This window comes from Saccopteryx bilineata, chromosome 2 (assembly GCF_036850765.1).
Source record: "Saccopteryx bilineata isolate mSacBil1 chromosome 2, mSacBil1_pri_phased_curated, whole genome shotgun sequence".
Classification (NCBI taxonomy): domain Eukaryota; kingdom Metazoa; phylum Chordata; class Mammalia; order Chiroptera; family Emballonuridae; genus Saccopteryx; species Saccopteryx bilineata.
In genome coordinates, this window is record NC_089491.1 from 316,152,348 (window position 1) to 316,224,436 (window position 72,089).

The 72,089-nt window shown below is 42.7% G+C and overlaps 2 protein-coding genes across 2 annotated transcripts in view; one reads left to right on the forward strand and one right to left on the reverse strand.

The window, feature by feature from the left end:
• The first annotated feature begins 465 nt into the window (after positions 1-465).
• On the forward strand, positions 466-29,333 carry PGLYRP3 (peptidoglycan recognition protein 3). The gene is given in 11 exon segments (XM_066254517.1): positions 466-527; positions 2,543-2,649; positions 3,551-3,682; positions 3,685-3,751; positions 14,189-14,307; positions 15,811-15,935; positions 15,937-15,964; positions 25,031-25,226; positions 28,394-28,512; positions 29,156-29,224; positions 29,227-29,333. Coding segments are annotated over 11 exon segments (1,131 nt in total).
• A 41,080-nt stretch (positions 29,334-70,413) lies between these two features.
• LORICRIN (loricrin cornified envelope precursor protein) overlaps positions 70,414-72,089 on the reverse strand; it is a 2,936-nt gene continuing 1,260 nt past the window's right edge. The window contains exon 2 of the mRNA XM_066262093.1: positions 70,414-71,980. Within this exon, the coding sequence (XP_066118190.1) occupies positions 70,644-71,957 (1,314 nt within the window). The 5' untranslated portion in view covers positions 71,958-71,980 and the 3' untranslated portion in view covers positions 70,414-70,643. The remainder of the gene's footprint in view (positions 71,981-72,089) is intronic.

Consider the following 72,089-nt stretch of genomic DNA (forward strand, 5'->3'; position numbering starts at 1 on the left):
ACTTATAAAAGTGGGATTAAGACTATCTTACAGGATTTTTTTTTTCAGAGACAGAGAGAGAGTCAGAGAGAGGGATAGATAGAGATGGACAGAGGAACGAAGAGAGATGAGAAGCATCAATCATCAGTTTTTTGTTGCGACACTTTAGTTGTTCATTGATTGCTTTCTCATATGTGCCTTGACAGTGGGCCTTCAGCAGACCGAGTAACCCCTTGCTCAAGCCAGCGACCTTGAGTCCAAGCTGGTGAGTTTTTTGCTCAAGCCAGATGAGCCTACACTCAAGCTGGTGACCTTGGGGTCTCGAAACTGGGTCCTCCGCATCCCAGTCTGACACTCTATCCACTGCGCCACTGCCTTATCAGGCTCTTACAGGAATTTTTAAAGGATTAATATAAAATTATAGCACTAGATGTGAAAATATCTCCACAGGTTTTATTTATAACAGCTACTAAAGGATTTTAGAATATGTCATACCGGAAGGCCTCAGATGAGGCACTGTGCTCCTCTGAGGTGCCAGGAGCTACCAGGTAATAATAGGTGGTGTGCAAGGGCGGCGGCCAGACAGAGGTGCTGGTGTCCTCCTCTTTACTGAATGTCTGCGAGGGTCAGGCCCTGCGTTGGGGGCCATAAAAAACCTGGCCAGGTGCCGGCCTTGAGGAAGCCCACAGTTTGGCCGGGAGACAGACAGGGCACCATGTAGTGGCGTACCCCATTTGAGGAGTGAGCACAGTTGAATTAACCGTCACTGTCTCTCCCAGGGTTGTGGTCCACTCTCTTCTCATTGGTGTGCTGGGACCACGTGAGGATGTTGTGGTGGCTGCTTGTCTTCTTGGTGCTGGGTCTCAAGGTCTGGGGGAAGTTTTCTTTCATTGGGTCAGAAGTGCTTTTGGCATCAGCCCCAGCCTGGTTTCACATGTGAATTGTCCTCCACAGGTTAATCACTCCTCCGACCAGGCCTGTGTTGCCCTTCAGAGTGCAGCTCTGGTCCCTCCCCTGCTAAGACAGTCTCTAGTCCTCATAGTCCTCACTCTCTCCAGCCTGCCCAGCACACCTCATCCTCAGTGTCATACTCATGTATATGTTTCTGGTGATTTTACAAAAGGGTGGAATCTCAGCCTTGGTGGAGACCATTTCTGACCTTGTCTCATGGACAGAGAAACAGGCCACACTGTGGCAGTGACAAGGTCATCTGTTCTAGGTCAGCGGTCGGCAAACTCATTAGTCAACAGAGCCAAATATCAATAGTACAATGATTGAAATTTCTTTTGAGAACCAAATTTTTAAAACTTAAACTATATAGGTAGGTACATTCTTTAGCGAGGTAGCACCCGCATGTGGTATTTTGTGGAAGAGCCACACTCAAGGGGCCAAAAAGCCTCATGTGGCTCGCGTGCCGCAGTTTGCCGACCAGGGATCTAGGTCATCTGACAACTTTGGGGAGGCCGCAGGATATAGTGGCTATGAACATGGCTCTGGGGACAGGCATCTTGGGTTAGAGAATCCAAGTCTACAGCTTAAAACCTATGTCGTCTTAAGACAAGTAACTTAGCCTCTGTGAGCCTTAGTTTCTCATCTGTGTAGAGTAGATAATTTGCTTTGCTTATCTTATAAAGTTGTTTTAAGCCACATATCTGATAGTGCCCTTGAAAATACTTTGTAACCTTCAGAGCTGGCCTGTGGGAGGTGATGTTGATGACATTGCTGGTTGTACTGCTCCTATGACCTTAGGGACAGGACAGGCAGAGGGGATGAGGCATGTTTGTAGTGACTAATCCTCAATTAACCTTATCTAAAACATTTAGTTTGTGAAGGGGGTCACACGACAGAACATTTCTATATTTAAAGAATCTTGTCTGGATCAATACATGTATGTGTTAGCGCAAAATGATAAAGACCATTTTGGCATTTGACATTCTGGTTTGTTAATAAGTAAGCAGGTGAGCTGGGAGAGCTGCTTAGAGAAGAGAAGGGGACAGAGAGACTGAAGAGCCCCTGTATGAAGGGAAGCTTGGGGGAAGGTGGGAACATGAAGGCCTCATTGGGGCAGTTGTGAGAGGCAGAGGCAGAGTGAGGCCAGACACATCTCTGCCCTGTTTCCTAGAGAAAGCCAGGGGACTCGGTCAGGCTGAGTGGCTGTGGACTGGGGGCTGGGGATGTGGAGCCCGTGCCTTTGGATGGTCCAGGAGTCCTCTGAGGACCAGCACACAAGTGTAATGTTTTTGAGTTTGTTTTTTTTTTAGTTAAAAAAAGTAATAGACAAACCTCACCATCTCCTGAAATAGGAATACTCTTTCTTCCTTTTCCCATCCAACTTTATGGCCCTCAGCCCTCACAACCCCTGCCCGGGTAAGTGGGGCTGCCCTAGTGGAAAACTCAGTCAATACAGTGTAAAAGCAGATGCTGCATTCAGGCTGGGAGCAGAGATGCAGGTCTAGACCATGCAGGCTGGGGGAGACCAAGGTCAGAGCCACTGCCCCCATCGGACCCCACTCCCTGCTCAGCCCTCCTCCCTGGGACTCTGATGCACAACGTTCTTTTGTAGGGGTTCCTCTTGGTGGTCCTGGAATGAAACCCAAGCCAGAGGAGTGTCAGAGTGCCTCATGAAGCTGTTTGTTGGCATCCAACAGCCCATTCACAAGGGGCGCAATGGTGAGGTGGTAAGGGGTTGGCTGTGCTTCCTGGGTGGCCAGGCTGTTTCTCAGGACTTCACTATGCTGGGGGTGGGGTGGCGTGGGGTAGAATCCTAAGAGGGACAATTGCCAAAGGGTGTCATGTATTTATCTTGAGCCCTCAGACAAAGGTGAGGTCCCGGAAGGAGAGAAGGCCTGAGGAGAAAAGACAAGGCCACGGTTCCTAGCTCTCAGTAGGAGGGTGGAGGCACCCTGTCCCTCTAGTCCTCATAGTCCTCACTCTCTCCAGCCTGCCCAGCACACCTCATCCTCAGTGTCATGCTCATGTATATGTTCCTAGTGATTTTACAAAAGGGCGGAATCTCAGCCTTGGTGGAGATCATTTCTGACCTTGTCTCACAGACAGAGAAACAGGCCACACTGTGGCAGTGACAAGGTCATCTGTTCTAGGCCAGTGGTCGGCAAACTCATTAGTAAACTGAGCCAAATATCAACACTACAATGATTGAAATTTCTTTTGAGAGCCAAATTTTTAAAACTTAAATTGTCCTTGTGCAGCTCTCCCAGCCCTGCCCACAGTGACTTTTCATCTGAAAGAGAGAGAGGGAAGTACCTGAGGCTCATGGGACTTCCTATGGGCTCTGGACCCGGGAGGCCCTAGTTTGAGGAGACTGGCAGCACTTTCTCCGAGAGTCACCTTTGTGAGGGGAGGGCCAGACAAGATCCACTCAGAGACCTGGGGCAAATGCTAGTGAGCACAGTGCACCCTAAGATGCCCTTGTGAGGTTCTTTAGGAGAGGGAAGCTCAGTCTCAGGGCGAGAGAGGCCCTGCTGTGGGAGAGTGAAGGTGCTGTGGGCGGCCTGCCACGGTGGGAAGTGGGTAGGAGCTGCTGTGTGTCATCCTTTGGTCCCCCCTGCAGGTACCCCCACCATTGTCTCCCACATGGAGTGGGGGTCATGATCACTGACCTGCAGGGCCCAGCTGAGCCCGCCTGTGGCCTATGTCATCACGGAGCATCTCACGGGGACGGAGTGCCAGGAGCAGAGCATTTGCACCAGACACTGCAGGGCCTTCAGGCCTGTTCTGTCTACACCAGAGGCTGGTGCGATGTGGCCTAAAAGTACAAGCCCACATTCAAGTCTCTCCTCTAAGGGGGCCTCCCGCCAGCCTTTCTCTGTTTTCCCATTCACATTGCTTTTAGATAATAAGTACAAATTGCTAAAACAAACAAACAAAATCAAAATCCTCCCAGAGTCATTAGGAGGGAGGCCTGGAGCCATTTATTCAGATGTGGTCTTGGACTCTGGGAGCTTCTGGAAGGAAGCAAGGAAGATTGGATAGGAACCACAGCTGCCCCCTTGCAGCTTCCAGAAAGTTAGTCTACAAAGTCTTCACAAGTATCGCTCAAGGGGCCCAGCCAGCCACTCTCAGCAACAGGCAGGAGAGACATTGCCCCCGTTTCTTTTTTTTTTAATTTAATGCGGTGACATTGATAAATCAGGGTACATACGTTGAGAGAAAACATCTCCAGGTTATTTTGACATTTGATTATGCTGTATACCCCTCACCCAAAGTCAAATTGTCTTCTGTCACCTTCTATCTGGTTTTCTTTGTGCCTCTCCCCTCCCCCCACTCCCTCTCTCCTTCCTCGCCCCCTCCCCCCCTCCCCCACCCCTCCACCCCCGGTACCATCACATTCTTGTTCATGTCTCTGAGTCTCATTTTTATGTCCCATCTATGTATGGATTCATATAGTTCTTAGTTTTTTCTGATTTACTTATTTTACTCCGTATAATGTTATCAAGGTCCATCCATGTTATTGTAAATGATCTGATGTCATCATTTCTTATGGCTGAGTAGTATTCCATAGTATATATGTACCAAAGCTTTTTAATCCACTCGTCCTCTGATGGACACTTGGGCTGTTTCCAGATCTTTGCTATTGTGAACAATGCTGCCACAAACATGGGGGTGCATTTCTCCTTTTGGAGCCGTTCTATGGTGTCCTTGGGGTATATTCCTAAAAGTGGGATAGCTGGGTCAAAAGGCAGTTCGATTTTCAGTTTTTTGAGGAATCTCCATACTGTTTTCCACAGAGGCTGCACCAGTCTGCATTCCCACCAGTAGTGCAGGAGGGTTCCCTTTTCTCCACATCCTCCCCAGCACTTATTCTGTGTTGTTTTGTTGATGAGTGCCATTCTGGCTGGTGTGAGGTGATATCTCATTGTGGTTTTAATTTGCATTTCTCTAATGATTAGTGATGTTGAGCATTTTTCCATATGCCTATTGGCCATCTGTATGTCCTCTTTGGAGAAGTGTCTATTCATCTCTTTTTCCCATTTTTGGATTGGATTGTTTGTCTTCCTGGTGTTGAGATTTACAAGTTCTTTATAAATTTTGGTTATTAACCCCCTTATCAGACGTATTGTCAAATATGTTCTCCCATTGTGTGTGTAGTTTGTCTTTGTATTCTGTTCTTATTGTCTTTAGCTGTGCAAAAGCTTTTTAGTTTGATATAGTCCCATTTGTTTATCCTGTCTTTTATTTCACTTCCCCATGGAGATAAATCAGCAAATATATTGCTCCTAGAGATGTCAGAGAGCTTACTGCCTATGTTTTTTCTAAGATGATTATGGTCTCACGGCTTACATTTAAGTCTTTTTTCCATTTTCAGTTTATTTTTGTGAGTGGTGTAAGCTGGTGATCTAGTTTCATTTTTTTGCAGGTAGCTGTCCAATTTTCCCAACACCATTTGTTAAAGAGGCTGTCTTTACTCCATTGTATTTCCTTACCTCCTTTGTCAAATATCAGTTGTCCATAGAGCTGTGGGTTTATTTCTGGGTTCCCTGTTCTGTTCCATTGATCTATATGCCTGTTCTTATGCCAGTACCAGGCTGTTTTGAGTACAATGGCCTTGTAGTATAACTTGATATCAGGAAGTGTGATACCTCCCACTTTATTCTTCTTTTTTAAGATTTCTGAGGCTATTCGTGTTCTTTTTTGGTTCCATATAAATTTTTGGAATATGTGATCTATATCTTTGAAGTATGTCATTGGTATTTTAATTGGTATTGCATTGAATTTATAGATTGCTTTGGATAATATAGACATTTTAATGATGTTTATTCTTCTTACCCATGAGCATGGTATATGCTTCCACTTGTTTGTATTTTCCTTGATTTCTTTTATCAATGCTTTATAATTTACTGAGTACAAATCTTTAATATCCTTGGTTAACTTTACTCCTAGGTACTTTATTTTTTTGGTTGTAATAGTGAAGGGGATTGCTTCCTTAATTTCTCTTTCTGACTGTTCATTGTTGGTGTATAAAAATGCCTCTGATTTCTGAGTATTGATTTTATATCCTGCCACTTTGCTGAATTCATTTATCAGGTCCAGTAGTTTTTTGACTGAGACTTTAACGTTTTCCAAATACAATATTATATCATCTGCAAATAATGATAGTTTTACTTCTTCTTTTCCAACTTGAATGCCTTTTATTTCTTCTTCTTATCTGATTGCTGTGCCTAGGACTTCCAGGTCCATGTTGAATAAGAGTGGTAAAAGGGGGCACCCCTGCCTTGTTCCTGATCTTAAGGGGATTGCTTTTAATTTGTGCCCATTGAGTATGATGTTGGCTGTGGGTTTCTCATAGATGCTTTTATCATGTTGAGGTATGTTCCCTGTATTCCTACTTTACTGAGAGTTTTGATTATGAATGGGTGCTGGATTTTATCAAGTGCTTTTTCTGCATCTATTGAAATTATCATGTGGTTTTTCTCCTTCTTTTTGTTTATATGATGAATCACATTGATTGATTTACAAATATTTTACCAGCCTTGCTTCCCCAGAATAAATCCCACTTGATCATGGTGTATGATTTTTTCTATATATTGTTGGATCTGGTTTGCTAATATTTTGTTGAGATTTTAGCATCTATATTTATCAGAGATATTGGCCTATAATTTTCTTTCTTTGTATTGTCTTTGCCTGGTTTTGGAATCAGAATTATGCTCGCCTCATAAAAGGAGCTTGGACGTCTTCCTTCCTCTTGAATTTTTTGAAATAGTTTGAGAAGGATAAGAGTTAGTTCTTCTTTGAATATTTGGTAGAATTCAGGTATGAAGCCATCAGGCCCCGGACTTTTCTTTGTTGGGAGTTTTTTGATAACTGTTTTGATCTCATTTGGTGTAATCGGTCTGTTTTGGTTTTCTGATTCTTCTAGATTGATTTTTGGAAGATTGTATGTTTCAAGGAATTTGTCCATTTCATCTAGATTGTCTAGTTTTTTGGCATACAGTTCTTCATAGTATTTTCTTACAATATTTTGTATTTCTGTTGTGTCAGTTGTTATTTCTCCACTCTCATTTCTAATTTTATTTATTTGAGTCCTCTCTCTCTTTTTCTTGGTGAGTCTAGTTAAAGGTTCATTGATCTTGTTTACCTTTTCAAAGAACCAGCTCCTAGTTTCATTGATCGTCTGTATTGTTTCTTTAGTCTCTGTGTCATTTATTTCTGCTCTGATTTTTATTATTTCCTTCCTTTTACTACATTTGGGTTTTACTTGCTGTTCTTTTTCTAGTTCTTTTAGATGCAGGGTTAAGTTGTTTATTTGAACTTTTTCTAGCTTCTTAAAGTGTGCCTGTAGTGCTATGAACTTCCCTCTCAGTACTGCTTTTGCTGTGTCCCATAAATTTTTAGTTGGTGTATGCTCATTGTCATTCGTTTCTAGGAATATTTTTATTTCTCCTTTTATCTCATTCTTAATCCATTCGTTATTTAACAACCTGCTATTTAGTTTCCATGTGTTTGAGAATTTTTGAGCTTTTCTATTGTGGTTTATTTCTAGTTTCATGCTGTTGTGATTGGATAAAGTGCTTGATATAATTTCAATCTTCTTAAATTTGTTGAGGCCACTTTTGTGCCCTAACATGTGGTCTATCCTAGAGAATGTACCATGAGCGCTTGAAAAGAATGTATATTCTGCTGCTTTAGGGTGAAAGGTTCTGAAGATATCTATTAAATCGAGTTGATCTACTGTGTCCAATAAGTCTGCTGTTTCTTTGTTAATTTTATTTCTTGAGGATCTATCTAGTGATGTTAGTGAGGTATTGAAATCCCCTACTATTATAGTATTGCTGTTGATCTCGCCCTTTAAATCCATCAAATTCTACTTTATATATTTAGGTGCTCCTATATTAGGTGCATAGATATTTATAATAGTTATATCTTCCTGTTGGATTGCTCCCTTTATTATTATGTAGTGGCCTTCTTTATCTCTTACTATATCTTTTGTTTTAAAGTCCATTTTGTCTGGTATAAGTATTGCTACCCCAGCTTTTTTTTCATTTTCATTTTCATGAAATGGTTTCTTTCATCCTTTTACCTTCAATCTAAGTGCATCTTTTTTTCTAAGGTGTGTCTCTTGTAGACAGCATATGTACGGGTCCTGTTTTCTTATCCATGCAGCTACCCTATGTCTTTTGATTGGATCATTTAATCCATTTACATTTAAGGTTATTATTATTATTATTTTTTTTTAAAATTTTTAAAAAATTTTATTTATTCATTTTTAGAGAGGAGAGAGAGAGAGAAACAGAGAGAGGAGAGAGAGACAGAGAGAGAGAAGGGGGGAGGAGCTGGAAGCATCAACTCCCACATGTGCCTTGACCAGGCAAGCCCAGGGTTTTTTTTTGAACCGGCGACCTCAGCATTTCCTAGGTCGACGCTTTATTCACTGCACCACCACAGGCCAGGCAGTTTTAAGGTTATTATTGATATGTAGTTGTTTATTGCCATTTTATTCTTTAAAGCTGTATATATATATATATATATATATATATATATATATTTTTTTTTTTTTTTTTTTTTTTTTTTTTTGCTATATTCTTTTCCCACTTTGATCTGTTTACAACAGGCCCCTTAACATTTCCTGAAGCATTGGTTTGGTTGTAATGAATTCCTTGAGTTGTTCTTTGTCTGGAAAGCTTTTTATTTCTCCTTCGATTTTAAATGATAGCCTTGCTGGATAAAGTAGTCTTGGTTGTAGGCTCTTGTTCTGCATTACTTTGAATATTTCTTGCCATTCCCTTCTGGCCTCAAATGTTTCTGTTGAGAAGTCGAATGTCATCCTTATGGAGGCTCCTTTATAGGTGATAGCTTTTTATTCTTTTTCAGCTTTTTTTTTTTTAATTTTTAATTTTTTTGTATTTTTCTGAAGCTGGAAACGGGGAGAGACAGTCAGACAGACTCCCGCATGCGCCAGACCGGGATCTACCCGGCACGCCCACCAGGGGCGATGCTCTGCCAGCCAGGGGGCGATGCTCTGCCCCTCTGGGGTGTCGCTCTGCCATGACTCAGGCCACTCTAGCGCCTGGGGCAGAGGCCAAGGAGCCATCCCCAGTGCCCAGGCCATCTTTGCTCCAATGGAGCCTTGGCTGCGGGAGGGGAAGAGAGAGACAGAGAGGAAGGAGGGGGTGGAGGTGGAGAAGCAAATGGGTGCTTCTCTTATGTGCCCTGGCCGGGAATCGAACCCGGGTCCCCCGCACGCCAGGCCAACGCTCTTCCGCTGAGCCAACCGGCCAGGGCCTCTTTTTCAGCTTTTAATATTTTCTCTTTATCACTTAGCTTTGGTATTTTAATTATGATGTGTCTTGGTGTAGGTTTCTTTGGGTTTCTCTTTAATGGAGTTCTCTGTGTTTCTTGAACTTGTGAGAGTTTCTCCTGCATTAATTTAGGGAAGTTTTCAGCTATGATATGATTGAACAAAGTCTCTGTCCCTTGTTCTTTCTCTTCTTCTTCAGGAACCCCTATGATGCAGATGTTATTTCTCTTTATGTTGTCACAGAGCTCTCTAAGAGTTTCCTCAGACTTTTTGAGTCTCTTTTCTTTTTTCTTCTCTGCTTTCTTGCCTTCAATCAAGTTGTCCTCCAACTTGCTGATTCGATCCTCAGCTCCACCTTGTTTTTAATTCCTTCCATTGTGGTCTTTATTTCTGATATTGTATTTGTCATCTTCGACTGATTCTTTTTTAACATTTCAATATCCTTTTTTATACTTGCTATTTCTTTATTTAGGTGTTCATAATGACCATCCATTGTTGTTCTAAGATCCCTAAGCATCCTTACAATCATTATTTTGAACTCCACATCTGGAAGTTTGATTATTTCCATATCACTCAGTTCATCTCCTGAAGGTTTCTCTTGTGGATTCATTTGGATTGCACTTCTTTGTCTCCTCATTATCTGTTTTTGGGTGTTTTTTTTGTAGAGCTGGTTGAGTCTAGGCTTGGTGCTGTCTGCCTCCAGTTTTCAGTTGTGTTATTTCTAGGTCTTCTTGTGTTGGTATCAGCTATTATTTGTAATCCACTTTCAGATTTTGGCAGCTTTGAAGTCTTGATTTGTTTGTTTTCTTAACAGGTGATAGTCTTGTTTACTGATCTCAGCAGGGGGCTTCCTTGAAACTGTATCCAGGAATGCAATGGGTGGAACCTGAGACTCTGAGGGTCTCTTCCACCAACTAATCTCTGGGGGCAGGGTGTTTTCTCAGCTTCAGTAGGGGGAGTTGTATCTCAGATCTCCATGGAGACCTGAGTTACTATCCCTCCTCCCCACTTCTTGTTTTCAGCTGTGTCTTGCTGTGCTGATTGGAGCTGGAGAGATGTGTGGAGATCTCTGATCTGGAAGCAATTCAGTACTGTTTTGTGGAAGGATCAGTACCTCCCCCAGCTATGGCCACCTCCAGCACGGATGGGTCAGCTTTTTTAGGTCATCTCCTGCATTCCTTTGCTCCTCACAGTCTGTGCCTCCCTCTCTGCTTTCCACTTGGGAGATAAGCTGGTCTTTTTAACACACCTTGCTCCCTGGTCGCCAGATGTTGGGCAGATAAAATATATTATGCTCACTTTGTTAAAGATGGTGCTGCCCACACAGAAGCCATTGCCCAGGTGATATTAATGTGTGTTGGGGGCAGGCTGTGGGAAGGCAGGATCCTTGTAGCCTGGGGCTTGGTTTTAGGACTACGCCTTTCCCACCCTTCTTTTTAAATTTTTTTTAAAATTTTTATTTATTTATTTTTTACAGAGACAGAGAGTGAGTCAGAGAGAGGGATAGACAGGGACAGACAGACAGGAACAGAGAGAGATGAGAAGCATCAATCATTAGTTTTTCATTGCACATTGCAACACCTTAGTTCTTCATTGATTGATTTCTCATATGTGCCTTAACCGTGGGCCTTCAGCAGACCAAGTAGCCCCTTGTTGGATCCAGCGACCTTGGGTTCAAGCTGGTGGGCTTTTGCTCAAACCAGATGAGCCCGCGCTCAAGCTGGCAACCTCGGAGTCTTGAACCTGGGTCCTCTGTGTCCCAGTCTGATGCTCTATCCACTGCACCACCGCCTGGTCAGGCTCCCACCCTTTTTAATGTGGGGTGGTACAATCCCATCATGCCTCAGATAAGTGACTTTGTATTAGATACTTTCCTATTTTGTATATTGGATTAAAGGTCTGGATTTCTACATTATAAAATGGGGGCAGAACGGGAGCTTGCTCTCTTGGATCTTGAGATTATCATTAGAGGAGAGAGTAGAGAGGAGAGCAGAGAAAGGCCATGTGGAGGAGGCCAGGAGAAGCAGCCAAGATGGTGGAGTGCTGAGTGAGAGGCCAGTTTGTGCAGAGTTTGTGCAGGGAGAAGAAAGGAGATGGGGAACATAGGTGAATAAGTCTGGTGAGCTAGAAACCTTTGATTCTAGGAAACTTGGATAAGTCAGTAGCTTTGTGAGCACTGAATGTGAGTGGGTTTTGGAGCCCAGTGTGTATTTTTACTTGCCTGCTGGGTGCAAGCTAGAATTAAAGATGATGGCCCATCAGTTTTTGGCTCCATTGATTCTTTTTTTTTTTTTTTTTTTTTGCAGGTGCGTGTTAGCCTTATCATGTCATGGATTTGGGGGAATTCTTTGGGTTAGGACAAGTTTCTAGTGGCAGCTAAGGATACTGGGTTCATTTCCTAAAGAGTTGAAGCTGCACAGGCTAAGTGTGTTGTCAAGTCTTAAGCCAAGATAGGCAGGAGTGGGCTCTAACTACAGCTCCACTACCAATCAGAGAACTGAGACATTGTAATGCCAGTGGCCGAGGCCAGGCAGGTCCACAATGGATTTGGGCATACAGTAGAGAAACCGTGGAGCTGAAAAGCGTTGTGCCATTCCTGTTTAATAGATTCTTGCACTGGCAGATGAGCAGACAGGTAGGGGGAAACCTCTTCTCAGGAAAAGAAACAGCAAAAAATGGCCCCTCACAGTGGTGAGCAGGCAATCCACAATCTCTCTCCATTGTTTCTTTACCAAGTGTCTGAATCCAATGAGAACCTGCATGGGCCAGGTGGCTGTGATAGTGGCCCTGGATACTGGCTTACACCAGGCAAGTGGCTGTGAGCAGTATTTTCTGCTCTTTTCCCTGGAGTGAGATCCCCTCTAAGCTCTCAGCCTCACCCCCCCCATTCCTGTAAGCAGGGGAGATTCAAGCGCTCTCTACCAGGTTTGTTGTGGCTTCTTCTTTGCTTTTTGGTTTTTGAGAGCTGTTATTTTAGTCTGGAGTTGGTTTTTCACACTGATTTTTCCTAATTGATTTGTATTCCAATTTGGTGGTGAGAGCTGGGAGTCTGTGCGTCAGCCTACTCCGCTGCCATCTTCAGGTACCTCACCACCTGTTTCTTAGGTGAAAACGCTGTGGTCTGGGGAAGCTAGAGAATTTGCTCAAAGTCATATAATTGAGGAGTGAACCCAGAGCTGTTTCGAGACTGCCCGCTAGTCCAGCAGCTGCTGCATTTCCACACACAGGCTTTTACCCGGAGAAGCAGTCCAGTCCCCAGCTGGTACCCTGAGGGGCCATGTCACACTGAGATCAGGATTCCAGAAGAGGAGTGGTGTTGGGGATGGAGGGAGGAGATCCCCAAGTTAAACCAAGGCTGAGACATGGAGGTTGAGTATCCACACCAAGGATTATCAGTGGAGGACCAGACCCCTTGTTTTCCCTTCAAGAATGAGGATATATAAATATATACATATATATTTACATAAGGAGAGAGACAGTATAGAAATAGGGCTTTCCTCCCTGATTTCTAAAGACAAATGTAAATGATTTCTGAATTAGCCATTTTGGAAGGCATAATCTGTGTCTTCTTATTTACTTTTAGGTGTAAATAAGTAAGAGCAGCTGGAGGCCACTTCTGTAGCCCCGGAGTCCAGGTTGGGGTGGATTTTCTGCCCACCCTCTGTGGATGCTGGATTCACTGCAGCTCAGCTGTGGTCCCTGGTGTGTCGCTCCCTTCTGCCATAGTATTTCTAGGGGATTTCAGTCATTGCATCTTTAAGTTTTTTTTTTTTTTTTTTGTTTAAAGAGAGAGGAGAGAAGACAGAGAAACAGACTCCCGCATGAGCCCCAACTGGGATCTACCCAGCAACCCTTGTCTGGGGCCGATGTTAAAGTCAACCAAGCTATCCCCAGTGTTTGGGGAAAACGCTCAAACTAATCAAGCCACTGGCTACAGGAGGAAAAGAGGGAGAGAAGGAAGAGAAGGAGAGAGAGAGAGAGAATCAGATGGTAGCCTCTCATGTGCGCCCTGACCAGGGATCAAACCCGGGATGTCCGCATGCAGGACCAAAACTCTATCCACTGAGCAACCTGCCAGGGCTTAAGTTAGGTTTTTGCAGTGACAGTTTAACAACCTCCCATTTGCACAATGCAGCTGATGGTAGCCATGAGGGACTGTTCACATTGGACTGACCAAAGGTGCTGCTGAGACAGAGGAACCTCCTGAATGTGCAGGGAGCAAAGGCAGGGACATGCTGGCGTGCTGAGGATCCCGGACCACAGGCTGATGTCAGCGCAGGGTAGCAAGTCAGCCCAATATAATTTGGGTCTTCAGGGACCTCAGGAAGTGTTCCTTCCATGTTCAGTTTGCTGTGGAAGCTCATGGCCTCTTAAGAGCTGAATATGGCACGTGTGACAACATGAATTCTGAAGACTGGTTAGAAAGTAAAGGATGAGAAATTATAAAGAAGCAGGAGGAGGTAAAACAAAAAAATAGATAGATTTGTTTTAAAAAATAGATTGAAAAAAGAACAGTCTAAACAAGTTTTTGTGACAAAGAAGAGCTTACAGTAACTCCTAAGGAGGAACTGAAAAAAAGGTCAATATGAAGGAATTCCTGAATCCCAGTTATTTCAAATGCTCAAATGCTTGATCCCATAATTAAAAACTTGATGAATAAATTCTCATGCCCTTGAAAAGTGTTAAACTAATGTCCTAGGGTCCTTGAGAGTCATCCATTCAAATTCTACTTTGAACCAAATGAGTATTTTTAAAGTGAGTTTCTGGGAAACACATGGAAGCAAAATCACAACAGAATTGGAAGAAGCCTGGGAAGTCTGAAATGAGTTATCTCTCCCCCTTCCCGCTCACTGATAATTCACTGGAGCACAGTACCCTTTCCCTCCTGAGGATGGGTGAGAGGTTTCCTGTGGCAGGGATTTGCCATTCAATCCAAGTTTCCTCGCCTGGCAGCTTCCTGGCTGGGGATGATGGCAGGGTGTACGAAAGTGTCAGCTGGAACGTTCAAGGTCTGCACACCCAGAACTACAACAACATGTCCCTGGGCCTCGCCTTCTTTGGCACCAAAGAAGGTAATGGTCATCCCCTCTGACCTTCTGCCAGAGAGTTGTCTATACGCTTTTCCCTTTTTCCCTCGTCTCCACACTCCTCTCCTTTCTTTTTCTTTCTTTTTTTAAATTTGTATAGAATTTATTTGAGTCAAACTGACCACAAACGCTGGAGATCAAGATCTCAAATGCTCCCCACACTCCTCTCCTTCAAGCCTACTTCATACTCTAGTGAAGTTCTTTCCTCACTTAGATTCTATGACATGGCATCCTTCTTGTCCTCCTCCTCTTCTCTGGTCTGCACTCCCGTGAGACCGCTGAAGCCACCACTGACACTGGCTGAGCTCACAGTTCTGCTGGATCATTTCCTGAGTCTGAAGTTGTGTGACACTGAGCCTGCACCTGGCAGAGGCAGAAAAGCATGGCTTCTCTCTTCCTCCAGTGTCTCCAATTGGGAGGACCCCACCAGAAGCCAGCAGGCAAGGAAATCTGAGAAGTGTTCTTTGCAGGTTTTTAGCCCCTTGAAAAACCAGACAGAGCACGGGGCAGTGTGGAGTGCAGACCTACTAGATAAATAATAACTGGCACCTGCCAGGATCCCTGTCTGCTGACCGGGGTTAGTGACAGCATTTATCTCAGGTTTTCTGTGAGAATTTTATGAGTTAATGGATGAAAAGAGCACTTGCCTCATGCCTGATTGTGGGAGCCACTGAGTAAGTATTGTCACCCTTGTCTCCATGCTGGGGTGTACCTGACTTGGTCAGGTGAGCCTCCCTTTGCATGCAGCTTTTCCTTTCCTTCTTTCTTTCTTTCTTTCTTTCTTTCTTTCTTTCTTTCTTTCTTTCTTTCTTTCTTTCTTTCTTTCTTTCTTTCTTTCTTTCTTTCTTTCTTTCTTTCTTTCTTTCTTTTTTCTTTTTTTTTTACAGAGACAGAGAGAGTCAGAGAGAGGGATAGACAGGGACAGACAGACAGAAACGGAGAGATGAGAAGCATCAATTATTAGTTTTTCGTTGCACATTGCGGCACCTTAGTTGTTTATTGATTGCTTTCTCATATGTGCCTTGACCGTGGGCCTTCAGCAGACAAAGTAACTCCTTGCTCAAGCTAGCGACCTTGGGTCCAAGCTGGTGAGCTTTTGCTCAAAACAGATGAGCCTGCGCTCAAGCTGGCGACCTTGGAGTCTCAAAACCTGGGTCCTTCTGCATCCCAGTCTGACACTCTATCCACTGCGCCACCACCTAGTCAGGCTGCATGCAGCTTTGATTACCTCTCAGCTCTTCTCTCCTGGAGATGGAGGGAATAAAAAGTCTTAATTTGGTGCTGACCAAGGTCACCAACTTGGCCTCCAATAACTCTGTCTAACTCATTCCTTGTCTCCTCAGCTCCTTTCTTTGTTACTGGACCAGCTTCCTCTCTTCCCACTCAACAGTTATTCAGGTTCTGGTGGTCCCCTTATTCTCCCTCCAGGGCTAGAGCAGGTTGCACTTTCTTGCTGACAGTTTGGTGTTCCATGTCATTCTCTTTCAGGCAGCAGTCCCAGCCTGGCTGCCTTATCAGCTGCAGAGGACCTGATCTTCTATGTCATCCAGAAGTGTCACCTGTCCCCCAGGTATATTCAGCCACCTCTCTTGAAAGAGAGGCATGCCTGGCCATCAGCAGCAGCCAGTTGTGCCCAGGAGAGGTAAGGTCCTCGGTCACACCTCACCCTCCTCCCAGTGACTCCCAACCATTAGTTGTTGTTGTTGTTGTTTTTAATCCTATTGGTGTTCGTTGGCTTCTTAGACTAAGAACACCTCATGCTGAGACCAGATAATTCTGAGATGGTACCTTCCTGACCTCTCCTTCTCACTGGAATATAGCCATGGAGCTATTCTTGACATAAATATGTGTGTACATACATTTTCACTCCATCAACAGATATTTACTGAATACTAGGCACTCTTCCAAGTACTGAGGATATAGCTGCAAACAAAACAGAGAGAGCTTAGGAGAGACAAGATGGCCACAGAGTAGGGGGATATTCCAACTCCCACTTTCCAGAACCATGATGGATTACAACTTAAATATGAGAACACTCATTGTGAAAGACCAACTTTGGACTAAACTAAGAGGATTCTACAGCCAAGGACCACCAGAGAACCCACACTGAGGCTGGTTGAAAAGGCAGAGATGCAGAAAGGGCTGCCCCACTCCCGGGAGTGAGTGGTGGCCGGGAGGGACTCTCATGATGGGAAGGGTTGCCTAGCGAGTTGTGGGTCCTCAGTCCCAAAACCAGAACCACAGCCTAGAGGCCTGGAGCCTGGAAGGGGCTTGTGGACTATATTTGGCTGAGAAAAGAGCCTTGATACTGTTTGAGAGAAGGAGGCAGAACTCTTGGGCCCAGGCTCCATATTAAGGGGACTGCACGGATGGCCTAGCTCACAGCCACTTTCCCAGAGCTCCAGGAGCGGAGATAACTTGGAGGACTGGAGTTTCCAGGCGAGAGAGTGGTCTCAAAGGCACAGGGGAGACACTTTGAAGGATGAAAACCCTAAACCCTGGGATGAGTCACCCCCCAAATCTAAAGTGAACATTTTTCCTGGGAACAGCATCAGCATCACCAGCAAAGGGAAGAAATTACCCTGTCTACTGAAGGCTCACCTGCCCCAGTTAGAACAAAAGCACTTAGAGACAGGCAGCACATTAGGGACACAAATAGGGAGTGCAGAGGTCTAAGCTATACCACCACCAATGCTGCTGAGTGCTCGCAGAGGGCAGGTGGGCTGGAGGTGGCAGGGCATGACTGTGGAGGCCAGGGCAGTCCAAGCAAGTGCGCAGGCCAGCCCACAGAGGCAGGAACCATGGCTGCTGCAGCAGAGATCCGGGCTCACACACAGTCCTGCTTGCTGTGTAGGCCCACCCTTGGCAAATGAAGAGGCCTGAATGACAGTGGAGGGGTCCACGTGGGTGCATGCAAGCCTGCCAGTGAAGATGGAAATCACAGCAGCCACTGAGGAGGTCTGAGCTGGCTCACAAACCTTCCTGTGGCACAGGCACACCCTCAGCAGCAGCAGAAGCCTGGTGACCTCCGGGGTGGTCTGAGTGAATGTGCATGGGTCCTCCCATGGCAGCTGATGAGGAAGTCTGAGCCAATGTGCAGACCCCTGGCAATGTGGACCACCCTTTGGCAGAAGCAGAAGTCAAGGAAGCCCCAGAAGTGATCTTAGAGGGTGTGCGCTGATCCACCCATGGGGGTGAAAGCCGCAGCAGATGCTGCAGAGACCCAAGCCCCTCAGCAAACTTGCCCAAAGTGCAGGCCGGCCCTCAGCTGCAGTGGAGGCTGGGGCAGCCATGGAAGTGGTCCAAATGGGCACAAGGGTGTGCACGAGCCCACCCAGGGCAGCAGAGGCTGCAGCGGCTGCAGAGGCAGGCTGGCACCAGCAGCACCTGAGCCCAAATGCCCCAGAAAGAAACAGTGGTGGTGGCCAGTGGGAAGACCACACCATGGTAATACAAGGGCCACACACACTGGACCCTGTGACTACACCCTACTGAATACTGAAAACAAAACAAAACAAAATAAAATAAATAAAAAGTCTGGATAGAATGACACCTGAGGCTAAGGTGTGGGCCACATCCAATACTGTACCTAATCACTGAATTACAGTACTGAGCCTAACAAATAACCAGCAATAAGAGGCAAGATCTCAGGGAAACTTGAAATTTTAAAGGAACTTCCCCCAGGCCAAGAGTAGATAAGAGCAAGCCTAGGAATGCAACTGATATTTACAATGGTACCTGGACCCAGCAAAGATAGCCACAAGATCTGGATCGCCTGTAGCTCCAAAAAAGGTTAATAAGAGCCAGTCATAGGCAGTGACCCCACTGATCTGTGCCAGGCCTCAGACAGGGAGGTCCAGGGCAGGCACATTCAGTGGCCAGATATAGAAAGCACCAGTTCAGGACCTTACAACCCTTGTTAGAGTGGAAGCTTAATGATGGGCTCCTCACACCTGATCCAGCTAAGACATAGAAAACCCTGACACAAACAGCAAAAAGAACAGTGATAGCAGAAAAGTAGCCCACAGTGGATTACAAACAACAGCTGATGCCAACCCAAGAAGACCTAGAAATAACACAACTGAAAATTGGAGGAAGACAATACCAACCCTAGACTTAGCTAGCTTCACAAACAACACACCCAAATGAGGAGTGTATACACAGACAAAAAGAGAAGACAGAGAAGTGCAATCCAAATGAATCAACAAGAGAAACCCCCAGAAAAAGAACTGAGTGAGATGGAAATTACCAAACTACAGGATAAAGAGTTTAAAATAATGATTATTAGAATGCTCAAAGATCTTAAAGCAACAATGAATGGACACAATGAGCATCTAAATAAAGAGTTTAAAAGCATCAAAAGGGACATTGAAATATTAAAAAAGAACTAGTCTGAAATGATAAATACAATATTAGAAATGAAGACTACACTAGAAGCAATTAAAAGCAGAATGGATGAAGCAGAGGATAGAATCAGTGATTTAGAAGACAAGATAAACAAAAACACAGAAGCAGAGTCTGAGGAAACTCTAAGAGACCTCTGTGACAACCTAAAGAGAAACAACATCTGCATCATAGGGGTTCCTAAAGAAGAAGAGAAACAACAAGGGATAAAGAGCCTTTTTGAAGAAATCACAGCTGAAAACTTCCCTAAATTGATGCAGGAAAAAATCACACAAGTGCAAGAAGCACAGAGAATTCCATTAAAGAGAAACCCAAAGAAATCTACATGAAGACACATCATAATTAAAATACCAAAGCTAGCCTGACCTGTGGTGGCACAGTGGATAAATCATTGACCTGGAACATTCAGGTTGCCTGTTCAAAACCCTGCATTTGTCTGATCAAGGCACATATGGGAGTTGATGCTTCCTGCTCCTCCCCCTTTCTTTCTCTTTCTCTCTCTCTTCTCTATAAAATGAATAAATAAAAAAATTTAAAATACCAAAGCTAAGAGATAAAATACTAAGAGCTACAAGGAAAAAAGTCAATCACCTACAAAGGAACCCCCATAAAATGACATCTGACTTCTCAACAGTAACACTTGAGCCAGAAGGGAATGGCAAGAAATATTCAAAGTAATGCAGAACAAGAGCCTACAACCAAGACTTCTTTATCCAGCAAGGCTATCATTTAAAATTGAAGGAGAAATAAAAAGCTTCCCAGAAAAAAAGAAAAAACTCAAGGAATTCATTACAACCAAACCAATACTATAAGAAATGTTAAGGGGCCTGTTGTAAACAAAACAAAGAGGGAAAAGAATATAGTAAAAGAGAAATGTAGCTTCAAAGAATAAAATGGCAATAAAAAACTACATATCAATAATAACCTTAAATATAAATAGATTAAATGATCTAATCAAAAGACATAGGGTAGCTGTGTGGATAAGAAAAGAGGACCCATACATATGCTGTCTATAAGAGACCCACCTCAAAACAAAAGATACACATAGACTGAAAGTAAAAGGTTGGAAAAAAATATTTCATGCAAATGAAAATGAAAAAAAAAAGCTGGGGTAGCAATACTTATATCAGACAAAATAGACTTTAAAACAAAGGCTATAGTAAGAGATAAAGAAGGTCACCACATAATGATAAAGGGAGCAATCCAACAGGAAGATATAACCATTATAAATATCTACGCACCTAATATAGGAGCCTAAATATATAAAAAAGACTTTGATGGACATAAAGGGTGAGATCAATAGCAATACTACAATAGTAGGAGATTTCAATACTCCATTAACATCACTAGTTAGATTCTCAAGAAAGAAAATTAACAAAGAAACAGCAGACTTAAAGGACACACTAGATCAACTGGATTTAATAAATATCTTCAGAACCTTTCACTCTAAATCAGCAGAATATACATTCTTTTCAAGTGTTTATGGTACATTCTCTAGGATAGACCACATGTTAGGGCACAAAAGAGATCTCAACAAATTTAAGAAGATTGAAATCATATCAAGCATCTTCTCGGTTCACAATGGCATGAAACTAGAAATCAAACTCAACAGAAAAACTGAAAAATACTCAAACACTTGCAAACTAAATAGCATGTTATTAAATAACGAATGGGTTAACAATGAGGTCAAAGGAGAAATAAAAATATTCCTAGAAATGAATGATAATGAGCATACAACAACTCAAAATTTATGGGACACAGCAAAAGCAGTTCTGAGAGGGAAGTTCATAGCATTACAGGCATACCTTAAGAAGCTAGAAAAGCTCAAATAAATAACTTAACCCTTCATCTAAAAGAACTAGAAAAAGAACAGCAAGTAAAGCCCAGAGGTAGTAGAAGGAAAGAAATAATAGAGATCAGAGTGGAAATAAATGACATAGAACAGGGGTCTCAAACTCAACTCAGCATGTGGGCCGCAGAGCAAGATCACAGCCCTTCGGCGGGCCGCACTAGGTCTACAAAAGGCAACTGTTATGCAACACTTTTCTCACTGCAGTTGAAAACAAAAAAAAATCAGTACAACAAGCACAATTGTACATTCAGTTTACTCAGTGTCACAAAACGACCAGAAACTGTAGTTCGCATCACAACTGCTGTTAACTAAGCTAATATCTAGCTAGGATGCTAGAGAAATGAAAAATACAAGTAAGCCCCTAGGCTTACTTAATTTTATCCAAAATATTTTGAACTTCGTGGATTAGTCTGCGGGCTGCACAAAATTGTTCGGTGGGCTGCATGTGGCCCGCGGGCCGCGAGTTTGAGACCCCTGACATAGAAGCTAAGAATACAATACAGAGGATCAATGAAACCAAGAGCTGGTTCTTTGAAAAGGTAAATAAGATTGATGAGCCTTTAACCAGACTCACCAAGAAAAAAAGAGGACTCAAATAAATAAAATTAGAAATGAGAGTGGAGAAATAACAACTGACACAACAGAAATACAGGGGATTGTAAGATAATACTTTTGAAGAGGTGTATGCCCCAAAATTAGACAACCTAGATGAAATGGACAAATTCCTTGAAACATATAATCTTCCAAAAATCAATCTGGAAGAGTCAGAAAACCTAAACAGACCAATTACAACAAATGAGATTGAAACACTTATCAAAAAATTCCCAACAAACAAAAGCCCTGGGCCAGATGGCTTCACAGCCGAATTCTACCAAATCCTCAAAGAACTAACTCCTATTCTTCTCAAGTTATTTTAAAAAATTCAAGAGGATGGAAGACTGCCAAGCTCCTTTTATGAGGTGAGCATAATTCTGATTCCAAAACCAGGCAAAGACAACACAAAGAAAGAAAATTATAGGCCAATGTCCCTGATTAATTTAGATGCTAAAATTTCAACAAAATATTAGGAAACCGAATCCAGCAATACATGAAAAAAATCATACATCATGATCAAGTGAGATTTATTCTGGGGAGGCAAGGCTGGTACAACATTCACAAATCAGTCATTGTGATTCATCACATAAACAAAAGGAAGGAGAAAAACCACATGATAATATTAATAGATGCAGAAAAAGCACCTGATAAAATCCAGCACCCATTCATGATCAAAACTCTCAGCAAAGTGGGAATACATGGAACATACCTCAACTAGGCCATCTATGACAAACCTACATCAGTATCATAATCAATGGGCAAAAATTAAAAGCAATCCCCTTAAGATCAGGAACAAGGCAGGGGTGCCCCCTTTCACCACTCTTATTCAACATAGTTCTGGAAGTCCTAGCCACAGCAATCAGACAAGAAGAAGAAATAAAAGGCATCCAAATTGGAAAAGAAGAAGTAAAACTATCATTATTTGCTGATAATATGAGACTGTACATAGAAAATCCTAAAGTTGCAGTAAAAACTACTGGACCTGATAAATAAATTCAGTAAGGTAGCAGGATATAAAATTAATACTCAGAAATCAGAGGCATTTTATATACCAACAGTGAACTGTCAGAAAGAGAAATTAAGGAAACAATCTCCTTCACTATTGCAACAAAAAAATAAAGTACCTAGGAGTAAATTTAACCAAGGATATTAAAGACTTGTACTTGGAAAATTATAAAGCATTGATAAAAGAAATCAAGAAAGATACAAACAAGTGGAAGCATATACCATGCTCATGGGTAAGAAGAATAAACATCATTAAAATGTCTATATTACCCAAATCAATTTATAAATCCAATGCAATACCTATTAAAATACTAATGACATACTTCAAAAATATAGAACACATGTCCCAAAAATTTATATGGAACCAAAAAAGAACATGAATAGCCTCAGCAATCCTGAAAAAAAAAAAAGAATAAAGTGGGAAGTATCACACTTTCTGATATCAAAATATACTACAAGACCATTGTACTCAAAACAGCCTGGTACTGGCATAAGAACAGGTATACAGATCAATGGAACAGAATAGAGAACTCAGAAATAAATCCACACCTTTATGGATAATTGATATTTGACAAAGGAGGTAAGAACATACAATGGAGTAAAGACAGCCTCTTTAACAAATGATGTTGGAAAAATTGGACAGTTACCTGCAAAAAATGAAAGTAGAGCACTAACTTACACCATTCACAAAAATAAACTCAAAATGGGTAAAAGACATAAATGTAAGTCATGAAACCATAAGCATCTTAGAGGAGAACATAGGCAATAAGCTCTCCAACATCTCTTGCAGCAATATATTTGCTGATTCATCTCCACTGGCAAGTGAAATAAAAGACAGTATAAACAAATGGGATTATATCACACTAACTGTCTTTAGCTTTCGCACAGCTAAAGACAATATGAACAGACTAAAAAGACAAACCACACAATGGGAGAACATATTTGACAATATATTTGATAAAGGTTAATAACCAAAACTTATAAAGAACTTGTAAAACTCAACACCAGGAAGATAAGCAATCCAATAAAAAATAGGCAAAAGAAATGAATAGACACTTCTACAAAGAGGATATACAGGTGGCCAATAGATAGATGGGAAAATGTTCAACATCACTAATCATTTGAGAAGTGCAAATTAAAACCACAATGAGATACCTCCTCACCCCTGTCAGAATGGTGCTCATTAACAAAACAACACAGAATAAGTGCTGGTGAGGATGTGGAGGAAAGGGAATCCTCCTGCATTGCTGGTGGGAATGCAGACTGGTGCAGGCACTTTGGAAAACAGTATGGAGACTCCTCAAAAAATTAAATATGGTACTGCCTTTTGACCTAGCCATCTCACTTTTAGGAATATATCCCAAGAACACCATATCACTGATTCAAAAGAAGAAATGCAGCCCCATGTTTATGGCAGCATTGTTCACAATAGCAAAGATCTGGAAACAGCCCAAGTGTCCGTCAGTGGAGAAGTGGATTAAAAAACTATGGTACATATACACAATGGAATACTATGGGGCCATGAAAAAGAAGGAAATTTTACCTTTTGTGACCTGGAAACTATTATGTTAAGTGAAATAAGCTGGGCAGAGAAAGAAAAATATCATATGACCTCACTCATTTGAGGAATCCTATGAACAATGTTAACTGAGGAACAGAATTGCAACAGAGGAGGGATCAAAGGGACCAGAGGGTAAGAGGACAGAGGGAAAGGGGATGATAAGATGGGATAAACCTGAAGGGAAGGGGGGGAGGGAGCTGTGGGGAGGTAGGGAAGGGAGATGTTGAGGGGAATACGGGGGATGAGGGATGCTTTTGGGGCAACACTAGAATCGATGTAAACAAAATAAATTAAAATCAATAAAAAAGTAATAAATAAAAAAAAATAGAAAAACAGACAGCTTCACATTTCAGTGAAGAAAGGTAGAAAATGAAGAAATTAACAAGTAAAATACATATGATGTCAGATTGTAGGGAGGCTTTGGAGAAAAATAAAGCATGGTAATGGAGCAGTAAACATATACTTGCCCCATATATATACTATATATACATGCATATATGTGTGTGTGTGTGTGTGTACTACATGAGTACATGTACATACATCCTTTTCTACATGCAAAACTCAGCCAACCTGCAACATGATTACAGTGTTGAAAAAAAACTTGACTTCACAGATTATGCTGACACCAGAGTGAATATTTGAAGAAACTGAATAATAAAAACCATGGCCTATTTTGGAGTGAACAAGCTGGAGTAAAATCAGTGGTGTAACGTTCACAGCTGGAGTTCTTTTTTTGGACTCAGGGTTATTTTTTATTAACCTTTTTATAATTGTAATTCTCTAAAGTTTTTCTTGCTTTCAGACAGGGGCTATTTTCAATAATGATCATCTTCTCACATTTGTAGAGTTCTTTGTGGATTTTAAATTACTTCCACATGCATGTGGTCAGTTCAGAGAGTCAGCTGATTTGTGCACATTGGTCCTGTTACATAAGTACACACACACTGCATATATTTGCGATGCATATTCAAGCAGGTAGGCACACTTTGTCTTTTGAATGAAATGGCTATGACTTTGTATGATCAATAGTTATTTTCCTTCTGCTCATGTACTGGTTACCACAGTTGTAATCAGAACCTGTAGATTTTTGCATCTGTTTGTTGGCTACAGTATCATGACCCAGTCAGTCCTATCTAGTCTTTCCCAGAGCCCCACAGCTGAGTTCTTGTTAGGATGTGTCCATGGTGCCAGAGGTTGGGGAGATTGAGAAGCAGCCCATCCCACAGTAGTGTGATTGCCCACATGTGGGCACAGGTGCATTTCCATGGCCCTGATTTTTCACCTTACCACAGCTTGCCCCAATATCATCACGCAGTCAGCTTGGGAAGCCAGAGACACACTGCTCTAAATGAACCACCCAGCCAAATATGTCATCATCATTCACACTGTGGGGGCAACATGCTACACATCCATGGACTGTCAGACTCGTGTCCCAGACATACAGTCCTACCACATGGACACACTGGAGTTTTGTGACATTGGATATCAGTAAGTGGGATTGTTGAAAATGTGACCTTCTTTTTTCTTTTCTTTTCTTTTCTTCTCCTCTCCTTTTCTTTCTTTCTTTCTTTCTTTCTTTCTTTCTTTCTTTCTTTCTTTCTTTCTTTCTTTCTTTCTTTCTCTCTCTCTCTCTCTCTCTCTCTTTCTTTCTTTCTTTCTTTCTTTCTTTCTTTCTTTCTTTCTTTCTTTCTTTCTCCCTTCCTTCCTTCCTTCCTTCCTTCCTTCCTTCCTTCCTTCCTTCCTTCCTTCCTTCCTTCCTTCCTTCCTTCCTTCCTTTGTTCCTTCCTTCTTTCTCTTTCTCTTTCTTTCTTCTTCTTATTCTTCTTTCTCTTCTTCCTCCTCTCCTCCTCCTTCTTCTTTCTCTTCTTGTTCCTCCTCTCCTCCTCCTCCTCCTCTTCTTCTTCTTCGTTAGAAAGAGGCAGGGAGAGAGAGACAGAGACAGAAACATGGAGCTGTTCCTGTGTGTGCCCTGACTAGGGAGCAAACCGGCAACATCCACACTTCCAGATGATGCTACAACCAACCAAACTATCTGGCCAGGGATTAATTTTTTTTAAAGTTATTGATTTATTTTTAGAGAAACAGAGAGATGAAGGGAGAGAGAGGGGAAGGGGAAGCATTAATTTGTTGTTCTACTTAGTTGTGAATTTGTTAGTTGCTTCCCGTGTGTGCCCTGACTAGGGATTGGACAAGCAACCTGTCATTTTGGGACAATGCTCTAACCAATTGAGCTAACTGGTCAGGGCCACCCTCCTTTTCTTCAAGGCAATAAGAAGAAAGGCTAGGGAGGAATCAGTATTTACTGAGCCCTTTTCTTCTGGCAGGTGCTTTACTTAAGACATTATATTTTTATTAGCATAAGACTCTGGACTATCACTCAGACATAGCTAAGGGTTAGTTATCTCTCCTAGACATATTATTCTCGAGGGAAGACCCTGAAAAGAAGACCTTAGAAGCAATAGTGATAAAGCAAGAATGTGAGGCTCTTATGGAAGACCATTGAAGAATTGTGCCTTTTTAATGCAATCCCTTCCAACCACTCAGAGACACAGGCCTTGTTCATCTTCAGTTTGGCCCAACCCCAACTTGCTCCTTCTGATGTTAGAGTCCTTTAATACCCTGGTACTATTTATTCCATTTTATATATACAGGAGATTTGAACCTTTCTGGGTCTCTTTAACCTCATGTCTACAATTGGGATAACTACCATTTCTACTTTAAAGATCTAGAGTGAAATCAGAATGTTTTGTTGTTGTTGTTGTTGTTTTTTAATGTCATATCTATCATAAACATGTTGAGCTAATAGAATAGCAGAAGCTAAAGAGAAGATGCCCTGGAATTAATAGAAGGAATGCAGGGTTAGAGGATAATAAATTATAATCATTAATCTGTGACTTAATCACAACAACATTTGCAAAGTCTTAGTGAATTTGCTTTCACATGTGTCTTATTCTGGGCTGGCTGCTTCTCTTCTCTCTTAACTCCTGTGGTAAGAGCAGCCTTTGCAAACAGGAAGAGCAGCTCCTGCCCTTTGCAAGACTTTCCACAGCCTTGCTAGGGTTGTTCAGCAGGGAATGGACTATAAATTTGAAAATCCTAAGTGGAAAATGCCAGAAGCTGAGAGATGTCAGTTTTCCTTTCTCATTCAGTCTTCAGGGACTCAATCCCAATTTCCTGACTTTCAGACCCTGTTATTGTCACTCCCTTCCCCCCCCCCCCCCCGCCCTCCAGCCTCATGGTACATCTCTATTCCCGATGTGCATTGTAATCAAGACAAAGCACCCCCACACTCACAGTTTTCTGTTTTTAAACAATATTCATTGGGTATCTGCTGTGTGCCCAGTGTTTGGCAAGATAAATATCATTCCTTTCCTTGTGGAAGAGAGAGAGAAGATAGCAAATCACTAAGGAAAAGTCAGAGTTAGGCAATGAGTGAGGAACAGGATGACTCATTAGCAAAGCTCTGGGAGAGTGAGTGTGACAGGGAAGGGCTTCCGGTAAAGGGGCATCCAAGCTGGAACATGGATAAGTAGTGCGGCTACTCAGGCAAAGAGGGGCGAGAAGAGTCCCAGGTGAGGAGAGCAGCATACGCTAGGGCCTGGGGTCCAGACAGAGAGCACATATCTTTGAGGAACTAAAGAAGTTGAACTCATACATAAAGGTAGGTATCAGAGGGGAATGGTGAGAGGTGAGGTTGGAGAGACCGATAGGAGCCAAATCATGAAGGCCCTGAAGTAGGTCCTGACAGAGTGACTCTATTTGAAAGTAACTGGAAGGTCATGTCCTCTGATGGAATTCATATCTTAGTAAAACCATTCCAGGTGTCATTTTAAGAATGAATTGGAAGGAGGCAACACTCTGTGCAGGGAGCTGTTGCAGTCACCCAGACACGGTGGTGGTGACCTGGAACAGCAGAGTGGCAGTCAGCAGAGATGAGATATAGTTTACAAGCCAGACTCATGACTGGTTGTGGCTGGGGGAGGGAGAGGGAGACATTCAGGATGATGCCCAACTCTCTGGCTGAGGAAATGGCAGAGGAAGCCGGGTTTGTTTGGACATGTTGGTTTTTATAGATGCTCATTGGAGCTGTAGGACTAGATGATTGTCTGGGAAGAACATGCTGAGTGAGGAGAGAGAAGGTTCTAGACTGGAACCTGAGGAGCTCCACCTTCTAGGAGATGGAGCAGGGAGAGGAGGGACCTGAGGGCAAACAGCCAAGTAGAGGAAGATCGGGAGGGTGTGGCTCATGGAAGCCCAGGGAAGAGGACATTTCAAGAAGAGAATGGTCAACAAGGTCAGTATAGCCCAGAAGAAAAATATGTTTCTGTTGAACTAGTGTCAGAGCACTCACTAGTGACCTTGGAGGGTCAGATTCAGTGGCATTATGGAGAAAAAGACCATGGTGTAGTGGATTGAAGTTGTTATTATCTTTGCTTATCACTGTCTGACCTCACTTTGTGGATTCAGAGACTGTGATTGTTTTTATTTTGTTTGTTTTGTTTTGTTTTGGGTCTCTGTGCACATTGGCACATAAAAGAAATGTTCCATCAGTGTGTGAAAAATGAATGAAAAGTGAACGAATGATTCAAGGAGTAAATGAAGCCAGTTCTTCTTCCCAGAGTGACTGTCTCCATTTTTTTTTTGCCCAATCCAAGCTTCCTGGTGGGCCAGGATGGCGGTGTCTATGAAGGAGTTGCCTGGCACTTCCAAGGCTCTCACACCTATGGATACAATGACAGTGCCCTATGAATTGCCTTCACAGGCAACTTTGTGGGTAAGACATCAGCATGGGGCAGAGGGGTCCTGGGTGACGAAGCATCACGAGGGACGTCTGGGGAGCATGGGAAAAAGACAGCCGCGGTGCCTGGACTGCGTGTGGTACATTTTAGCTATCAGACACTCAATACAGGACACAGATCACCCAGGAGCTCCTCCCAGGTAGAAAACTTCTCCAAATCCACCCATCCCCACACCCAGTTCCATTTATCTTTATAGCCATGCTCAAGGCAAGCATGGATCAAGAGAGAATATCTTCTTTTGCAAACTTTGGTATTTTTATGTCATCAAATGCAGCCTCTTCCTTGGTAACCATAGCAACAATGTAAAGCAGCAGCATTGCCTGTAAGGCAGAGCGTGGGCAGTCCAGTGGTGCATGTCTGCCTCCTGGGGCCTGCTGGATAGTGGTGTGCTGTGCTGCATTTCTCGTCCAGGCAGTTTCGAATTTTCCCGAAGAAGCTTTACAAAGAGGAATCAGAGAACATAATGACTTTGTTTTCTCTCTGTGCCTGGCTGACACAGATCATGTAAATTTTTGGTTGTGGTGGTGGTGGTAGAGGAGAGCGGGACTGGAATGCAGGCGCTTGTCCCTGCCCTAAGCAAGTAACCTTGATGATTGAAGGGGTATATGTGTTTTGTAGAAAAGCCACCAAATGCCGTCGTGCTGGAGGCGGCCGAGAGCCTGATCCAGTGTGCAGCAGACAACAGGTACCTGACTCCAACTACCTGCTGGTGGGGCACAGTGATGTTAGCACAACCCTGTATCCTGGGAAGCCTTTCTATAGCATCATCAGCACCTGGCCTCACTTCAAACAGTGAGGGGGCGCCAGCTCCTTCTAAGACTGCTCCCCATCCTACATACCAAGCTGCTGGGCTTCCCATTCTCACCCTCCATCTTGACTCAACACCTCATGTCTCTTCCCTGCTAGTCCCATCCTACCCCTCCTGTGTCTGGTTACTGTGCTCTTCTCCTGTTAGCCTCCTCCAGTGACCTCCAACCCCAGTAGAGGCATCCCAGCCCTCTGCATTGGACCCAGCCTTCCCTTTTCCTCACCCTCTTGTCTCCTGGGTGCCCGCCTCCTCAGCCTGCTGACACAATGCCTGGCTCCTGTTTGACTTCTTGCTCCTTTGTATGTGCCCCTCTGCCTGCACACCTTCCCTGCTGTCTGCCTGTGACCCCTGAGTCTCATACAGGAGCCAGTCAATGCTCCTACCCCTCCCCTCTGCTCACACACTGACTTATCCACACATGGGTGTCGCCCTTATTCAAGACTTGTCTCTAGAATTGTCTCTCATCTCTCCTGGACTGTGAGGTTGTCCAGTTTTACTCCATGTCCTTTCGTGTTGTCTGGAATCCAGTAGGTGTTACAGTTATTTGTGGAAGAAATGGAAAATAAATCTATGAGTCAATCTAAGTCTCTGCTCTCCTTTTAAATTTGGTCACCACCCCCTTTTTGGGGAATCCTTCCTGGACAGTTCCTCATCTTGCCGGCATTCTATTCCTGTTCCATTAGTTTCAGAGCCAGCTCTGGTCACTTGTCAGCTATGGTTGCTATGTCTCTAGAGTCCCCTGTCCCCATTAGTTTCAGAGCCAGAGTTCCCCAAGAGCAGGGACTGTTTGTTTCTCTAGACCCAGGCCTGGGCTGAGTCCTTGCAGGTCACTCAGTGCCTGCTACCTGCTCCTGCCTGGCTGCCCAGCATCGGGCTGAGTGATGATCCCTTCTTGGAAACAAGGCAGGCTAGTACTGGTCACTAGAAACACAGGAACAAACTTGTTTTTCCTGATCTGGAAACAAAGGGAGGAGGAAGAAGAAGAGAGATGAAGAGAAGGAGCCAGAAACATGGACTTTTCTTCTCTTATACCAATGGTATTTATCTGTGTCTTTGCAGATAGTGTTGTACATCTCTTACAACAAGACAGCTTTAACAGCTGCACACAGACTGTTCCCCAGATAATGCTGGGCTGCCTCTGTCCGTTTGCCATTTGCCCTCATGTCATCTGGAGGGTCAAGTAGGCCCAGGGGACTCAGTGCCCCTTGCAGATTTACACAGCTGGGGGAGGGGTCTAGGAAGAGATTCCTGGGGTGGGAGGTCACTACCAGTGGCTCCGGCCACCCAGACCTCCCTGTCGGGGTATGGGTTGAGCGTAGACTTTAGAGAGGAACCACAGTGTGTTCCCTCTCTCTTACAACACCAAGAGTGAGTTTGACAGCTTCTTACACAGGAAGTAGCCACAGGGTTTGCTGAGAAATTATCTCATGAAAAAAGCTGCCCTTCAGGTTTCCTGGCCTTCTTTACCATCAGCAGCAGCATAAGGCTCCCTCTTCTGACTCAAACCCCACCGTCAGGCCTCAGGGTCTCACTGGTCTCCCCAGCCCCTCACCCAGGCAGGCTTTGGACAAGGGAGCCATAGACTCTCACACCCATCAAGGTGATCACAAGCCATCACTCTCACATCCATCAGCACCCATCAAGGCCTCCTCAAGTCAACATTACTGCAGGGTCCACGATACTGTCTTCGCAAAATTATGTACTTTTTATTGGTCTTAAAGACACAATCAAAGTAAACTCAGAGAAGTCAGCTGGCACATGCTTTTCCAAGGCAAGTCCTCACCGTTGCATCCGTCTCCTTGGTGTAAAGAGATTCTGCCCAGGTCCTTAATCATTTAACGTGGGTTCATACGAACAACCCCCCAGAGGGTTGTTGTGAGTTAAGTGTGTTGGGGGTCTCAGAATTTACAGCTGGTATATAATAATGGTCTCATTGAAGTGAGTGGATGTATTGTTACTCTTGTTGCTATTGTTGTGATCGTTGCTATGACTCCTGTGTGACTATGGCAGGAAGGACTTGCTTTCATGGGCAGTCTCAGCTGTCCTGGGGGAGTTTGGTGCAGGCTGGTGATTGCAGGCTGAACCCAAACCTTGATGTGAGCAGGGCGGAGCCGGCTGGGCCGCAGGCCTGGCAGGTCTGAGGGAGCCCCTGGAGAGGAGGGACGTGTCTCCTTCATCGTCCCTCTCAGGTTGCATGTGTGTGCGTGCATGCGTGTGTGTTTGTGTGTGCGCATGCACTGGTGTGTCTAGAGCTCATCTTGTTAGCATTTTTCCACAGTTGTAAGCTTGAAAAAACAAATGAATCCAATTGAACTTTTCTTTGCTTCCAGAATAGAACACTAATCTGGTTAAGCCTCTATCTTATAGAAGAGTGAACCCACAGGGTGCAGATGACCAGTTCAAGTTCACCCAGTAGGTTAGTAAAGGAAGGGACACTCAAATTCTGAGCGTGGCACAGTGCCTATCTCCCCTCTGGTCGAAATGATTTAATAGCCCCTCCTTTGCAGCAGAATAAAGTAAGCCATCTTAGCAGCATTTAGGGCTTTTGACAATCTTATGTCAATCTACTCTTTTCCATAGAATAAGCCCAAGTGGGCAATTTACAGGCTCGCCTTCTGGCCTTGCCCATCTTGGGACCTTTGTTCACATTGTCCCCGCCTCCTCTTGATCTCCCTAATTCCACCAGTTTTTAAGACACTTATTAAGGCTCTTTCTTCTGGAAGGTTTCCTGCTTCTCCAGACCTGAAATGACACCCGCTTCCCTGGGTGCCAATGGACTTGGCCTGGCCTTTCTGATAGCTTATCACTGCCCCCCTCTCCCGCCTTCTCCCTCCTAACCTGGACTCCCAGGCTGTGCCTGCACCTTCCTGGGCTCTGCATCCCCAGGGCCCAGCACCAGGCCTGGTGCGTGGTCACCTCTGTGGAATGGGTGGGTGAGATCCATGCCAGCAGGGTGGGGCGAGCAGAAGCAGTTCTTGCCTCACCTGTTCTTGGCACATTTGTCACAGAGTGGAAAATCCTGGTGTCTTCATGCTAGCCGAAACCCGCCCACTACTGCGCATGTCAGATTCCTCACAGGTTAGCCATCTTTATTGCAGGCCGTACACCGCTCCCGCTCTCCTGTGCCCTTCCATCAATGCAGGATTTTGGGGGAAACACTTCCTCACCCACATTCTCCCGCCACCCACAGATGTTCCTGTGACCTTCTCACTGGTGACCGCAGCCTGGGGGAAACAGTGGCCTGCTGGCCCAGCCGGAAAGTTTCCCTGAGAGGCCCCTGCCCACCTTCTCCCCGTGCTCCTGGCTCTTCCTCTGTCTCCCTGGCTTCCTTCTTCCCATATGTCAGCCTTTTTCTCTCTAGTGCCTCTGTCTCTGTCCCTCTCACACCTTTTACCTGTCTCTTTTTTATGCTGCTTCCCTCTATACCTCTCAGTGCTCCTCCTTTCTCTCTGCCTGCCCCTTCTGCTTCTGTGACTGTCCCTGTCTTTGCCTTTCTTCTTGGGGGGACAGTGTGAAAGAACAGTGTGACAAGAGGGCTTCGGCCTTAGCCGCGTAGACTCCAACCAATCTACCCCAAACCAAACCCTACCTGTCCCAGGGCTTCCAGGAATGCTGGGTGGGAGTGGGAGAAGGGGGCAGAAGACCAAGGGTGGGGTGGCTCTGGGGAAGGTACAAGATTTCCAGAGGCTCAGAGTCATACAGGAGCAGACAGGTGTGTTTCTGACCTAGCAGGTTCTGCTGGGTAAGGCTAACTAAGGGCAGAGCCTCAATTAGAAGAGTTGGCTCCAAAAACAGAAAGGTGTTATTACCTGGGAGGGGCAGGACCGGGAGTGGGAGCTCCTGGGAGGTGTGATAGGGACTCCGGGGGACATTCCATAGTGGGCTGGAGTAGGAAGCGCCTCCTTATGGTAGGGACCTGAGGGTGCCTCCTCTGCGTGGCCGAGAGCCCTTTGGTACCAAGATTGATGCTGCCTGGGGGAGAGGGGCCGTATTCCTTACTCATCCTCCAGTGCTCAGCTCACATGTCCTTTCTGAGAATCTGGCTCTTGCAGCTCCCAAATTGGCATTCTATTTTCTTTTTGTTTGGCACTCTGTTCATTTGTAATTTCTTCTCTCTCTGTCTGCATGTACAGGTTTTGTTGCCTGATTTTGCTACTAGATTATAAGCACCATGAGAGTAGGGACCAGCCTTACCCTGTTCATGTCTATAGCTGCTTCTGGTGCATAGTAGGTACTAAGTAGGTAATAACATTCAGTGAACTTTTCTCTGTGCAGACTCTGTGCTAGGTACATTTTTTTTTTTCGGAGTGGGCTGGGTACATATTTTTAAGTTTGCTTAATTCCCGAGACAGCTCTGTAGGACAGAGGCTGCCATTCCCATTTGGTAGCTGAAGAAACTGAGGTTCTGCTTGATGAGATGAAATCACTTGTGAGTACTTGCCAGTGCTGAGCCAAGCGTCTGTCCCTCTGTCTACATGGTATCAGGCTGCCCTCCATGCTGCTCACATTCCTTTTACAACCGGTGGCTGGAAGTGGACACAATACCTAGGGGTCCCTGACTCAGAGTCCATGGAAGTAATTACTTCCCTTGATTTAATCATATTCTTCAGTGAAAAAGGTGAATCATGTAAAACCCCCATGTAAATGCTACAGTTCTGAATTCATGTTGTAACAATAGTAGTAGTGATGTAATCCAAGACTGCTGTGACTTTGGTTACACTGTGAGCCCCAGTGGCCCAGTGGGTCTTTCCATCACAACTGCTATTAACCCACCTCTCACCCCATCATATCCTCACCAGGCCTGTTTTTTAACCCAAGTGAAGAATTCTGGTTTGTCTTGACTTTGTGTCATATGAGTAATGTTTCCTCATAGTTTGAAATTTGTTGAAATCTTTTTAAATTTTGATTTTGTCATCCTCTATGATCCATTGCTTACTTCTTTATCTTCAGCATTTCAATTGAAATCCTTCATTATCATCCCCCTAACATCCACATGTGTTGGGCAATGAGTGCCAGACACTCCTTCATACATTGCCCCATTTGATGCTTGCAAGAACCTGTGAGGAGGACACAGGGTCCCCAGTTTACAGATGAGTAACTGAAGAGATATGCTCAAGAACCCAGATTGAGTGCCCATTTCTCTGCATCATCTTTGTTTTGAGTAGTTTTTCCAGAAATCTAATTCTAGGATTATAGTAATCCATTAGCCAAAATGGATTCCTGTGAATTCCAATCTGAATTTTTTTTGTGTGTGTGTGATAGACAGAGAGACAGAGAGAGGGACAGATAGGGACACACAGGAATAGAAAAAGATGAGAAGCATCAATTCTTTGTTGCAGCACCTTTCTTGTTCATTGATTGCTTTAATCATATGTGCCTCGACTGGGGGGCTACAGCAGACTGAATGATCCCTTGCTCAAGCCAGCAACCTTGGGCTTAAGCCCATGATCTTGGGCTTCAAGCCAGTGACCATGGGGTCATGTCTATTGTCCCACACTCAAGCCAGCAACTCCACGCTTAAGCTATGAGCCCATGCTCAAGCCTGATGAGCCCAAGCTCAAGCTGGCAACCTCGGGGTTTTGAACCTGGGTCCTCTGCACCCCAGTTCAACACTTTATCTACTGTGCCACCACCTAGTCAGTCCCAATCTGAAATTGTTATACTTGTTTATTACTAAAAGGCAAGTGTATCTTTTAACTTCATTTTTAATTACCCTCTTTCTTAGTGTTTTTACACACATGTAATGAGGTTTATGTCTCAAGTATTCGTCTGATATTGTGGCTGATTGACCTGAATATGTCCTCTGATTCCTTTGACTTAACTCTGGACACACCAGCCTGTTACTGACCTAGACACATAGGTGTTGTATTTCTATAGTAAGCCAAATATGACAAGTATAGGACTTTTATGACTGGCTTGGTTTGTGGACGGTGGACAGAACTTCTTGATCTGTAGACTTCTGGTGTCTGAGAAAGTTAAAGGTGTGTTGCTGCTTAAAATCAGAGACAATCTTGGTTTATACTTTATTCAGTTCCAATGAAGCCAACCCTTATCCAGCCCTCTTGGTTTGCTGTTCTGTTAATTTAGCTTCATAATGAAATGCTCTGGGTTGATATTTAAAAATAAAAGAAAAAACTTGTAAAATTACACTTAAGTTGAAATGTACAAACCCACATGTTCTCACACAAAGTAAAGTAAAGGCAACCAATGTTGCCTTCTCTTAATGAAGTTTTCATCTGGAGATGAGTAGGAATGAGGTGAGGGACATGACCCACCGGGGAACCAATATGAGGTGAGATTGAGCCCTACTGGTCATGGGCTGTAGACCTTTTCTGGGCCTTCTCTTCTGGAATGTTCTCCTTCACTCCCTCCATTTATTTTGCCTGGCCAGTTTCTATTTATTTTCCAGTTCCCAGTTTGAAAGTCATGTCTTCAGAGAGAAATCCTTCCCCACCACCCTGCCCCCGCCAGCCATGTCCTTTTTCAGAAACTTGCCCCTTTCCGACATTGCATGATTTAGAACTGCATATTTAATTCTGTTATTTATTTTATATCTGTCTTACTCACTGGATTGTTAGCTTTGTGAGGGCAAGGACCTCCCCAGGGTATCCCTAGCTTCTGAGATGGTGTCAACTACACTCGTACAAAATGGTAGCTAAATAAATATTTGTGTAATAAATAAATGTCTTCAGTATATTCTCTGCAATATATGTTGAAATAGGTGCTCTTGGAATTTTCTAGGTCTGAAGTGCTTTGAGGTCTAAGGGTCTGAGTGTGGGTTCTGACTCCTGCAGCTGTTTGGGTGGAAGGTGGGTTAGGAAACAGCAAAAGGGAACTGGAGTCCTGGACTCACTTGGCCAGTAGGTGGTGCTGGTGAGTTGGCTGCCAGGCCAGGGCTGAGGACTGGGCAAGCCCTGATGAGTGTGCAGTTGAAGCATCTTTACCCAAGGTGGTTGCCTGGACCTGCTGCATGAGGAGGCAGACGTCCTGCTGTTGCAGGTACAGGAAAGAAAGGGAAATAAATGGAAATGCAAACCTGCTGGGGCACGTGTTGTAGGGTATGTCAAGTGTTGGTGTCCTGGTAGTGCTGTTCACAAATTGCCCTTGTCACATCAGGACCCAGTGGCCAGGCATCCTGTCCTGAGACTTGGGGGTCACTGAGGAGCATGCCTGCCTCTCAGAGGAGTCCCTAGCACTGCCTGAAGACAAATCTCCACTTGCTCTCACACTCCTCACAAATACTGCCACATCTCACACCCTTCCCCAGGCTTCTGTCCCAACTCTTTGTCAGCAGAGAAAACTGAGGCCCACCAGCAGGACCTCTCTCAACTTCCTGCAACCTCACAAATGTTCCTGAGACCAGATGCCCAGCTTTCTTCACAACAGCCTCAAAGGTGACAAGTCCCCTTTTTTGTGAGGACCAACTTTCTTCTACTTCCCTTGACCTCTTCCTAGTCACACCCTTTTAGGATCTTCCTTTTGAAACTCATCACTTTTACCTCTTGAATTTATACTTCTGGCCCAAGTATCTTTTTTTAACACTAGGTTCAAATTCTATGTATTTAATACTTTCTCCACTTGGATGTCTAGGAGGCATCGGAAACATTGGTGTCCAGAGCTGAGCTCTGATCTTTCCTCTAAAAATGCTCCCACCACAGTCTTCCCCAGCTCAGTAAATGCAATGCTGTGCTTCTAGTTGTACAGGACAGAAACCTTGGGACCATCACTAACTCTTTTCTTTTTCCTCACATCCAGCTGGTTCTACCTCCAGAATATACTCAGAATTCAGCTACTTCTCAGTTACCTCCCTTGTTGCCATCCTGGTTCAAGTCACGATCATCTATCACTTGAAGTGCTTCAGTGGCCTTCTAATTGGTCCCCCAGATTCTGCAGTCCCCCAGCCCTTGAATCTACTCTAAATACAGAAGTCAGAGAGATTCTGCTAAAATTCAAGCAGAGCATGCCTTTTCTCTACTCAAAACTCTCTGGGGGCTTCCCACGTCAGAGCCAAAATCCTTACTATGACCTAAAAGGTTTACACAAACTGGCTCCTATTTTACCTCTGACCAAATCTTCTACTATTTCTCCCCCTCACTGTGTTTGCTCCAGCCTCACTGTTTCCTCCCTTCAGTGACATTGTTTCATACATTTGCAGTACAGTTAGGTTAAAAAAATACATTGTGCTTTCAATCTTGGAATTCTCCCTACCTCATAAATGATTTTTTTTTTAATTGCATACATTTAGAGTCATTCTTGGTGCTGTACAACCTGATGGCTTTTTTTTTTTTTTTTTTGTATTTTTCTGAAGCTGGAAACGGGGAGAGACAGTCAGACAGACTCCCGCATGCGCCCGACCAGGATCCACCCGGCACGCCCACCAGGGGCGATGCTCTGCCCACCAGGGGGTGATGCTCTGCCCCTCTGGGGCGTTGCTCTGTCGCGACCAGAGCCACTCTAGCGCATGGGGCAGAGGCCAAGGAGCCATCTCCAGCGCCCGGGCCATCTTTGCTCCAATGGAGCCTTGGCTGCGGGAGGGGAAGAGAGAGACAGAGAGGAAGGAGGGGGGGTGGAGAAGCAAATGGGCGCTTCTCCTATGTGCCCTGGCCGGGAATCGAACCCGGGTCCCCCGCACGCCAGGCTGACGCTCTACCGCTGAGCCAACCGGTCAGGGCCAATCTGATGGCTTTTTACAAATGCATAGTCATGTTACACAATTGCAATAGCCTACAGAATAGTTTCATGTTCCTAAAAAAATTATCTGGAGTTCATCTATTCAACCCTCTCCCTAAACCCTGAATGCCTTGCAACCACTGATCTTTTACTATCTCCATACCGTCTTTTCCAGCGTGTGATATAAGTGGGATCATGCAGTATGAGTACATAACCCTTCAGCTTGGTTTCTTTCCTTTATTAATATGCATTTTAGGCTCTCCCATGTCTTTTCCTGGTATGATGGCTCATTTCTTTAAAAAAAAATTTTTCCCATTGACTGGAGAGAGAGAGAAAAAGAGAGAGAGAGGCTTTAACTCATTCCATCTAGTTGTTTCATTTAGTTGTGTACTCATTAACTGTTTCTCTTATATGACTTGATCTGGAGTCGAAACCCATGACCTAGGCACTTCCGGATGACACTTTTTCTACTGAACCACCCAGCCAGAGCCAGCTCATTTATTTTTAATTGCTGAATAATATTTTATTGTTTGATGTATCACGATTAATCTATTTACCTATGGAAAACATCTTGGTTGCTTCCAGTTTTTGGCAAGTATGAATAAAGCTGTTGTAAAAATTTGCATGCAAGTTTCTGTGTGGATATAAGTTTTCAAATCAGTTGAATCAACTTCTAGAAACATGATTACTAGATAATATGAGAAGATTATGTTAACTATATAAGAAACTGCCAAGTTATCTTCAAAAGAACTGTACCATTTGTGTTCCCAACGTGTTCAGCAATGAATGGAAATTCATGCTGCTCCACATCCTCACAGGCTCAGTTTTTGGATTCTAGGCATTCTGATAGGTGTGTAGTAGTATCTTATTATTGTTTTAGTTTGCAACTAATGACAAATGATGTTTAGTATCTTTTTCATATGCTTATTTGCCATATGTCAATTGTGGTGAGATGTCTGCTTTGCTCAGATATTTTGCCTATTTTTAAATCGGATTGTTTGTTTTCTTATTGAACTTTAAAGGTTCTTTGCATATTTTGAATACAGGTCCTTTATTAGATATGTATTTGGCAAATATTTTCTCCCAATCTGTGGCTTTTCTTTTTATTTTCTTATCATTGTCATTCATAGAGCAGAAGTTTTTAATTTTAATGAAGTCCAACTTACCATTTATTTTCATGAATAGTGCTTTTGGTATTGTATCATTGCCAAACCCAAGTTTACAAAGATTTTCTCTTCTGTTTTCATCTAGAAGTTTTATAGTTTTGCATTTTATATTTAAGTCTATAATCCACTTAGAATTATTTATATGAGAGATGTATGGTCAATGTCTAGCTTCACTCCCCTTCCCCCTACAGACACTCCAATGGTTCCAGGACAATTTTTTAAAAAGGTTTTTGTTCCTCCATTGCATTGCCTTTATTTTTTTTGTTAAAGATAAGTTGACTTTACCTGAGTGAATCTATTTCGGAGCTCTCTTCTATTGATCTATATGCCTATTATTTCACCAATACTACACAGTCTTGGTTACTGTAGCTTTCAACAGGTCAAATAATTTAAGTCTTCCAACTTTGTTCATCTTGTTCAGTATTGAGTTTGCTATTCTAAGTAGGTCTTTTGCTTTTCTGTATGAACTTTAGAATCAGTTTGGCAATTATTTGTAAAATAGCTTATTGGGAATTTGGTTCAGTTAAATCAATAGATCAAGTTAGAAAGATTTAATATTTTAGTAAACATCAAGTCTTCCCATCTATGAAGATAGAAGACCTCTCTATTTGTTTAGTCCTCCTTTCATTTCATTATCAGAGTTTTGTGGTTTTCTGCATATATATCATATACATACATAGTTTGATTAATACCAAAATATTTTATTGTTTTTAGTGTTATTGTAAATTATGGTATTTTAAATTTCAAATTCAAACTGTTCATTTCTGATATATGGAAAAGCAAATGACTTTTGCACATTAACCCTGTATTTTGCAACTTCGCTGTGCTTAAAAAAACAACTCCCAGAGGCTCCTCCCACCCCAATTCTTTGGGATTTTTCACATAAACAATCTTGCTATTTTTGAACATGGACAGTTTTATTTCTTCCTTTTCAATCAGCAGATTTCTGTGTATCTGTTGCTCACATTATATTTCTATCGGACATGGCCGATCTAGACCATCCCAGCTGAGATATGTCATTTGTGATTGGTGGTTGGCATGGCTGGGGGAAGGGGACAACAGAATGCTTCCTTTGAGTGGAAACAAGCCTGTCTCATTTATGACAGCGTTCTGAGGGATGAACATGCAAGTGTAACCTGTTTGGGCTTTGAAACACATTTTAACGGTGTTCTACACTAAGGACTCTAAGAGTGGCACTAGGAGAGACTGTTCTGTCATTTGCAGGGTTCTGTCCTAAGTATAGAACTAAAAGCTCTTACACAAGGGGAAGTGTAAAAAGCAGTGTTTCTGAGAGATCAGCCCTAGACTGGTATAATTTCAGTGTTCTCACTGAAATTTTATCTTGAGGATAACAGACCCATCAAGGGGCTGATAGGTCAGATGTAATTTTTGTTCATTTGAATGATAGTTGGAACTATATTCTGAGATCCAGGTTTACAGATTATACCAAGCCTTTCTTTTTGTTGAAAGAGAAAACCCAACTCGACAGAAACCACTGGGAGAGAAGGGAACATGCTTCCCGGGTCTTCCTCTTGCCTCTCTGGCTCCCCTCATTGCTCTCCGCCACAGGTGCTCTTTCTCCACCCGCTTGGAATATCACAATTCCCCAGAGCTCTCTCCTTGTCCCTCTTCTCTTGTTCTCTACTCTTTTACAGATTATTTCACTCACTGTCATAGTTTTAACTTCTAACTATTGGCTGGACCCACAATCTACAAGTCCAAACAAGGTCCTTTGCTGAGCTCAAATTCGTAAATGCAACGGGCTGTGCAGTGGCCGTCCCAAATCACATGTTCAGCAGTGCGTGTACCTTTTTTCTCCGAAGGCTTTTCCAAGCTGTAATATTTTGTGTCATTCTTTTCTCCTCTTGTTCATCCATATCCAACATGGGAAGCAGTATTGTTACTAGCTCAGTGCTTGTACTTTGGAGCTGGAAAGAACTGAGGCCAAATCTAAGCCTGTTTCCAGAGCTGCAAAGTGCAATATAGAAATACATAACTTAAAAAGCTAATGTGAAGATTCAATAAGATAATGCAAACAAAAATGCTTAATATCAATAAAGAACATTATAGACCTCAATAAATATTAACTATACCACTCACAAAAATTAGGGGATATTTTATCACTTCATATTCAGTTTGAAATACCCCCTAATTTTTGTGAGAAGTATATTATTTACAAGGAATTAGCTGCAAGTTTTGTGGTTCTGATCTCAGCAACAGCTCCTGACTAGTGTCTTTCTTTCTCATGCAATGGCATGAGTTAATTTGTTATCATTTCTTACCCAAGTTCTTCATTAGTCACATTATTGGCTCTTCATTTCTCATACTGCTGATGGTGTAATCTTTCTTAAAACAAAAGACAGTGTCCACCAAACAAACAAAAAACATGTTTGATCTGTCACGCCTTTCCTGGTTTCTTGTTAGCCATAGGATTAAAGGGAAACCTCTAATCTCGGCATACCAGGCCCTCCACTCTCTGTGCTCAGACCTTCTAGTTCACATCCACTCCCTTCCTTATCCCCTTGATTTCTCCTGACTCAACCAGCACACCCGTTCCTTGAAGATACTAGACTCATTCTCAGTTCTGCTTCTGAATGTGCTGTTTTGCCCCCTTAGGTGTTCCTTTCCTTGCTCCTTTACTGATAACCTAATGATTCTTAAAAACCCAGCACAAACGGGCCCTGGCCAGTTGGCTCAGTGGTAGAGCATCGGCCTGGCGTGCAGAAGTCCCAGGTTCGATTCCCGGCCAGGGCACACAGGAGAAGCGCCCATTTGCTTCTCCACCCCTCCCCCTCTCCTTCCTCTCTGTCTCTCTCTTCCCCTCCTGCAGCGAGGCTCCATTGGAGCAAAGATGGCCCGGGCACTGGGGATGGCTCCTTGGCCTCTGCCCCAGGCGCTAGAGTGGCTCTGGTCCCAGCAGAGCAATGCCTCGGAGGGGCAGAGCATCGCCCCCTGGTGGGCAGAGCATCGCCCCCCTGGTGGGCGTGCCGGGTGGATCCCGGTCGGGCGCATGTGGGAGTCTGTCTGACTGTCTCTCCCCATTTCCAGCTTCAGAAAAATACAAAAAAAAAAACAAACAAACAAAAAAACCAGCACAAATGTTGTATCTTCTGTTCGTTCCTGGAAAGCCAGTAGCCACGGCCACCATCACAGCCACCTGGCCAGTGCAGGTTCACATTTGATTCAGACAGATGGTAATGAAACAGTGGAGCCAAGAACTGGTGGGCTATTAGCTTTAATCCTAGCTTTCACCTGGTGGGCAAGAAATACACACAGAGGGAAAACACTTCCCTTTCCATTCAGGGCTCCCAAAGCCACTGACTTATCCAAGTTTTCCTAGGATCAAAAGTTTGTACCTCACCAGTCTCATTCACCTCTGTTCCCCATCTCCTTCTCTCTGCACAAACTCTGCACAAACTGGCTTCTCCCTCAGCACTCCACCATCTTGGCTGCTTCTCCTAGCCTCCTCCAAGTGGCCTTTCTCTGCTCCCTCCTCTCTAATGCTAATCTCAGAAACTGAGAGAGCAAGCTTCCAGTCTGCCCCACTTTATAGTGTAGAAATCAAAACCTTTAATCCAATATACAAACAAGGAAGTCTCTAATACAAAGTCACTTATCTGAGGCATAATGAGATTCCTCATGAGAGTGTACCACCCCAGGGTGGGAAAGGTTTAGTCTTAAAACTAAGCCTTAGGCTATAACAACTTTGACAGTTTACAGCCTGTCTCCCAACCAAAAGTGAGCAAACATATATGTCATATTTAAAAACTCATTTGACCAACAGTTCCCCTCAACTTTCCAAGACAAAGATCTCTAACTTGGGACCTTGGAAATTCTTGCTTTTTGTGCTGTGTTAGGATTTTGCCTTATTTTTCTATATTACCTGTGAGGTTTTGAACTTTGAGGAGGTTGACGTTCTGTCTTAATTTGAGATGCACCCCAATTCCTAAGAGATCAATAAACATTTGTGACCTGATTATTGAACTAATGGTATTGGTGATTTGTCTGTTTGTCTCTCCACTAGAACTTTGGATTCTGAAGGACTGGGGCTTGTGAGCCATTCATCTTTGTGTCTTCAGTGTCTGCTCGGTTCCTGAATGCAGCAGTTACTTAATAGTTTGTGTGAGTGAGCAGGAAAGTGAGGGATGAATTTCACCACAGATAAGGGCCCAGGTAGGCCCTCAGGTTAAAATTGAGTTTAATGTGATGATCACAGTTAAAATAAATAATAACAATACAAATAAAAATAAACGTGTTGCTTTTGGATAGATTATCCTTAGTTTCTTCATCTGCACTTATACCATGGTTAATAAGGGAAATTTGTCTATTTTCCATAGAGATGGAGTATTTTACTTAGTATTGTAATATGAAATTGCTGGTTTTAGCTAACACATTTTATCTCTTAATATTTTGGTATTTTCCTAAAAGATCACATGGGTCCAGGAAGGTGATAACCAGGGAGCTTTCAATAAATGCAAATTATGAGCCCAAGGTGGCCCAGCTGGTAAGGGCGCTGAGCAGACTGCAAACTCAAGTCTGCCTAACTTCAAAGTCAATGCACTTCCCTCTAGTCTAATGTCCATAAGGGATACAGAGGCACTTTGCCTCTCTTTTGTAGAAATTATGACGGGGTTCAGTGAAGCCTTGTCAGGAAATATGGATTCACCCACAAGACTACCTCTGTAGCTTTTAAGACTGTGTGAGGCAAATGTTTGCTCACTCAGGAAACTTCAAACCTCCGGGTTGGAAAAGCTCCCTTTGACATAGACAAGGCGCAGTGCTGCTACTTACCAACAGGGGTCGAGCAAGCCTCTGTGCTCACCACGTGTGGCAAGCAGGAGGCACAGAGCACTTTGAGTTAGGGACTCTCAGGTAGGTTGAGATCCTAAAGTGCAACAGTGACGTCCTTACATCTAGACAGAGATTTATATCTGCAAACTTCACAGAAGCTTTGTGGGCTAAACTTGATTGCCCCCATTTTACAGAGCCTCAGTAGGTTGGTTGGTCTGTGCCAGGTCACAACCTTGCAAACCCTAGGTCCCCCAAACTAGTTATTTTACTGCAAATATTGGGTTTTCCCTGGTTCACATCACACTGACTCTTTGGTAGATCTAACAGTTTTATATATATGTATATGTAATAAAATTGTGAGATCTCTATATATTTATAAAATATATATGATTTCTACATATTTAATTTTACCTCCTACTGAACTGTCAGTCCACTAAAGGGCATTTGGCCTTATTTGAAATTCCTATGGACAAGATACTCACCATCTTTAAAAGCTTTCTCAGGAGTGGAGAAAGCGGCTTTGCAGGGAACAGTCTGGTGCTGTTGCTTCTGGATCTGGCTGCAGAATTTAGGGAAGGTTTTTATATCTTTATTATCAAATATATGTTAGTTATCTACAAAGTAGTAAAAAAGTCCATGTCTTAGCTTTGGCTGTGTCAACCAATGGGCCTTGGCATCAACTCAACCCCAACAGGAACCCCCAATTTGGGATGCGGTAAAGAAGGGAACTTTATTCAGGGCAATACAGTTTAATTGCAATACAGCACAGCTTTGGAACAGCTAGACTACAATAAAGCACAGCTGCAAAAACAGCACAGCTCTGAGGAGGGCCCCAGAATCTAGGGCCAGCCCCCTCTCTGCCTGGAGGTTGTACTCTGTGCCAATCTGCTTTTCACTAAGTTAGTCTGCTCCAGCAAGAGACCTTTTTTGTTTCAGCTCCAACCAGGGAAACAGTCTCAAATGAAAAGGGAAATGTATCATCAAAACCAGGGAGGAGCTGGCTTACATAGATAGAAATCTCTGCCCTTGGTCCCTGATTGGTCCATCCTCATGCAAACAAGAACTCCAAATTCTTGTAGTTTGGTTGGTCCAGAAGGTACTGTTCTGATTGGTAAGATTGGAGCTGCTTTGATTGGTCAGTAAAGATGCAGATGAGAGAATATAGCTGCACAGTCCTGATTGGAGGTGAAAGCCTCAATTCTAGTGGTTGAAATAGTATTCCAGGAACTCCTTTATAAGGGCTGGCTCAGATGGCAGAAACACAGTGCAGGTAAGGCAGTTCGGTGCAGAGGCAGGTAGCTTAGTCCAGGCTTCTTCTTAAAGTGTGATTTGCATGAGAGGCTTCTGTGTAGAAATGGCTGCCAGGCTATCTTTTTATTTTTATTTTATTTTCTCCAGTTTGAGCCCATTTAACCACCAGGAGCCCCTCTTAGTACTTTTATCTTCTGTTTTAAGGTCCACAGCTGCCATAAGAAATGCTGTAGACTGATGGCTTCAATAACACATTTATCTTTTCACAGTTCTGGAGGCTGTAAGTCCAAGACAAGGATGTCAGCATGGTTGGGTTGTGGTGAGAACTCTCTTTCTGGCTTGCAGACAACTGCCTTCTTGCTGTGTGCTCACATGGCAGGAGGAGAGAGAGAGCACATCTCCTCTTCTGAGGGCACTAATCCCATCGTGACAGCCCTACTCTCCTGACCTCATCTAAACCTAATTACCTCCCAAAGACTCCATCTTCAAATATCATCACATTGAGGGGTAGGGATTCAATATATGATTTTGTTAGGGAAACAAAATTCAGTCTACAGCAAATAACAGGTGCATTAGTATATAGTTATATCTAGTGATATTATGATCTATAAAAAAAATAAATTTCATCTTTGTTCCCATTCCTGACACAGAGCTCTTAAAACCCTGCTTGATGAGAGTATAAAAAGGTCTTTTATTATGTTAATAAGGTAATTTGTGGAAAGCACTTAAGGATGGGGGGGGGGGGGTTTCTAGGAGAACCAACCTTGTGATTGGTTGGAGCTTTCATTCCCTCCCCCCCACTTTCCACCCCCTATATAAGAATGATTATCTGCATTTTGTAAATGAAAAGGAGCCTTAGAGAAATTGATACTTTATTCAGCGTGCTTCTTGTGTCTCACCACTTTAGTCAGCAAGTCACAAAACACTAGAGCAACTAACAGTTTTTTCCTATGACAGTCAAATCTCAGAACCAGTCATTGTCAGAGCTGGTGGCACTCTGAGATAAAATTTAACTGTATTTTTCAAAGACTGCACCTTAGACCATCTGCATTATGATACCTTGGGTAATCATTTTTTTTGTGTGTGTGTGACAGAGACAGAGAGAAAGAGACAGACAGAGAGAAGGACAGATGGGGGCAAACAGGCAGGAAGGGAGCAGGATGAGAAGTGTCAATTCTTCATTGAGGCTCCTTCATTGTTCATTGATTGCTTTCTCATATGTGCCTTGACTAGGGGGCTACAGCAGAGCAGAGTGACCTCTTGCTCAAGCCAGTGACCTTGGGCTCAAGCCAGCAACTATGGGGTCATGTCTATGATCCCACGCTTAGGCCAGTGACCCCGCACTCAGCTGGTGAGCCTGTGCTCAAGCTAGATGAGCCTGTGCTCAAGCCTGCGACTTTGAGGTTTCAAACCTGGGTCCTCTGTGTCCCAGTCCAATGCTCTAGTCACTGCACCACTGCCTGGTCAGACTACCTTGGGTAATCATAGAAGATCGAATTCCTGGGTTTCACTTCAGAGCTGTTAGACTCTCTGTCCAGAAACTTGAAAATCTGCATTTAATTTTAACACTCCAGGTAATTTTATGTGCATACAAAGATTTAAAGGGAAGATCTAACTCATCCTTTCTTTTTTATAATTAGGAAGTTGAGGTTCAGTGATAATATTGTAAAAGTTGACATGAATGGAGCAATTTTAAAAGACGAAAGATTTATGCGCTCTGAAGAGAAACAAGAGTATAAGTGGAGCCATTTTAAAAGAGAGCCAGGGCAGCCATTACAGAGGAACTGTTTTTATTCTTGTCCTTGAAATTTTGGACTGTTTGAAGTGGTTCAGATCTTTAGACAGGTCTAAACTAATATTTTTTGTTTGTTTTTTTGTTTGTTTGTTTTTTTAGTGAGAGCAAGGGAGTCTGAGAGACAGATTCCCACATGCGTGCCAAACCGAGATTCTCCTGGCAAGCCCACCAGAGGGTGTTGCTCTGTTGCTCAGCAACTGAGCCATTTTTTTAGTGCTGGAGGCAGAGGTCATGAAGCCATTCTCAGTGCCTGAGGCCAACTTGCTCAAGCTAATCAACCAATCACTGCAGGAGGGGAAGAAAGAGAGAGTGAAAGAGGAGGGAAAGGGAGGGGTGTAGAAGCAGATGGGTTCTTCTCCTGTGTGCCCTGATTGGGAATTGAACCCAGGACATTCACACATGAGGCTGACACTCTACCACTGAGCCAATTGGCCAGGACCAATATGGTCTTACAAACAGTTCATCAAGTCAACAGAAAAGCAGATATTCTGACTATGAGGATAGAGGTTTATGGACTATCTTGCTGAAGACAGAATCACTAACAAGCCGTGTATAGTTAAAGGATAACCCAACTTATCAACACCAATAGAAATTCTGTCTTCTATTTGTGTAATTATTCTTCTCCTTTTCTTGTAAAAACTCCTTGCCTTAACTTTGTAAGTGGAACTCTATTTGGGTTTTGCCTGAATCAATGCTATCAGAATTGTAATTCTTTCATTCCATTGAAATGTAGAAAAGAAAGACTCTTAGCATATATAACTTTTAGCAGAACTTACTTTCTATAAAACAAAGAGACTTTTAGCAGAATTTACTTTTTTAAAGACTCCTAACCTGGCCTTGAGGCTGCTTTCCCAGGCTATGGCCTTGGGCTGATTTTGTAAGGTTGCAGGTGTTCCCAGAATGTTTCTTCCTGAATTAATCCTATAAATAAGCATTGTAAAAGAGCTTGTTTCACTGCTTTGTTTTACTGCTAGGCTTCCCCTCCTCCTCATACCCCAATCAGTGTGTAATGTTGTCTTTAAAAGCTGACTTCAGCCTGACCTGTGGTGGCGCAGTGGATAAAGCGCTGACCTGGAAATGCTGAGGTCGCCGGTTCGAAACCCTGGGCTTGCCTGGTCAAGGCACATATGGGAGTTGATGCTTCCAGCTCCTCCCTCTGTCTCTCTCCTCTCTAAAAATGAATAAATAAAATAAAGAAAAAATTTGCCTGACCTGTGGTGGCGCAGTGGGATAAAGCGTCGACCTGGAACACTGAGGTCGCCGGTTCGAAACCTTGGGCTTGCCTGGTCAAGGCACATATGGGAGTCGAAGCTTCCTGCTCCTCCCCCTTTCTCTCTCTCTCTGTCTCTCTCTCTCTCACTCCTCTCTCTCTAAAAAATCAATAAATAAAATATTAAAAAAAAAAAGGAGAATTGCCTGTCAATCTCATTTAAAAAAAAAAAAAAAAAAAAAAAGCTGACTTCAGCCTGACCAGATGATGGTGCAGTGGATAGAGCATCGAACTGGGATGCAGAGGACCCAGGTTCGAGACCCGGAGGTTCTTGAGCGCGGGTTCATCTCATTTGAGCAAAAGCTCACCAGCTTGGACCCAAGGTTGCTGGCTCGAGCAAGGGGTCATTTGGTCTGCTGAAGGCCTGTGGTCAAGGCACATATGAGAAAGCAATCAATGAACAACTAAGGTGTTGCAACAAAAAACTGATGATTGATGCTTCTCATCTCTCTCCATTCCTGTCTGTCTGTCCCTTTCTATACATCTCTCTGACTCTCTCTCTGTCCCTGTAAAAAAAAAAAGCTGACTTCAGACTGTGTGGGGGGCCGCATGATCTGCTTAACTTAGGTCTCCCTGCAGTCGGTTGCTGGCTTTAAAATAAAGACTCCTTAATTTGGCTACTTAATTGTGTGGCAAAAATGTCTGACTCTCTGTGTTCCAATAAAATAATTGGAGGCCCCAATGAGACTTTCTGCCATATACGGGGCTGCTGGCCTCCTCAGCCTGCTTGCTGCTAGTGGAAACCCAACAGTGCTGGCCTTTTCTGTCTGGCCGACAGTCAGCCACAGACAATCAGCATGCCCATTCATTCATTTGGAGCCATCAGGAAAGCCTCTAGAGGTGAGTACAGTAGTTTTTTCGATCTGTGGTTTGTTTGTGTCTAGCTGACTGTAACTATTGTGATCAAGGATTAGACAGGATTGCACTCACACAATAAGCTTTCCAGGGCTAAGATGATGGCAGAGAGTAATTTGGCAGAGGAGTTTGTGTGCTCTCAGGAAGACATTTGTTGGGACGAAGTTAAGTCCCACCTCAGGCTTCTTGGGACATGTTTGGATTCACTCTCTCATGTATTTGCCCTCTGCTTGTTTTGTCACTTTTGTTTATTTTTACAAACTATCCTAGAGGACATCTCCTAGTTTGGTCCCTCTTTGGGATCTCCTTCCTGCATTCTTCACTGGATAGAGACCTTTATTTTCAAGGGCCCCTTTCTGATTTTGCTCCTGCCAAGATCTTGTTTTTCACTTTTGCTTTGTTATTCTGTCTCTAAACTGAGAACCCCCGAGTGAATGGTGTGTAAATAAGAAGCTCAGGTACCTGCGCCTGAGTTTCCAGTTTGTGGCTCCTCACGGGGCATCCCCTTCCTTTGTACATCAAACTTTGTCTGAAAGCTCTCTGTCCTTTAGTTCTCCAGGGTACGACCCAATGGGGGACATTTTAGAAAACTGGCACAAACCTCGGTTTTTGATCCCTTTTGTGGACTTAGGAAGCTCATTTGTGCTAATATTGTTTGTAACAATGGGGGAAGGGCAAAATAAGAGTCAAATTCCTGAATGTATGTTTAAGAATTTCAAAATTAGATTTCCTAATAATTATAATATAAAAATTGTCTAAAGGTACACTGAAAACTCTATAAATTAAAATGGCCAGGCCTGACCTGTGGTGGCACAGTGGATAAAGCGTCAACCTGGAACACTGAGGTTGCCGGTTCAAAACCCTGGGCTTGCCTGGCCAAGGCACATCTGGGAGTTGATGCTTACTGCTCCCACACTTCCCTCTCTCTCTCTCTCTCTGTGTGTGTCTCTCTTCTCTAAAAATGAATAAATAAATAAAAATAATTAAAAACTAAAAATAAATAAAGTGGCCAACTTTTAGAGCAGACTGGCTAAGTCAAAAATCGCTAGATCTGGAGAAAGCACAGGCAGTCTGGAATACTGTCACTGGGCCATTGGCCTTGTGGTCCAGGCACACCTACCTGCGGGGGGTAGGCCAAGCTACAGCAGAGAGTAAGCAGCAATAGTGCCGATGCCTCGAAAATAAATAAGTAAATAAAAGTGGCAGCCAGGGCGGTGCCACCTCCGTGGTGTTCGGGGCCTGCCGGGCCTTCTCCACGCTTATTTAGGCTCCATGGCAAGGCTTGGTGTCGCAGCTCCTCACCGTGCTCTGGTGCCTGCTGCCTCCCCCTTGGGCACTGAGAATCCTCGGCAACCCAACCGGTTCCCCTATGCTGACCAGCCGAGTACTCTAATAAAAATACCCTCCTTCTTGGCTCAAGGGCCGAGCCAAGTAATTAGGACAAAAGGTTTTAATAGCACAGTCCGTAAAGGGCATTTGCATTTCCAACAGCCTCCTGTTTTACAAACCATCCGGGCTGCCAATCTTCAGAAAGTAGGTTGAGTACTCCAATCATACACCAGATTGTTTTAACTCCTCCTTTACCCCCCCCCACCCCGTTTTCAAGAAAGATGTAATGTACTTTACAGAAGTAAAGTTTTTCTGTTATTAATATATAATTATGCAAATAAATGTGACTATATTGACATTATGTATATGTAAATAATATGTATTTTACAAGATATTTCATAGAAAGAATTTTTCTTTTTCTTTTTTTTAGCTGAATTTGAATTCAATTGATTTGTATTTATGTTAAGTCATAAATCAGGGTTAGATTCAACCTAGTTGCTTATTTCTTTTTTATATAAATAAACTTTTATTAATTTTAATGAGGTGACATCAATAAATCAGGGTACATATATTAAGAAAAAAACATGTCCAGGTTATCTTGTCATTCAATTCTGTTGCATACCCATCACCCAAAGTCAGATTGTCCTCCATCACCTTCAATCTAGTTTTCGTTGTGCCCCTCCCCCTCCCTCTCCCCCTCTCCCTCCTTCCCTCTTCCCGTACCCCGTAACCACCACACTCTTGTCCATGCCTCTTAGTCTCGTTTTTATGTCCCACCAATGTATGGAATCCTGCAGTTCTTGTTTTTTTCTGATTTACTTATTTCACTCCGTATAATGTTATCAAGATCCCAACATTTTGTTGTAAGTGATCAGACGTCATCATTTCTTATGGCTAAATAGTATACCATGGTGTATATGTGCCACATCTTCTTTATCCAGTCTTCTATTTTTTTTTTTTTACAGTGACTAAAGCCTTTAAGCAAACTCTTGGCCAATACAGCAAGAATCCATAAAAGAGTAGTGTCCTTAACATGTTCACCAAGTCCAATTTGGCCCCAACACCATGCCAAATCCCTGAAAAATGTAACCCAACCCCAGTTCAGTCTGTTAGGAGCTGTCACAAGGAGCAGGAGTCCAGGAAAAGTCCACATCCAGAAAAAGTCCGTATGGCACTGGAATTATTGTCACAATTCTATACTTTACAGCTCACATCCAAGTCCCAATGACTGCTGCTTCTAGCTGGTAATGATTCAGGTAGACTGGAAAAGCCATCTGCAGCATGTGTGGAGATGGAGCCTCTGTTCTCCTCTACCTGGAGAGATGAGACCAGGTTGCTTTTCCCTGGAGCTCTGCCACTGTGGCTTGGTAAAGAGAACCTTGGGATACACTAAGCTGGGTGGCAAAGGTAGATTCATAATAGAAGTTGGCAAAAGGGGGAAAGAGAGCTCTAAATTAGGAGTAGGTCCCAGCCTGAAATATGAGTGGGGCATTGAGGTAGGAGGGATAAAGGAAACACTATATATTAAACAAAGCAGCAGAAAATAGGACTATCAACACCCACAACAGAGATCTTCAAGGGAAGAATAAAAAACCTGACTATTCAGGCAAGACATAGATAAGTGGCCCTTGTGCGAATGAGATCAGTTTACCTGCTTCTTGGAAGAAATACCCTAGGCTTGTCCACAGTGTTGTAGATGGGGCCAATGGCCCTGGGCACCTTCAGCCTTCAGTGGCAAACCCCAGCTTTCTGGGCAAGGTTAGGTCATAGGTGGCTGGAGCAGGGCTGGAAGAGACTGAACACTCCCTTAGAGGAGCGAGGGGGAAGCCTACCTTCCAGTGTCCCTGTTTCCTCACAGCAGAGGCATGTAAATCTGGCAGGCTTTAGCTCAATGACCTTCCTTTCCACTATTGAAGCAGGACCCAGATGGCATCCTATGAGACCCCTTTGGGGCATTGGAGCCTTTAAGGGTGTATCCTAAAAGCTAGTAGTTCCCCTGATCTCTATTGGGCTTTTTCTGCCTCTTGGTATCTTAGAAGCCATGCTCGGCCTGACCTGTGGTGGCGCAGTGGATAAAGCATTGACCTGGAAATGCTGAGGTCGCCAGTCCAAAACCCTGGGCTTGCCTGGTCAAGGTATATAGGGGAGTTGATGCTTCCTGCTCCTTCCCCCCTTCTCTCTCTCCTCTCTGTCTCTTCCCCTCTCTCTCTTTTTTCTAAAATGAATAAATAAAAAAATTAAAAATATTATATATATATAAAGCCATGCTCAGAAGATCTCGCTAAGGGATTTGAGGATCCCCACCCGCCTATATAAATCTTTTCCATATATCTGGAGCTATTTGGAAAAAGACAAAACAGTGTTATTAGTTGGATCAAATAAAGAAGGTAGTAGTTTGCAGGAGAAAAAGATTTGGCATCTCCTGTTCATCAGCATTCAAAAGAAATTTAAAATTTTTTTAAGTAAAAAGCACGATATGGTAGACCCATAGGAGTTCCAGGATATGACTCCCCCCTTTAAAAAATTTTTAAATTGACCTTAAAATATTTGCTGGGTACACTTTAATAATACATTGACTTTAAAGATTGTAAGAAATACACATAATTCGAAAGGTTTGACAAAATACAGTAAAGGCTTTTGGTCCATATGCAGGAACATTGTCAGTTTAACCAGTTTAGGAAATTCAATAATAGAACAGTGCATACAGACAATGAGCTATAACATGCTTAGCAGCCTTTCCTATTCTGACAGAGGTTACTATAAATCCAGAATATGTATCCACTGTAACGTGGATATAGGACTATTTGCCAAATGATGGTATATGAGTAACATCAATTTGCCAAAGTTTTCCTGGTAGGGGTCCTTGAGGGTTAACTCTAAATGAAGGGGCATATTGTAGTATAGGACCCCTTGGACAGGATTTCCCAATCTGCCATGCTGCTTCCTGAGAAAGTTGAAACTGTTTATATAGGGCTGCAGCGTTCTGGTGATAAATAGTATGAGACTGAATTGCTCGATCTGTCATGGTTGCTCCAAATAATTTTCTTTTGGGTAGCTTGATCAACAAGAGCATTCCTAGGCCCTGGCTGGTTGGCTCAGTGGTAGAGCGTCTGCCTGGCGTGCAGGAGTCCTGGGTTTGATTGCTGGCCAGGGCACACAGGAGAAGCACCCATTTGCTTCTCTACCCCTCCCCCTCTCCTTTCTCTCTGTCTCTCTCTTCCCCTCCCGCAGCCAAGGCTCCATTGGAGCAAAGTTGGCCCGGGTGCTGAGGATGGCTCTTTGGCCTCTGCCTCAGGCAGTAGAATGGCTCTGATTGTGGCAAAGTGATGCCCCAAGATGGGCAGAGCATCGCCCCCTGGTGGGCATGCTGGGTGGATCCCGGTCGGCGCATGCGGGAGTCTGTCTGACTGCCTCCCCATTTCCAACTTCAGAAAAATACAAAAAAAAAAAAAAAAAAAGGACATTCCCTTGTGCTAAAGCTCCAGGGAGCATGGAGTGAGCTCGAGTATGTCCTATAAAACATGGAGCTCTATGTTGACATACAAGTTTTTGAAGAAGGAGGAACTGCTGAAATAGTTCATCCGCATTTGTCCCTAAGACAGCAGTCTTTATAGTGGAAACACCATAAGTAAATATTTGCTGTCCGTATATAGATTAAAGGGGGAATATGGCAAATGCTGAAAAGCCATGATAATGGCATATAATTCTATACTTTGAGCTGATTTTAAGTTGACAGTTTCAGTATAAAGTTGTCCATTGATTTGCAAGAGCAATTTGCCATTTAGTGGAAGTTTCCTAGAGCCATTGTTGTTGATCCTTTGAAAGAAGGAACAACAATAATTTTGAGGCTCAAAACCTATAAGCTGTAAGGGTTGCCTATGCCCCTTGATAATCCAGGTTTCCTATGCCCCTTGTTCCAGGAAGAAACAAGATCAAAATATGGAAGTGTATTCCATGGGTTATTAGATGGTTCAATGTGCCCAAGCTTTAGCTGCTCTTGTACCAATTGAGCAGCTGCCCTAAGTTTCTCCTGAGAAAGGGGCTATTGGTCTACCCATACAGGATTTTTTGATTTTCAAGTAATTGGGTCTGCACAATGCATTATTGAGGTAGCAGGAGCTACCAAGGACCCTATGCTAAATTTTGATATCCTAATCCACACCTTCTGGTATTGGGTGCCACTTCTATGGGGGTGAGAATTCCTCACTGTTCTTTCCCTAGTCCCTTGGTGGGCAAAAATCCCCCATCAAGCATCTTAGTACTGACTAAGAAAGAATTTTTCTTAATCTGCTTTGTTCTCTATATTTTGCTTATATATATTTGTCAAAGATGTTTCTAGTGTAAAATTTAAGCCTGTCATCTTACCTGCATTATTGTAGATAAATAATTAAATATAAATAGGAATATGTGTATAGTTTTCAGTATTAGTTCTAGATAACACTAAATTAACTACTATTAGACTATTAGGTTGAATATAATAAAGTCAGCGATCTAAAAAGGAAGACTGATGGGGCCAGGGCTTCATTCCTGTTAGCCCCCAGGAGGCTAAGGTAACTTTACAAGTTGGAGTCTAACCAGTAGACTTCATCATTGACACTGGAGCTTCTCATTCTGTTCTCACTGCCCCTCTCAGACCACTGTCAGGGGAGCAAGTACCCATACAGGGTGCTACCAGGAATTCAATTCTTTGTCAATGGACTTTGTGGTGAACTGTTAATTTAAGAGATAACACCATCACCCATTCTTTTTTGATCATTCCAGACTGTCCTTATCCTTTACTTGGAAGAGACTTGTTAAGAAAACTGAAGGCTACCACCTCTTTTAGTCATAACTCTGCTGAATTTCATGCTGAGGCTGATAACCAGGTGTGGCTTACGGTCACTTGCCCTTTGTCAAAGGAGTATCTGTTAAATTTAGATACCAAGGAAGAACAAAAAGTTACAAATGACTATTTAACAGACTTATAACATAGATTCCCTTCAGTTTGGATGGAAACCAACCCGTCTAGGCTTGCAAAGCATCAAGCCCCAGTAGTTGTTCAGCTTACTGCAAGTGCTGTCCCCATATGGGTGAACCAATGCCCTATGTCAAGAGAAGCTAGAAAGTAAGGTGACCAACCTTTTTACAATGAAAAGGAGGACAAAAATAAATAGAAGAAAACAATATCATAAATAAAAGAAACATTTTATTCATTGTAACAACAATACACTATAATATGATAAATGCATAATAAAAACATTTGTAATATTTTATATTGTAATTATGTTTACATGCCTATTAATTTTTAATAATAATTGTAAGAAAAAAGTACTCATTTATATACAAATATGTCACATCACATGCAATAGATCAACTCTGCATTGATCGAATACATTTACAGATTAGTCTTCCAATATCAAAAAGGAGGACATGTAGGAGGACATTTTTTGAGGGAGGATGGAACTTAAAAAAGAATGAGTGTCCTCCCTAAAGGAGGACTATTGGTTACCTTATAAGGGAATAACCCCCCATGTTAAGAGATGATTAAAAGCTGGTATTCTTGTTCTTTGCCAATCCCAATGGAATACCCCTTTACTGCCTGTTGAGAAGCCAGTTACCAAAGACTATCATCCAGTTCAGGACTTATGGGAAGTAAATAAGCAGGTTGAGACAATACACCCAACTGTGCCTAACCCTTAAACACTCTTAATCCTGTTGTCACCAGACTTGAAATTTTACACAGTCTTAGATTTAAGAGATGCTTTCTTCAGTATTCCCTTGGCCCCTATAAGCCTATTTTTGCCTTTGAATGGAGTGACCCAGAAGCAGACATCTTGGGGCAACTAACTTGGACCAGATTACCACAGGGCTTCAAGAATTCACTGACCCTCTTTGATGAGGCACTGCATCAGGACCTGCTCACCTTCCACCAGGAACATGCAGAATGCACGCTGCTACAGTACATAGATGATTTGCTTCTAGCTGCAGAAACAGAGGTAAACTGCCAGATGACCACTAAGGGTCTTTTACAAACACTGCAGATGGCCTTTGGCTTATTCTACAAGGTTGCAGGTGTTCCCAGAATGTTTCTCCCTGAATTAATCCTATAGATAAGCATTGTAAATGGGCTTGTTTCACTGTTAGGCTTCCCCTCCTCCCCATACCACAATCAGGGTGTAATGTTGTCTTTAAAAGCTGACTTCAGACTGTGTTGGGGGCCACATGATCTGAATAACTTAAGTCTCCCTGAAGTTGGTCACTGGCTTTAAAATAAAGACTTCTTAATTTGGCTTCTTAATTGTGTGGCCAAAATATCTGTTTCTCACTGTTCCAATACAACAACAACAACAAAAATAAATGATTACTACTTCTCAATTTTGTTTTCTTAATTTTAGGTAATTATACCAAGCAATTTGTATGAGGACACACAGCTCTTATTTGTATTTGCACTAGAACTCATCTCACCCAGGGCTCTAGGTCTGTAAGACTTCAGCCCTGAGAAGTGACCTTGGATAGAAGAGTTTAACCATTCTGGAACTCAATTGCTTCATTTACAAAATAGCAACAATTTCTACTCTGCATACTTTACAGGAGTGAAGAGTCAAATGACATGTAGCTCTGAAGGTGCTTTGTAAATTGTGCTATTACTTTTATTATATTGTTGATTATCTTAAATCAGAGCTCTGGACATAAGGCAAGAGACCAAGAGAGAAGTAGCTAGTAAAGTAAAAGCATTCCAAATGGATAGAAACAGAAAGTGAAAGAAAATGACTAGAATGGACAAACTTTAGTCACGTGGATGTGTAAATGTGTGTGTGGGTGTTGGATAAACAAATGTTTTTTAAGTTTGCTCACTAGTATTGGGGCAGCGCCATGTGTGTAATAGTCTATGGTTTTGAATGGTATATTGTTATGCAAATGAACCCCCAATACTATCAGTTTGACTGGTCCAAAAAGCACTATTCCAATTGGTCAGAATGGAGCTGTTCTGATTGGTTAGTGAAGATGCTAATGAAGATATAGTTGCATAGCTCTGATTGGACAAGAAAAGTTTCAATCCCATTGATTAAAATACAATTCCAAGAACTCCTTTGTAAGGGTTGGCTCAGCCAACAGAAATACAATGCAGAAACAAAGTTCAGTGCAGGAGGTAGGCAGCTTAGTGTAAGCTTCTTTCTAAAGTGTGGGTTGTGGGAGAGGTCACTGTTACTCAATGGCTGCTAGGCTCTGCTTTATTTTTCTTTCTTTTTTGGGCTCAAGAGATATTTAATAATTTTTAAAAATAAAAATATGGATATATTTTTCTATACAGAAGGAACTACAATGCAGGGAAAAAGAGTTCCACAGAATTAAGACAATCTATTAGTTGCATAATCACCTGCCAAAACAAAAATCAAAATACTATGGAAGAAGATAGTAGAACTCAACCTCTCCACATTACTAGATGTATAAAAAAATCAAACAACAAATTAAATCAGACTTTAAAACAATATGTTAAAGAATATATAAGAAAAACTGTCAAAATAAGTAATGGGTTGTGAGATTTCAGTAGTAAAAAGAATGTGTTACTGAAGAAAAAAATGGATATTTTATAAATAAAAAATACAATATTTGAAATAAAATTTCATTGGATGAGCTTCACAGAAGATTGAACTCAGCAGAAGAATCAGTGAACTTAAAGAAAAGTAAACAGAGATTACTCAAACAAAATAGGAAAGATAGAGAATATGTATAAAACAGAACAGAGTGTCTAAGACTCATGGTATCATATCAAATTACTCAAAAGATGTGTAATTAAAGTCCAGAAAGAAAGAAAAAGATGTGGGGGAGAAGTGGTAGAATAAATCTTTGAGGAGATAATGCTAAAAATATATTGATATTTTTAAAATACATATAAATATTCATATATATGCATATTTTAGCAAGCAAGAGATAGAAACAGACAGAAAGACAGACTGGAAGGGTGAGAGATAAGAAGCATCAGTTCTTTGTTGTGACTCTCTAGTTATTCACTGATTGCTTTCTCATACGAGGGATTCTAGCTGAGCCAGTGACCCCTTGCACAAGCCAGCAACCTTGGGCTTCAAGCCAGCAAACTTTGGGCTCAAGGCAGCCCATGGGGTTATGTCTATGATCCCATGCTCAAGCAGGTAACCCCACTCAAGCTGGTGAGCATGCACTCAAGCTAGATTAGCCTGTGCTCAAGACAGGGACCTTCAGGTGTCCAACCTGGGTCTTTAGCATCCCAGGCTGATGCTTTATCCACTGTGCTACTTCCTGGTCAAGCAATATAATGTTAAAATGTTAAAAAAATTAATGAAACACATCAAACCACAGATAAAAGAAATTCATAGAATGCCAATTAATAAATACAAAGGAGAACACCATATCTAGGTCTAACTAAGTCAAACTACTAAAAAACAATGATGAAAAGGAAAAATTTAAAAATCAGTCAAATAAAATGGACACTTTACATTCAGGGAAACAATCATAAGCAGAGATTGTTGGACTAGATTATAAAACATGACTCTACTATATGATGTTTATAAGGGATGCATTTTAAATATAAATTGAAAGTAATAAAATATGAAAAGATATACAAAGACTAAGCTTAAGAAAACTACAGTCAGCCTATTACTATCAAATAAAGAAGGATCTTTCTTTCTTTCTTTCTTTTTTTCTTTTTCTTCTTTCTTTCTTTCTTTCTTTCTTTCTTTCTTTCTTTCTTTTTTAAATCAAGGAGATGCAGGGAGGTGGAGAGATAGACTCCTGCATGCACCTGGCAACTCCCGTCTGGAGCTGATGTTCTTTCTGCCCATCTGGGGTTGCTGTTCTGTTGCTTGGCAACCAAGCTATTTTTAGCACCTGAGTTAGGCCATGAAGCCATCCTCAGTACCCTGGGCCAACTTGCTCATTTGAGCCATGGCTAACAGTGGGGTAAAAGTGGGGGAGGGGTGGAGGAGCAGTTGGTCACTTCTCCTGTGTGTCCATGACTGGGAATTGAACTCGAGACTTCCACACACCAGGCAGATACTCTACCATTGAGCCAACCAGCCAGGGCAAGAGTGGACTTTAACAAAAATTATGGTAGATAAAGGGAAACATTTATAATGTTTTATCTGGAAGGTACAATAATTCTAAAGGTATATGTATGAATAACAACCACCATAAGTGATTTTAATATCTTTCAGTAATTGATAGAATTAGCAGGAAAAAATCAGTTAAGATTCAGAAAAATTTAATACCACTATTGACCAATAATCAACTTGACTTAAACACCTAAGAACAAATTGTTTAAAAAAATTTTTTAAAGGCACACGGTTTCATCTTTAAGATGGATTACATGCTGGGCCATAAAACATCTCTATACATTTTGATCTTTACTTTTTTATTGACTTAATTAAGGTGACACTAGTTTACATAATTATATGGGTTTCAGGTGCCCAATTCTACAACACATCTTTGTACATCATATTGTGTACAAAGACAAGTCAAGTCTTTGTTCATCACCACTTATAAGAATTGAAATCAGGCCCTGGCCGGTTGGCTCAGCGGTAGAGCATCGGCCTGGCATGCGGGGGACCCGGGTTCGATTCCCGGCCAGGGTACATAGGAGAAGCGCCCATTTGCTTCTCCACCCCCCCTCCTTCCTCTCTGTCTCTCTCTTCCCCTCCTGCAGCCAAGGCTCCATTGGAGCAAAGATGGCCCGGGCGCTGGGGCTAGCTCCTTGGCCTCTGCCCCAAGCGCTAGAGTGGCCCTGGTCACGGCAGAGCTATGCCCTGGAGGGGCAGAGCATCTCCCCCTGGTGGGCAGAGCGTCGCCCCTGGTGGGTGTACCGGGTGGATCCCAGTTGGGTGCATGCGGGAGTCTGTCTGACTGTCTCTCCCCGTTTCCAGCTTCAGAAAAATACAAAAAAAAAAAAAAGAAAAAGAATTGAAATCATACATAATATAATATGTTCTTCAACCACAATGAAATTAAATTAGAAATTAACATTAAGATATCTAGAAAATGCCCAAATATTAGAAATTAGCTAATATACTCTTAATAGCTCATGGATTAAGGAAAAATATTATAAAAGATGTTAAAATATTTCTTAATGAGTAATAATGAAAACCCAATATATTAAGATTTGATTCGTGGAAAGCTAATTATAGAGCATTGCCCAGAGAGTCTCAAGGCTAAAACAAAAGGAGACAGAAACAGGTGTTGGTGAGATGGAAAGCATCACCATCTGGAATTCTGATGCAGCACTTTGGAAAACTGACAGTATTCATAAAAACTGGACATATACAAGTCTTGTGATAGTAAAAAATGAAACAACAACCCAAATATCAATCAACAGTAGAAAAGAAAAACAATGATATATTCATATTCTGGTAAACTATGACAATGAAAAATGAAAAGTTACTGCTTAAAGCAAACACATAAAGGAATTTCACAAACATAATATTGAGAAAAAAATAGCCAGATATAAAACAGTACTATAGGATTATATTTATAGAACCTTCAAAAATTAGAAAAATTAAGTTACAATAATAGAAATGAGAATAATGATAACTTTGGGGGAGCAAATGACTGGGAGAAGGAGTGGAAAGGCTTCTGAGATTACTGGGATGAATTTACTTGGTAAAAGTTAAAATGTCACTTATATTTTGTGTTCTTGAATAAATAAATGTATGCTATACCACAATATGAATTTTACTTTTTGCACTTGACTGGTGGTGGTGCAGTGGATAAAGCATCGACTTGGATCTCAGGTACCAGGTTTGAAATCCTAAGGTCATCAGCCTCAAGTGGGCTCATCCAGCTTGAACACAGTGTTGCTGGCTTGAGTATAGGATCATCAACATGATCCCAAGTCGCTGGCTTGAGCCCAAGTGTGCTGGCTTGAGCAAGGGGTCGCGGGTCACTGGGTGTGCTTGTAGACCCCCCCCCCATTAAGGCATGTATGATAAAAAATCAATGAACAACTTAAGTGATGCAACTATGACTTGATGCTTCTCATTTCTCTCCCTTTCTCCATTAAAAAAAAAGAATTACTTTTACCTTGAGAATTTCATTTTGATTTAGCTATAGTGTTTTTGAGTTTGTATATATATACTACTGGTTGCTGTAGATATTCCATTATATATACACAACTTATCAAAGTCTATTGGCATTGAAATTTTATTTGTTTGAGTGAGGTGTATACTGTACCATTTAGGTCCTTTACTTTACTGTTTTATAAAATAATTGTCTTAAATATTTCCTCTACATATACGGAGAACTACATCAATGTATGGTTGTTGCTTACTGTCAAACATAATTTTAAAAACCTTGAGAAAAGGAGTAGGCAGATGCACAGACACCCAGCTGTCACCACCAAACTGGAATACAAATCAATTTAGGAAAAACCAGTGTGAAAAACCAACTCTGGACTACAAGAACAGCTCTCAAAAAACCAAGGAGCAGAGAAGAAGCCACAACAAACCTGGTAGGGAACGCCTAAATTTCCCCTGCTTACAGGACCAGAGAGGGTGGTGAGGCTGAGAGCCCAGAGGGGATCTCACTTCAGGGAAAAGAGCAGAAAATACTGCTCACAGTCACTTGCCTGGTGACCAGGGAGTGAGGTGTGTTGAAAAGACCAGCTTATCTCCCAAGTGGAAAGGAGAGAGAGAGGGACAGACTGTGAGGGGCTAAGGAATGCAGGAGATGACCTAAAAAAGCTGATTCATCCATACTGGAGGTGGCCATAGCTGGGGGAGGAACTGACCATTCCACAAAACAGTACTGAATTGCTTCCAGATCAGAGATCTGCAGACATTTCTCCAGCTCCAATCAGTGCAACAAAACACAGCTGAAAACAAGAAGTGGGGAGGAGGGGCAGTAACTCAGGTCTCCATGGAGATCTGAGATACACCTCCACCTACTGAAGCTGAGAAAACACCCTGCCCCCAGAGAGATTAGTTGGTGGAAGAGACCCTCAGAGTCTCAGGTTCCACCCATTGCATTCCTGGATACAGTTTCAAGGAAGCCCCCTGCTGAGATCAGTAAACAAGAATATCACCTGTTAAGAAAACAAACAAATCAAGACTACAAAGCTGCCCAAATCCAAAAGTGGATTACAAATAATAGCTGATACCAACCCAAGAAGACCTAGAAATAACACAACTGAAAACTGGAGGCAGACAACACCAAGCCTAGACTTAACCAACTCTACAAACAAAACACTGACAATGAGAAGACAAAAAAGTGCAATCCAAATGAAACCACAAGAGAATCCTTCAGGAGATGAACTGAGTGATATGGATATAATCAAACTTCCAGATGCGGAGTTCAAAATAATGATTGTAAGGATGCTTAGGGATCTAAGAACAACAATGGATGGTCATTATGAACACCTAAATAAAGAAATAGCAAGTATAAAAAAGAATCAGTCGGAGATGACAAATACAATATCAGAAATAAAGACCACAATGGAAGGAATTAAAAACAGGATAGATAGAGCTGAGGATCAAATCAGTGAGTTGGAGGACAACTGGAATGAAAGCATGAAAGCAGAAAAGAAAAAAGAAAAGAGACTCAAAAAGACTGAGGAAACTCTTAGAGAGCTCTGTGACAACATGAAGAGAAATAACATCCGCATCATAGGGGTTCCTGAAAAAGAAGAGAAAGAACCAGGGATAGAGAATTTGTTCAATCATATCATAGCTGAAAACTTCCCTAAATTAATGCAGGAGAAACTCTCACAAGTTCAAGAAGCACAGAGAATGCCATTAAAGAGAAACCCAAAGAAACCTAAACCAAGACACTTCATAATTAAAATACCAAAGCTAAGCAATAAAGAGAAAATATTAAAAGCTGCAAGAAAAAAAAAAAAGCTATCACCTACAAAGGAGCTCCCATAAGGATGACATCGACTTCTCAACAGAAACACTTGAGGCCAGAGGGAATGGCAAGAAATATTCAAAGTAATGCAGAACAAGAACCTACAACCAAGACTACTTTATCCAGCAAGGCTATCATTTAAAATTGAAGGAGAAATAAAAAGCTTCCCAGACAAAAAACAACTCAAGTAATTCATTACAACCAAACCAATGCTGCAGGAAATGTTAAGGGGCCTGTTGTAAACAGATCAAAGTGGGAAAAGAATATAGTAAAAAAGGAATACAGCTTTAAAGAATAAAATGGCAATAAACAACTACATATTAATAATAACCATAAATGTAAATGGATTAAATGATCCAATCAAAAGACATAGGGTAGCTGTGTGGATAAGAAAACAGGACCCGTACATATGCTGTCTACAAGAGACACACCTTAGAACAAAAGATACACATAGATTGAAGGTAAAAGGATGGAAAAAAACATTTCATGCAAATGGAAATGAAAAAAAAGCTGGGGTAGCAATACTTATATCAGACAAATTGGACTTTAAAACAAAGATATAGTAAGAGATAAAGAAGGCCACTACATAATGATAAAGGGAGTAATCCAACAGGAAGATATAACTATTATAAATATCTATGCACCTAATATAGGAGCACCTAAATATATAAAGCAGACTTTGGTGGATTTAAAGGGTGAGATCAACAGCAATACTATAATAGTAGGGGATTTCAATACCCCACTAACATCACTAGATAGATCCTCAAGAAAGAAAATTAACAAAGAAACAGCAGACTTATTGGACACACTAGATCAACTCGATTTAATAGATATCTTCAGAACCTATCACCCTAAAGCAGCAGAATATACATTCTTTTCAAGTCTCATGGTACATTCTCTAGGATAGACCACATGTTAGGGCACAAAAGTGCTCTCAACAAATTTAAGAAGATTGAAATCATACCAAGCACTTTCTGCAATCACAACAGCATGAAACTAGAAATGAACCACAACAGAAAAGCTCAAAAATTCTCAAACACATGGAAACTAAAATGCAGGTAGTTAAATAATGAATGGATTAAGAATGCGATCAAAGAAGAAATAAAAAAATTCCTAGAAATAAATGACAATGAGCATACAACAACTCAAAATTTATGGGACACAGCAAAAGCAGTACTGAGAGGGAAGTTCATAGCACTACAGGCACACTTTAAGAAGCTAGAAAAAGCTCAAATAAACAACTTAAACCTGCATCTAAAAGAACTAGAAAAAAAAGAGCAAATAAAGTTTAAATGTAGTAGAAGGAAGGAAATAATAAAGATCAGAGCAGAAATAAATGACATAGAGGCTAAAGAAACAATACAGAGGATCAGTGAAACTAGGAGCTGGTTCTTTGAAAAGGTAAACAAGCTTGATGAACCTTTAACTAGACTCACCAAGAAAAAGAGAGAGAGGACTCAAATAAATAAAATTAGAAATGAGAGTGGAGAAATAACAACTGACACAACAGAAATACAAAATATTGTAAGAAAATACTATGAAGAACTGTATGCCAAAAAACTAGACAATCTAGATGAAATGGACAAATTCCTTGAAACATACAATCTTCCAAAAATCAATCTGGAAGAATCAGAAAACCTAAGCAGACCGATTACACCTAATGAGATCGAAACAGTTATCAAAAAACTCCCAACAAAGAAAAGTCCGGGGCCTGATGGCTTCACAACTGAATTCTACCAAATATTCAAAGAAGAACTAACTCCTATCTTTCTCAAACTATTTCAAAAAATTCAAGAAGAAGGAAGACTTCCAAGCTCCTTTTATGAGGTGAGCATAATTCTGATTCCAAAACCAGGCAAAGACAACACAAAGAAAGAAAATTATAGACCAATATCCCTGATGAATATAGATACTAAAATCCTCAACAAAATATTAGCAAACCAGATCCAACAATATATGGAAAAAATCATACACCATGATCAAGTGGGATTTATTCTGAGGAGGCAAGTCTGGTACAATATTAGCAAATCAATCAATGTGATTCATCACATAAACAAAAAGAAGAAGAAAAACCAGATGATAATTTCAATAGATGCAGAAAAAGCATTTGATAAAATCCAGCACCCATTCATGATCAAAACTCTCAGCAAAGTGGGAATATAGGGAACATACCTCAACATAATCAAAGCCATTTATGAGAAACCCACAGCCAACATCATACTCAATGGGCACAAATTAAAAGCAATCCCCTTAAGATCAGGAACAAGGCAGGGGTGCCCCCTTTCGCCACTCTTATTTAACATAGTCCTGGAAGTCCTAGCCACAGCAATCAGACAAGAAGAAGAAATAAAAGGCATTCAAGTTGGAAAAGAAGAAATGAAACTATTATTATTTGCAGATGATATGATATTGTATATAGAAAACCCTAAAGTTTCAGTCAAAAAACTACTAAACCTGATAAATGAATTCAGCAAAGTGGCAGGATATAAAATTAATACTCAGAAATCAGAGGCATTTTTATACACCAACAATGAACAATCAGAAAGAGAAATTAAAGAAACAATCCCCTTCACTATTACAACCAAAAAAATAAAGTACCTAGGAGTAAACTTAACCAAGGAGACTAAAGACTTGTACTCAGAAAATTACAAAGCATTGATAAAAGAAATCAAGGAAGATACAAACAAGTGGAAGCATATACCGTGCTCATGGTTAGGAAGAATAAACATCATTGAAATGTCTATATTACCCAAAGCAATATAGGAATTCAATACAATACCAATTAAAATACCAATGACATACTTCAAAGATATAGATCACATATTCCAAAAATTTATATGGAACCAAAAAAGAACACTAATAGCCTCAGCAATCTTAAAAAAGAAGAATAAAGTGGGAGGTATCACACTTTCTGATATCAAGTTATACTACAAGGTCATTGTACTCAAAACAGCCTGGTACTGGCATAAGAACAGGCTTATAGATCAATGGAATAGCACAGAGAACCCAGAAATAAACCCACTACTCTATGGACAACTGATATTTGACAAAGGAGGTAAGGAAATACAATGGAGTAAAGACAGCATGTTTAACAAATGGTGTTGGGAAAATTGGACAGCTACCTGCAAAAAATGAAAGTAGATCACCAGCTTACACCACTCACAAAAATAAACTCAAAATAGATAAAAGACTTAAATGTAGGCCGTGAAACCATAAGCATCTTAGAAGAAAACATAGGCAGTAAGCTCTCCGACATCTCTCAGAGCAATATATTTGCTGATTTATCTCTACAGGGAAGTGAAATAAAAGACAGGATAAACAAATGGGACTATATCAAACTAAAAAGCTTTTGCACAGCTAAAGACAATAAGAACAGAATAAAAAGACAAACTACACACACAATGGGAGAACATATTTGACAATACGTCTGATAAGGGGGTTAATAACCAAAATTTATAAAGAACTTGTAAATCTCAACACCAGGAAGACAAACAATCCAATCCAAAAATGGGCAAAAGAAATGAATAGACACTTCTCCAAAGAGGACATACAGATGGCCAACAGGCATATGAGAAAATGCTCAACACCACTAATCATTAGAGAAATGCAAATTAAAACCACAATGAGATATCACCTCACACCAGCCAGAATGGTGCTCATCAACAAAACAACATATAATAAGTACTGGCGAGGATGTGGAGAAAAGGGAACCCTCCTGCACTGCTGGTGGGAATGCAGACTGGTGCCGCCACTGTGGAAAACAGTATGGAGATTCCTCAAAAAACTGAAAATCGAACCGCCTTTTGACCCAGCTATCCCACTTTTAGGAATATACCCCAAGAACACCATAGAATGGCTCCAAAAGGAGAAATGCACCCCTTTGTTTGTGGCAGCATTGTTCACAATAGCGTAGATCTGGAAACAGCCCAAGTGTCCATCAGAGGACGAGTGGATTAAAAAGCTTTGGTACATAATATACTATGGAATACTACTCAGCCATAAGAAATGATGACATCGGATCATTTACAATAACATGAATGGACCTTGATAATATTATACGAAGTGAAATAAGTAAATCAGAAAAAACTAAGAGCTGTATGAATCTATACATAGATGGGACACAAAAATGAGATTCAGAGACATGAACAAGAATGTGATGGCAATGGGGTGAGGGGGTGGCGGAGGGGGGATGGGGAGAGGAAGGTGAGAGGGGGTGGGGGAGGGGAGGGGCACAAAGAAAACCAGATAGAAGGTGACAGAAGACAATTTGACTTTGGGGGAGGGGTATACAGCAGAATCAAATGTCAAAATAATCTGGAGATGTTTTTGCCAACATATGTACCCTGATTTATCAATGTCACTGCATTAAATTTAATAAAAAAAGATCTTTGAGAGAAGATATTTTCTTATATTCATTCATAATTTTATACTTTATATTGTTCCTTGATCCTGATGCTTTCCTTTATTCTTTCATTCTGTTTGAAGAATTTCCAGTAGCCATTGTTTTATTATAAGTCTGTGGCAACAAATTTTTAAAATTTTATTTCATAAGAGAATTTTTTTTAGTTTATTTTCTCTCTGTTTTGGATTGGATAATTTCTATTGATCTACTTTTCATCTTTTCAATGACTTTTTACTTTTTCATATTCATTCTGTGGTTGAACCTGTCCAGGGAGTTTTATGTTTTTCAATTCTAAAACTCAATTCTATAATTGGCTATTATCTTTTTTAGTTCTAAAATTTCTATATTGTTCATTATATCTTTTATTTTTTTTTATTTTTATTTTTTGTATTTTTCCAAAGCTAGAACCGGGGAGAGACAGTCAGACAGACTCCCGCATGTGCCCGACCGGGATCCACCCAGCATGCCCACCAGGGGGCGACGCTCTGCCCACTAGAAGCGATGCTCTGCCCCTCCGGGGGGGTCGCTCTGCCGCGACCAGAGCTACTCTAGCGCCTGGGGCAGAGGCCAAGGAGCCATCCCCAGCGCCCGGGCCATCTTTGCTCCAATGGAGTCTCGGCTGTGGGAGGGGAAGAGAGAGATAGAGAAGAAGAAGAGGGGGAGGGGTGGAGAAGCAGATGGGTGCTTCTCCTGTGTGCCCTGGCCGGGAATCGAACCCGGGACTTCTGCATGCCAGGCCGATGCTCTACCACTGAGCCAACCGGCCAGGACCATATCTTTTATTTCTTTGCCAAGGCTTTTAATTTTTTCAGTTATTTAAAGTTTACTTATAATTTCTAGCTAAAACATTTTTATAAGATCTTCTTAAAAATCACAGTCAGCCCTGGCTGGTTAACTCAATTGGTTACAGCATCATCCAGACATGCCAAGGCTGTGGGGTTCGATCCAGGCCAAGGCATATACAAGAATCAACCAATGAATGCATAAATAAGTGGGACAACATAGGCTTTTCTCTTTATCCTCCTTCCTCTCTAAAACCAATAAACAAAAATTTTAAAAATAAAATCACTATCAGATAATCCCCAAATTTTTATTATTTCAATGTTAGTATATATTGTGTCTTTTCATTCAAGTTGAGATTTTCCTGGTTCTTGGTTGATGAGTGATTTTTGATTGTGTGCTGGACATTTTTGGTATTGTATTGGGAGTCTCTGTTTCTTATTTAAATCTTCAACTACAAGCAGACTTGTAATAAATAATACTGCACTAGTGAAGTATGTGAATGAGCTCTTCCTCACCACTGAGAGCAGGTGTAAGTCTGATATTCTCATTCATTTTTTTTCCTAAGGTGTTTAGCTAAAGTACAATGGATATTGTCAAAAGATTCTTGCCTTGATAAGTCTTCTCTTTCCTGATCGTTGGATGAAAAAAGCGATTTTCTTGGGGCTATTTTTTGTCTGCACATATTGGCATTTCTTGGTTTCAGACTTTCTAGTGCCAAGTATGAGACATATGGAGGCAGAAAGAAAACTTAAGGAACTTGCTACTGTGTCAATCCTCAAGTTCTGAAGACTACCTGCTTTGCCTTCTTTCCACCTTTCTGACTCATCTTATGTTTGTTTTATGTCCAGATACATTAGTTATGGTTAACAGGCAAAATAGAGAGACCACTATCTCTGGTACAGAACTAAGTCTTCCTTTGATTAAAAAAATAAAAAAAACATAAAAATTATGCAGTGTTTGGACTATTGAGTCTTGAAAGCTCATACCTGTTTTGATCTCAGTAAGTTACTGTTGTAAGATGATGGATGGTGGTAAACAAAAGGGCTGGGGAGGGATAATTTGTCTTTCTGGCTCAAGCAGTGATTTGTAGGAAGAATGCCTTCTTTTTTTGATGTAGCAGGTGTTTTGTGCTGAACAGATCAATATATTGGCATTTATTTAGAGCGGGTAGAATCAGGATATGCAATGGCCTAGAAAGTTCTTGACCTGGCTGATACTCTACATCTCTTTGGATGTTCCATATAGGCAATTAACAAACTAACTGTAAATTCTTTGTTAAGTGGAAAGCTTCCCGTGTTTCCATAGGATCTTCCTGGTGCTGATATTTAAGATCTCATACACTTATGCTGTATTTTCCTAGGTTGTGTGAAGCTTCTTCAAGAGAGCAGGAAACAGCTCCTCTACCACTTGTCCCTACATGTACCTAGTAAAAGTCTTACATAACATAGAGGCCCATAAATATCTGACACAATTATTCCTCCTCCTGTCAGTCTGCATAGCATAAACTAGTGCTCCTGAGGTACAGTCACCCTACTTTCATACCTTGAAGTGTAGTCTCTGGACTATGAGAGAGAGACCATCGGCCCAGGGTAGCCCTGTCTTTAAAAGTCATTGAGCTGGATGAGAAGACCCATGGCAGCTATTCAATGCACCAGGGCTATTTATCAAAATATTTTCCCAAGATCTTTGTGTTTTGGGAGCACTTTGTGATCTTAAGCCCAAAATCAGAATTCATAATTTTGGTTGCTAGTCATTCTTCCCACACCCGAAGACCACCATCTACCCACCTACCCTGTTCCCAATGGAATAAATATACTTATTGAATGAATATACCTATGGGTGAGTGAATGGAGGAAAAGCAATAAGAATAGAATGATTGATGATTGCTAGACACCCAGAAATTCTCATGATTTGCAACTTTATTAGCTGAAGAGGCATTAGGATTGGGAGGTAGCTGCAGAGAAACCAAGGAGGAAAAAACAGCAAAGATTAATCATGAATGCCCAATGGCTTCTTCTAGGTGGGTTAAAAAGTGAACAATTTGCAAGCCTCAAGGCAACATCATAAGAGAACTAAGCCCATCTTTGCCCATGGGAAAGGTCTCCAGCTCTTTCGCCTCTGTGGAGTCCAGGGAGCCTTATTTGCATGGCCAAGTAGGCGCCTGCTTCTGCTGGGTCTGGTGGCAAACCGGGACGCCCTTGCCACCTCCTGAGCCGCCTCCAGAGGAGCCGCCGCCGCCGCCCCCTGAGGAGCCGCCGCCACAGCCGCCGCCGCCGCCACCACCGCTGGAGAAGCAGCCGCCGCCGCCCCCGGAAGAGCCACCGCCGCAGCCGCCACCACCAGACGATCCCCCTCCGTAGCTGGGCTGGGGCGCGCACGAGCTCTGGGTGGTCTGCTGGGAGCTGTAGCCGGAGCCTCCGCCAGAGGAGCCCCCGCCGCAGCTGGAGCCGCCCCCGGAGGAGCCGCCCCCGCAGCCGGAGCCGCCCCCGGAGGAGCCGCCCCCGCAGCCGCCGCTAGAGCCTCCGCTAGAGCCGCCTCCGTAACTCTGACACTGGACCTGCTGGCTGGAGCCGCCGCCGCCGCCGCCTCCGCAGCTGGAACCTCCGCCACCGCTGGAGTAGCCTCCGCAGCTGGAACCTCCGCCACCGCTGGAGTAGCCTCCGCAGCCGGAGCCTCCTCCTCCTCCGCCGCCGGAGTAGCTCTCACACTGGATCTGCTGGCTGGGGCCGCCGCCACCGCAACCGGAGCCTCCACCGCCGCCAGAGTAGCCACCGCCGCCGGAGCCTCCGCCGCCGGAGTAGCTTTCACACTGGATCTGCTGGCTGGAGCCACCGCCACCACCGCCGCTGAACGAGCCGCCGCCGCAGCCGGAGCCTCCGCCGCCGCCGCCGCCGGACGAGCCGCCTCCGCAGCCGGAGCCTCCACCGCCTCCGGAGTAGCCACCGCTAACGCACTTGACAACTTCACCGGAACCACCTCCGCAGCCTCCACCGCCGCCGCCTCCGGAGGAGCCCCCGCCACAGCTGGAGCCCCCGCCGCCGGAGTACTTGACGCCCCCTCCGGAACCGCCGCCTCCGGAGGAGCCCCCGCCACAGCTGGAGCCGCCGCCGCCGGAGTAGCCACCGCTAACGCACTTGACAGCTTCACCGGAACCTCCGCCGCCGCCTCCGGAGAAGCCCCCGCCACAGCTGGAGCCGCCGCCGCCTCCGGAGAAGCCCCCGCCACAGCTGGAGCCGCCGCCGCCGCCGCCGCCGGAGTAGCCACCGCTAACGCACTTGACAACTTCACTGGAACCTCCTCCGCAGCCTCCACCGCCGCCGCCTCCGGAAGAGCCCCCGCCACAGCCGGAGCCGCCGCCGCCGCCGCCGCCGCCACCACCGCCACCGCCACCGGAGGTCTTCCCGCAGATCACGGGGGGCTGTGGGGTGGGCTGCTTTCTCTGGTAAGACATCTAGTCTGAGGTGGAAGAGAACTCTGGAAGAAAAGCAGAGAGAGCATCCCTGGACCAGTGGCAAGAGGATGGCGGGAGAAGAGGTACCTGCAGCCATGGCAACCCCTGAGCCACGCTGTCAGGCCAGGCAGC